The 72,089-nt window shown below is 38.7% G+C and overlaps 2 protein-coding genes across 2 annotated transcripts; one reads left to right on the top strand and one right to left on the bottom strand.

The window, feature by feature from the left end:
- Positions 1-9,818: 9,818 nt before the first annotated feature.
- On the top strand, positions 9,819-45,162 carry cttnbp2nlb (CTTNBP2 N-terminal like b). Its single transcript, XM_026922828.3, has 5 exons — positions 9,819-9,963; positions 17,610-17,717; positions 34,248-34,502; positions 36,783-36,890; positions 38,746-45,162. Exons 1-5 carry the CDS (start codon positions 9,958-9,960, stop codon positions 40,036-40,038), a joined length of 1,770 nt encoding a protein of 589 aa, XP_026778629.1. The 5' UTR covers positions 9,819-9,957; the 3' UTR covers positions 40,039-45,162.
- A 396-nt stretch (positions 45,163-45,558) lies between these two features.
- Positions 45,559-52,711, bottom strand: capza1b (capping actin protein of muscle Z-line subunit alpha 1b). The gene is made up of 10 exons (XM_026921719.3): positions 52,569-52,711; positions 49,283-49,346; positions 48,947-48,998; positions 48,796-48,859; positions 47,162-47,368; positions 46,805-46,884; positions 46,511-46,589; positions 46,161-46,232; positions 45,972-46,034; positions 45,559-45,843 (listed from the first exon to the last, which is right to left on the bottom strand). Exons 1-10 carry the CDS (start codon positions 52,605-52,607, stop codon positions 45,703-45,705), a joined length of 861 nt encoding a protein of 286 aa, XP_026777520.1. The 5' UTR covers positions 52,608-52,711; the 3' UTR covers positions 45,559-45,702.
- Positions 52,712-72,089: the final 19,378 nt, after the last annotated feature.

Raw genomic sequence — 72,089 nt, forward strand, 5'->3', positions numbered from 1 at the left:
AAGTAAATAATACTTACTACCTAATTTTTTAATTCAAAAATAAATTTATACATGGGAATTGACTTCACTACTTAGATTTATTTGCAATTGAAAAAAAATTGTAAACCTTTATCAAAATGCCTTTAAGCTAATGAAAAATCTATATTCTATCTCTTGTGTTCAAACTCTGGATTATTATTTTATTAGTTTATTGTGAGATGGCTAGATATTTAGTTACAGCGAAACTGAAAAATCTATTAATATATCTCTACTGCAAATATTGGGACCGTGTTATAAATTTCACTTTAAGAACGACAAAATGACCCCTGTTAATGTGAGTGTTTGTGAAGGATAATGAAGGAGCATTTTGGAGGATTAAGCTTGTTTTATAATAAAATTTTGCCAATGCTTGTCATCTTAATGGACCTTGCCAGGACATTACACATTACATACTCTAAATTGTTTAACTTCCATCATATCATAGACAGTTTGGAGAAAGCAGCATATTATGCATACCATAGGATGCAATTGATCTATAATTGGAGTATAAGTTAGAGTATAAAGATCCCTCATCTTTTTCTTGTCACAGGACACAGATACAATCACAAGTTTTAACATGTTTTGCTTGGCTGCTATACCCTTGATTTGATAAAAAGAAAATGTTGTATGCTGATATCAATTGGCATTTATCATACTGAATGGCCTAACTAAAACAAGAAGATCTAAAGCTCTAAGGCTTTTAAATGAAATTGTTGCAGAGGTTAGATCATGATTTACAAAGTTCAGAGCCATAAAGAGTAAAAGCTTAAATTAAATTAAACTTAAATTCTGAGAATAACTACAGCATGGGATAACTAAATTATTCTCATGACCTGAGAGTTCTGGGTCAAGTTTTAGAAAAGAATCAGAGCACAAAGATCATTGTTCAGTGGTAGTGCGAGCATGACACTGAACACAATCTCTCCTAGTTAAGATCATCTTTACTTAATGATGCTTGGGAAACTTTGGGAAACTCAGCCTTGCTTAGTTTATTCACAGTCAGCAAGACAACGCTCTCTCTCCCAGTTAAGATCATCTTAACTTCGTGATGCTTGGCAAACTTTGGGAAACTCAGCCCTGCTTCGTTTATTCACAGTCAGCAGGATTGAAATGTATTTGGGTGCAATGCCATTAAAACGTTAGTAAACAAATAAAAGTACTTTTATACTAATTGGGAGCCAATAGTGTGACTACGGCTAGCTATAATATAGTCATTTTCTTCTTGTAAATGTGTATTGGATAAGCTGAAGATTTTAAATGGATTTTTTAAGGGACTGCAGCGAAGAGAATGTTGCAATCTAATATCCTGGTGTTGAAACAACAGATGAGTTTTCATTATAAGCCTGGGATAAGTAATTGTAATAGTCCACTAATTTTATCTTAATTTATTTGAGACCAATGTACATATTGAGGGTGTATTTATATCCTTTTAAAGTAACATTTTGCTTAGATCCAGTTCATTCTGCTCAGTGGAGTAAACAGAATGGTGAGAATGAATATCAGGAAGGCTGCTGGACCAAACTATGAAGGAGAACAGGAAAACTTGTTTGTTTGGCCTTTCAGATCATGGCAACACCCAAGCATTCACTGTTTAATACCAAAACTCCACTTAAGCAGGAACAATGCAGATCATCGTAACATTATGATGCTTCGGAAACTGTGGGAAACTCGGCCCTAATTAGTTTATTCATAGTCAGCAGGACTGAAATGTAATACCAAAAGCAGACACAATGCAATACCTTTTACGTCTGAACTATGGAGGCTTTCATTAAACTGGCGTGCTGCCTGCGGTTCTAACCACTGAACTTCTGTCTTTTCAGATACAGGTATATTTACAAAACTGTTATAAATATAAAACCAAAATAAAAAAAAAGTCAAAACTGTATTATAGTGACACCAGTGTTCAATCTATTGTGCACATTATCTACTGTGTCTTATCTGTTTTGTCTGATAGATTTGCTTTCGCAAGTAGTTACATTTGAACTTTCTGCACTGAAATAAACCTAAAATGTTTATTACCAGCAAACTGTGATAAACACCAGCAAATTGGTGCAGAGGTCAGCCCTGGACTACGATCTGTACGTATTCTTAGTAGATGCACATGCTGCATTCTGTCTCGCTTTCCTTCTGCTGTCCTCTTCTGGTCACTACCTTGTATTGCAGCTTGACAAGAACACTTGATTTTTTTTTCTACCAAACATTTATCTACAGCATCTGTAGTGTATATGCATTTATGACAAATCCATTTTGGAAACCAAAATCCATTTTGTCTACATCCCATGTGCTGAGAAAAACTTACTATTAATCATTAAATCTAAGGGTATTGGTTCAGTCAATAAACATTTATGATATATAACTATATAACACATATCTAGTTCAACTGTCACCGTCTAACAATAATGGTCTTAGCATGAGGCAGACATGAGAGAAAATCTTACCAAGGCTTTTGTTATGTAGCTTTTATCCAACTGTCCAACATTAGAGAACTACATTCATTAATTCATCTGAAGTAACTGCTTCATCCTGGACAGGGATCAGGTGGATCATGAGCCTAACTCTGGGAACATTTTGGACCATGGAAGGAAACCAAAGAACCTGGAGGAAACCCGTGCTTACACTGGGAGCACATGAAACACTACACAGACAGTATCCCAAGCTCGGGATCGAACCTGGGACCCTGGAGCTGTGATGTGGCAACACTACCCACTGTGCCTGGAGCAATAGATTAACAAGTAATTCTGAGTTTATGCTTTTTACACAATTTTCTGAAATCTGTCTGTTTACATGTATATACAGATCTGAAATAAATAACCAGAAATTCTCCCCAAACTAGTCCCATCTCTACCATGATAAATTGTACAGATTCAGAGCTTAAATTTATAAATGCATTTGACGATGCTTTCATGAATAGTACATACAGTAAATAAATTACATTGAATTCCCAACCACAGTGAGAAAAAAAAGTTTTCTCGGTAGTGGTGCTGGAATTCTTGTCAGGTAATTGCACATAAACAGCAGATGCAATAGACTGGGTGAAAAACACATACATATGACCAGGTCATATTCTGTAGAGTATACATTGAAAAAGAACATTTATAAACTAGTCTTTGTTTCTTATTACTTTTCTCTGGTTGTATTTCCAACAGTAAAAAAGTTTATTCTTTCAAACTGAACTACATCTGCTAAATGGACAATGAATACAGACAATGATGTCACATAGAAACACACACAAAAAGTGACTTCACACTACCTTTGCAAAAAAATATGCCACAAATATTGGGCCTTTTCTAAGACTCTATAGCTGACTTGCCACCTCTCTCTCTCCCCCGAACACATATACACAGACAGATTATCACTCACCACCACTGAGATGAACAAAGAGGACACTACAGAAAGGTGACATTCATCAGCTGTTCATTTGGCACTGCGCTCAGGAGATGTAGTCCCACATAGGTACGCACACACATACAGTTAGCTGGACAAGGGCACAATTAATTTCAGGGGAGATTTTTTTTTCAAGGTAGAGCTACTACACTGCAATCGGTCATTCACATCTCCAGGAGTTTCTTTCTCACTTACTTACACACTCACTTATACATGCAGTCTGCATCACTGTCTGGGTCATTACACTAGTCATCCTGTGTGTGTGTGTGTTCATGCGTGCGCATGTCCACATTCTGTTTTTAGTAATCAACCCTCAGAAGGTCATTTTCTATAATGGCTCTCTGAGCGAGCAGGGAGGTTGGTGTAATCATCTGTAAACAAATCATTTGCAGGCTTGATGAGCTGAGCAGGTGGTTATATCCTGATGCTGGACACACAACAATACATGGGCAATATTTTTCGAAAATGATTTTGAGTACTTATCTCAAAACAAACCTGAATTATTGGACCATATGTTCATTTTGCTAGCTGAACCCTCAAACCAAAATGAGGCAGCCACTATCATTATCATGATTATTAGGCTAGGTGAATACTAGCTGGTTAGCATACTTATCATTATTATAATCACAGGTATGTAAATACACAGCGACACTTTGTCATGCAGTAGGTTTACATTACAGTCAACTAGTCTGGAAGGTCTTTCTCAGCTTTTTCAAACTGTTTTAAGACCAATGTTTTGATCTTGAAATAAGTTTTGTGATATAGTGAGAGACTACTAAATAATTTTCCCTAAATAAATACATTTCCATACTCCATGCACCACCGTGCCAAATACTAAAATGTATAGGGTATAGGGCAGTGTGTGCAGTTTTGACAGGAGATCTCCAGAGCAGTGGCATCAATTCACATAAAAAAAAAAAAACAACATGTGGCATGAACTCTGACATCATGTGACAGTATAATCTCTGTTATTCTTATCATCCAGCAGCATTGGTAGTTTCATCATGTAGTCCAAAATCAGAGCAGGCTAAGCTGTTCAAGTAATCTGCCAGCACAAATCTTCAAAAAACAGCATCATTACTAATCAAATACCGTGACAACAACGCCACAGTCAACATCAGCCTTGGTACAGTAGCTAAAATGGTTAAGAAACACTTGCAGTAATAAAATCATAATGATATTATGCATTGACAACATTTAGCTAAAACACTGAAAAGTGTGTAGACTTATAATGTATTATTTCACCTTCATTCAGCAAGCAGCTACTCCAGGGACTCAGGACATCATAAACCACAAGGTAAGAGACACGAGAAAGATATGGTGACATTCAGTTCATCCTTCAGATTATTAATTAAGGTCATAGGGCACAAATCAGTTGGGTTCATGATTTAAAATAAATGAACTACCACACTGACTGTTCTGAACTCTCTCTCTCTCTCTCTCTCTCTCTCTCTGTCCCCTTCAGGCTGCCTCTAGCTGTTTGACCCTGTAGGCTATCTTTGTTCTTTCTATACTCCTGTCCTCTCCATCTCTGGCAAAGATGGCTAGATTTTATTCATGAAGCCCAGGGGCAGCAAGTTTCTCTTTGAAGATCTTTGCTTTGAGGCAGGAATACTTTGTCCTTCTGTGCAAAACAATGATGGCACAGACTAAAGTTTTGAGTATTTCTTACTCTGCAAAAATAAAGCAGTTCCGGTGATCGTGTAGTGAAGTAGTTGCGTGTTTCTGTTAAATAGGTGCTGGCAATACAGAGCACTGCAAAAAAATTTACAGTAAATTACCAGTAAAGTACTTTGATATATTTACAGGTAATTAGTGTACTTTTTATAATATATCACTGTAGGTTTCCATTAATATACTATAACCTGTTAGAATTGCTCATTTGGCTGAAGCTTTTATTCAATGCTTACAGCTGGGAAAGGATAAAGCTAAGTAGATGAAGGCCACTTGGTGGTGCTAGTGTTTGAACTCAAAAACTTCTGAACTGAAGCTCAAAGCCTTAACCACTGAGCTTAATCACTTCCCTCAGCTAGCTCACAATGATTGAATGAACTCACAATTAAATGTCAGTGCTTTACTAAACCGAAATTATAACTAGCATATCAATTTAAATGCAAAGAGGGTTTGAGTTGGCCTAAAATAGTCATTAAACAATTTTTTTTTACATGTTTCATATACATAGCAATTTATCTGCACTATGGATGTGTGAGAGACTACATGCTCTGTGAATTTTAAAGACCAACCCTGAAAGCATCATATGTATAGCATGAATGACTTGAATAAACACAAAGAGTATAGATTTGAAAAGTTTTGGGAATACATCATTAAGAAAAAACTGGGGATGTGACATGACTGAGCTAGAACTCCATATATTTTATAAACAATGTAATTTTCTCTAAAATTTGACCAGAAAAGTGGAAGACAGTGAAGTAGGAATGAAAGACATGAGTGAACATTTTAAAAGTAGTTTTGTTCCTGTGCTCACAACCAGAATTTTCCATGGTAAGGTTGACATTTACGTGGAATTGCCCATGCATTGGTCAGTTGGATTAGATGTGTTTCCACCATTTAAAGCAAATTAAAATAGTTATTTTAATAAAGTTCTCAAAATTATGTCTCAGTACATCAGTGAAGCAGCACTGAAGCATTAACATCCACAGCCAGTGGAGATCATGAGTTATAATTCACCAGCTATTAGCAAATAGACAATAAAATGTGTGATCTTCACACTTTTTTTTTTTCATGTGATGCTTTTTGTGATCAGCAGAAACCACTGAAAATGAGACCAGCATTCACCCAGACTCTGCAGTACAGACAGGCTGTACTGGTAGGGTTATACTTTATTAAAAGCTTTATTAAAACCTTTTTAAACCTATATTATCCCATGAAATGCACCTGCTTGCAGAACCAGCATGTACCAACATGTAACATCTGTGCTATAATATAACTAACAATGGTATACATTATTTTAAATTTCCATATTTTAAAAGATAATTGTTCTTATCCAGATTTTTTGCATGCTTTTTAAAATTATGTAGCATCATAATTTACTCCTATTCCACTGATTTAACCCAATTTGCTCCACTGATCTCAAATCTGCCCCAGTTGGAGTTAAATCTGCAAAAATCTGTGTATACATTTCACCTTTAACGCACTAAGCAAAACTAAAAAAAGCCTTCCTGTTGCTGTACTATAATAAAACTATGTGGTATAACTGGTGTGTGAAACCAGCATGAACTCTGCACTGACCTTACAGTACAGCAGAATCTTTAGAAACAGCCCAGGCAAGGCGAGACAAGAAGCATAAAATGCTGCTAAAGGTGAGAAACCTACATGCTGCTAGATAGCTAGCAGTGCAAAATTCACGCCTTGCAGCCAACCAGTAAGTACACTTAACAGGCTTGTTGAGCTTGTCTTGGTAAACAACATACACTATATGGCCTAAAGTTTGTGGACACCTGATCATCTCACCCATATGTGAGGATAAGAACTGTTGCCATGAACTTGAAAGCACACAATTGTATAGGATGTCTTTGTATGCTGTAGCTTTACAATTTCCCTTCCCTGGAACAAAGGAGCCCAAACCTGTTCCAGTATGACAATGCCCCTGTGTGCACAAAGCACGCACCATGGTTGTAGCGAAAGAACTTGTGTGACCTGCACAGAACCCTGACCTCAACTCCACTGAACACCTTTGAGATGAACTAGAAGGCCGACTACACTCCAGGGCTTCTCTCCCTACATCAGTGCCTGACCTCACCAATGATCTTGTGGCTGAATGGACAAAAATCCCCACAGCTATGCTCCAAAATCTAGCGCAAAGCCTTCCCAGAAGAGTGGAGGATATTATAACACTAAAGGGGGACTAAATCTGGAATGGGATGTTCAAAAAGCACATACAGGTGTGATGGACAGATGTCAATAAATCTTTGGTCATATAGTATAAACAGGATGCATTAAAGGTGGGAGCAGAGCCTTATCTGAAATCGTGGCTGGGGGGCAGCATCTGAGGAATGGGTTACCTGGAGAAGTAGCAGCATGGGGTGACAGTTCATTGAGAAATGAAAAGAGCTATTTAAAGGTTATAAAAAAGGGGGGGAAATCATTTTTCCTCCTTCTTATCCTCTCACATCTGGTCTGCACCACGTAGTGATAAACTACTGGACTTCTGGACCTCTACTACTGTACAAGCTCAGCTGGACCATCATAAAGCAGAAATGAGATGCATCCAGTAGAACATTTGAAGCTGTTTCAGTGATAGTAGTTGTATTTATCATATTAGTGACTACTATCTTTATCTAAATAGTCACTGACCTCCTACAGCTCCAAATATTCCTGTAAACAGGTGCTGGCTGAGAGGCCAGTCCACTAGCATCGATATTTATCATCCAGGTCTTATTGTATTTTCCCCTTTCTCATCTGGCACACACCACAGAAGTGTCATGGCATAGCACCAGCCACCTAACATTAGCATCCCACAGGTTGTTATGATTCTACACTGCAGAAACTAAGGCAGAGGTGTCAAACTCATTTTGGTTAATGGGTCACTTAGCCAAATACAAATACATTATTAGGACTGAACAGATAATGTGTTCTAAACAAATACAGACACAGATATGAATAGAAAGTGCACTTTTTTTTTTTAGAAAGCTTGCCAGAATTCTCCTGGGATCCCGCAGAATGAAACAAAAAAGGTTTGTAGTTTCATGTGGTGTTGAAAGGTGCTGAGTATTTATTTACCCCAGATCCTCCACAGAAAACCAAATGTCAAGCTCTCCCCAGCTGAAAAATCCAGCGTACTTAATAAGTGTGTATATTTAGCCATTTTAGTAAATGCTAACTTTATTTAAAGGAGCAATTAATGTTAATGTAAAGTGATATAACAAAAGAAAGCTGTAATGAGTTAGTAATTGGTAGTGTGAGTAATATACTGCCCATATAAGTGTGTATGTGCTGTTATAAGAGTTAATGACAACTAATCAACAATCACACAGCAAGCATGTCAAGTTTCATCAGGGGGCTTTATTTATACAGTTTTAACTCTTAGAGGAATTTTACTCATCACTACATTAGGGTCAGGGGGCAGGGTGGCTTAGCACATTTGCCCCTCCGCGGTTGGGCGTTCGATTCCTGTCTCTTCCCTGTGTGCGTGGAGTTTGCATGTTCTCCCCATGCTTCAGGGGTTTCCTCCAGGTACGCCAGTTTTCTCCCCCAGTCCAAAGACATATGTTGTAAGCTGATTGGCATCTCTAAATTGTCTGGAATGTGTGTGTTATTGTGCCCTGCAATGAGTTGGCACCGTGTCCAAGGTGTCCCCTGCCTTGTGCCCAAGTGCCCTGGGAGATGCTCCAGGCTCCCTGCGACCCTGTGTAGGATACACAGTACAGAGAATGGATAGATGGACGGACTTCAGTATGGTCATTATGCTTTAAACTATCATGATATCATAACTTCCTATACTTCCTATATTTTTCTCAATGTTTTTGTCTATTAAATTGGTCAATCATCAAGTGGATTGTTCAGTATATTCACTGAAAATACTTTATGGAATTAATTGACAGTGGAATGTCTCAGATATTAGAGACCTGGATAGTAAAGATGAGTAGGTAGAGCCGTTAGCTTCAGAAAAACAGATAAATGTAATATGTAATATAAATATATAATATATAAATATGAAATATGTTATGTCACATTCATGTATATAATATTGAATATTACTGTATAACAAAATCTGTTATATATCTATAGAGAAGAAATGACTGGTGTGGGATATTTTTTTTAAACTACACTTCTGTAGTCATACTGTATACAGTATTTTTCCATCACTGGAACATGTTGTTTGAAGGTTAGTGCTACTTAATGTTCAATTCCGCTTTCTTTCACAAGGGGGCGCAAGAATACCAGTTAAACAAAGCAGCTTCCCTGTAATCAGGTAGTAATGTTCTCTACTGTCTGCTTCTCTTATAGATCCATCAACTACATTAAATTAAATTCACTCAGGAAGTCATGAATGTACTTGTATTTCCATTTGTAATATATAATTCAGTTTATTCACTAAAAAAACCCATATTATGTAAGTTATATCCATTTTCTATGAAACTGAAGTGTTGTCAAGTGTTATAGGCTACCTGTGAAGAAGCGTTGTTTATAATAACGTCTGATAGCATTTCTATTAGGCTATATACAATTAAAAAAAAGAAGAATACTGATTTAAATACGTGGCCCATGTGCAGTTACGTTAAATATTTACAGTCAAATACTTTTTAAAAATGTGAAATTCTCGTGTATATAAACTAAATCACGTTTTCCGTCAAGACACTGCAGACAAAGAGGCGGCTACCCCAGTCGCATCTTTGGCTCCGCCCTCTACAGCTCTAAGTCCTCTGCTATTGGCTGAAGCCTGCTCTCCTCCCGCTCTCTATTGGTTTGCTACTTTGTCACCCAGTGTAGGTCCATTTTTCCGCAGGGAATGCTGTAGCGTACAGCTCATAACAGGACAGTTGATGCATTAATAGCGGGAATATTTTGGGAATTGATGAACCACGATTGGAGCGTATGAAGGTGAGTAGAATGAGCTGCCTCACATTGTTAAAAGTGTGTGAGTTGTGATGTGCGGACACAATGAGGATAAAGACAGGCAGAACCGATAAGGCATGTGCCATTCCTGAGAATAGTAAATAATAATGATGTTACCTACAGCTTGCAGTTTAAAGCACAGTCAGTCTATAAGGTTTATCTCGGTTTACATGCATGCTGAAGTAGCACTGTGTTTGTATGATAACCCGGGAAAGTTACTATTTAACGTAGATTCATACTACCGTACTGAATAGTATAGTATTTGTTATTTCTGACATACTGTTTAACATGGTGGTATGCGCTCTTGAACGCACCCTTGATGTCTTGTATTCACTACTGTCTATGCAGACCTGCTGCCAGGAAGCCCTGTGTGATGTGATATTTTTAGGCTGATAAATGTGAAATGCTTAAGGTGCTTAATAGGATTTTGGATCTTGAGTATGGGATCTTGAGTATAAGTTTATAGTTTATTGTAAATAGGTGTGTACAGTAGCTATGTATTGACTCTATTAAAGGCATACAATTTAAAAGGACACATTGCAAATGATAGTTACTTTTAATTAGAAGTAATTAACATCTTCAAAACATTGACAGCTTCTGCCATGCACGCCAAGCTGTAGGTAAACCTTTGCTTCCTGCTTTTCATTAGTCTTTGAAGAAACGTGACTTTAGTCTGGTCTGATTAGGTGTGCTGATGGCCCACTGTCATGTTCTCTCAAGTGCAAAAATGTAGTCAGTCCCGTTAGAGCACTTTCAGTCTCGCTGTGTTATGACATCCGTGTCATACACAGTCATCGTCAACGTTACATCTTTTATTTTAACAGTTTTTCATACCGAGAGCTCTGTGATTGAGGGGGTGAGGCCATCCTTACACCCATTAAGACCATTACCCTTGATTTTATGTGCCATGATAGGATGTGGAAAGGCTACTATCGAACCATTAGAGGTCAGATTGTTACAATATGGTGTTTTGTGCATTGCAGTTGTAGAGAATAAAACATGTATTGGAGGTGTCATCTATTATTCACTCATCATTCATCTTCAGTGACCGCTTTATCCTGGTCATGGTTGTAGTGGATCCTGAGTCTATCCTAGGAACACTGGTTGCGAGCCAGGAATACACCTTGGATGGGACGCCAGTCCATCACATGACACCAAAGCACCCACGCGTTCACACACTCATTTATACCTGGGGCAGTTTAGCGTAGAGAATCCACCTATCGGCATGTTTCTAGGAGATGGGAGGAAACCGGAGCATCCAGAGGAAACCCAAGTAGATACAGGAAGAACATGCGAAACTCTACACAGACATTAACCCAAGCATAGAAAAAAGTCAAGTCAAAAGTCAAATCAGGTTAATAAGCAGGTGCTTCATGGCTGTTTGTTATACTCTAGAATCAAGTTTTGTTAATATTTGATGCGTCTATGAGGAGGTAAATTCCTAAGATTCCTGTAACCCATATACTGTTTTACACAAACACACCCATGCACACACCCTGTGTGTTGGATCTCACTGACCCCATTTCATGTCTTTGTATGGATTATGTTCTAATAAGATTTTAACCACATGTATTTATACAGATTCAGACAGAAAAGACAGAGTCAGACACATTCAAATCTGATCATTTTGTTTATTTATAATTAATAATAATAATAATAATAATAATAATAATAAATTCTAATTTATTATATATATTTATAAATAAGACGGTTGCTGGAACAAAACGTGCCATTTTTTACATTTTGCTAACATTTTTAAATGTTCTAGCTTCGGGATTCATGGAGCATGTGCGTCACCTATTAGGAGGGATGTTGGTTGTGAACTGTGTTGTGTAGAGGCAGATGTATTCACACCTGTGTACCGTGGCTAAAAAGCATCTCAGCCCTCCGGAAGTAGGTTAAGCTATTAGATTTAAATGTGTGACAATGTGCATTTTCACTTTTATTTTTATGTGCATAATCTCCATCTGAATAGAATCCTGATGCTTAGTCAACATCCTGTTGGTGAATATGAAGCATTTTCAATCTCTAATCAGGAAAATGATTCATGTTCTCACTGCCTGGCTTTACAGGAATATCTCAGTAGATAGAGTAGAAGTAGAGAAAATTAGCTTGTGGTTTGTGGTTTGATGTAACATCCTTTGGCTTGTGCATACCTCCTCACAGAGGTCATTAATAGCACTTTTATTTTAGTTTATCATTTCCAGGGTAGACAGGGGATTAACAGAGAATTTAGATTTAGAGGACAAGGCTGATGTGGTAGACTAGTAGACAAATTCAGCCGGTTTCTTTGAGTTTTATAGCGTCTCTGAATAGCTCTCACATGGCTAAGCATCGGCAGGAAAAGCGGAACCCTTCCGTGCTGATGGCACGATGTTGAGGGACGTGGTTCATTCAATAATAATTATTCTGTGCAGCAGGCGGGTGACACTACTGGTGTACACAGAGTATGGCGGTAATTAGCTTCATATGCCCTGCGATTGTATCACCTCGACTCACAGCATCACCAAACAAGCAATTAAACCCTGTTGGGTGATGAAATAATTTCAAAAATCTTTCTACAAATATGACCCCAAACATCCAGCTGGATATTTGAATCATGACTAATGCCTGGTCGAATGAGTGGTTTGAATAGGTCATTGTGAAGATAAGGCCTGTATTATTACATAAACGTAACACATTAAAATGTAGCCTACAATTAGGGGTAGGAAATATGTAAGGAATAAAACATGATGTGGTGACTGACTAGTTATCCAATAGCAGCACATCCCAAACTGTTTTATACTTTTTATTCCTTTCATAGTTACTTTTAATATTGTGGAACGTCCACAGTTCCTGTTATCACTTCTGTTATAGCAGCTATAAACAGTTGTTCCCTCGCCAGCCTCTCTTTTTTTCTCTCACTTGACATTGATAAGAGTAAAAATGCCACTTGTCTTGTCTAAAGTTATGGCTTTACTTCTGACCGTTACAAAGCGCTGACACCGGAGACTCTTTTCAAAAATGAGTATCATAAATAAATCAAAAATGCTTTTTCAAAAATTCTCCTCACAGAAAGCTCCATCTTATCAGCAATAATACACTTTTTAATCTGTTTATATGGAGCACATTAATATATACTCATTGAGCACTTTATTAGGAACTCTATACTAATACTGGGTAGAGCCTCTCTTTGCTCTCAGAACAGCCTCAGATCTTTGTGGCATGCATTCCACAAGATGTTGGAACATTCCTATGAGGTTCAGGTCCATGTTGACATGATTGCATCTTGCAATCCCTGCAGATTTCTCAGGTGCACTTTCATGCTGTTCTACCACATCACTAGGTTGTTTTATTGGATTCAGATCCAGTGACTGGGAAGGCACTGCACTCATTGTCATGTTCAAGAAACCAATTTGAGACGTTTGCTTTGTGACATGGTGCATTATCATACTGGAAGTAGCCATTAGAAGATGGGTAAACTGTGGCCATGAAGGGAAGCACATGGTCAGCAACAATATTCAAATAGACTGTGGCATTCAGTGATGATTTATTGGTATTAACGTGCACAAAGTGTGCCAAGAAAACATTCCCCACACCATTACACCACCTCCACCAGCCTGGATTGTTGACACAAGGCAGGTTGGGTCCATGGATTCATGCTGTTTGCTCCAGATTCTGACCCTACCATCTGTGTGCCTCAGCAGAAATCAAGATTCATCAGACCAGGCTACGTTTTTCCTGTCTTCAGCTGTCTAGTTTTGGTGAGCCTGTGCCCACTGCAGCCTCAGCTTTCTGTTCTTGGCTGACAAAGTGAAAGTGGAACCTGACATGGTCTTCTGCTATTGTAGCCTATCCACCTCAAGGTTTGACATGTTCATCACTGAGATCACATTTTTCCCCATTCTGATGATTGATGAGAACATTACCCGAAGCTGCTGGCCTGTATCTGCATGATTTTATGCATTGCACTGCTGCCACATGATTGGCTGATTAGATAATTGCCAGGGACCTTGGAACTGTGATGTAACTGTGATGCTACCCACTGCACAATGTGCCACCATCATGAAATTATATTTTTGCCAGATTGTCTATCTGTAATTGCAGTACGGAGCAAGAGGAGCATTTTTATTCCTCTGTTGTAACATGGTACAGCAGAGCAGCTTGGTTTTGACTGATCGCCTGGCTTTGTGGCATTTTTTCAGCACCTCAACGGTTTTGCCCTCAGGGAGGAACTGCTTTTTTTTTAGCACGTACAGTGAAGTTTTTAGGAATGCCATCACTTCTTTCTCAGGCTTTTTCTAGCTTATTTACAGCATCTAAAAATGCTTCATATGCATCATAGGATTTTTTTTGGCGTAGACACCCCAGTCTTTAAATAGTCATTGAATAAGATGTTTGAAAAGGAGTGGGAAGGTTCTGAATTTTGTGTGTGTGTGTGTGTGTGTGTGTGCGAGAGAGAGAGACTGTAGTGGTAATGTGGAAGTAATGATCTGTTGTGGTCAGTGGTTTGATCAGGAAATGGAAAGCAGTTCTCAGTCTGAGTGTTGCAGTTAAATTCTTTGGCGTCTTTTTATTCATATACACGTCCGCCTGGAAAGCACTGAGATTTTCTCTGTGTGCATTTCTCGAATAATTTTGTACCAGTGGTTATACCACAAATCGCCGCTATGGCTATCAGAGTTGTTGGGCAATGATGTCATTTTAGTAAACATAATATTCAAAAGCAAACAAAAATGCAATAAAAGAAAGAAAGAGCTGTGATTTTCATTACTACTTTCGGTAACTATGGTTTTATTGTAAATAGTTTGTCATGTCAGAGTGACTAATCCTTTGAGCTGGCTTTGTTTGCTTATAGATATGATCAGGGCTGCCTCACACACACTCACGCCCCTGACTGTTTTCACACACAGGCTTATTCTAAGGGTACTTTCACATCTATTTGCTGAGGCTGAATCAGAGCGGAATGGATATTTTTGGTTCGTTTGGTATTTGAATATGTACTCGTAAAACTCTTCCATTCATTGGTCAGAAAAACACTGGCTCCTTTGCCAGGTGCATGTAGAAATCACAAAAATCACCTGAGCACCAAGAATATGGAGATGGCACTAAATATGTATTTACATAATTATATAAATAACTAGTTTAAAATGTTCTGTGTATCATATCCAGTGTTTATTTTCTGTTTTTGAAATATCCAGAGCACACAGCATTGCTACAGCTCTGTCCTGGGAAGTTTGTGCCACACAGGTCAGTTTAGCAACTCACAACGACAAAAAAATGAAAGATAGTTCTCTCTGCAGAACCAAGTTTAGGGGGTGGAGCTGGACCTGATCCAACTCCTCCTATAAACCTAACCCTAACCCCTAACCTTACCACAAGACGTACTGTACAACACTGAACAAAACACACTGAGTTGTCTCCACCACATGGACATTTGATTCAATTCCACCTAGGTGGGAGGACCTGGATCGAGTCCGACTCCGCCCCCTAGATTTGTGGTTCTTCAGTGAGGGGTAATTGAAAGAAAATAAATGTTTGGTTCACTTCCATCAGTCGAGCAGTTGAACCATGTTAGACCAAGACCACCTCACAGTCAGACCAGTTCCAAGTGACCTCTAACGTGGGTTGATTGTTTGGTTAAACAAGTGAACCAAATGTTTATTTTTGATTGCGGTCTGCACCCACATGTGATTGCTGTTGTCATGTCTCCAAACGAGCCATATTGTGCAGGAAATCACATCAGCATTCAATTCAAAGGGACTAAACACTGCACTTGTGAAAGCACCCTAAGAACGAAACTTGTGGATTCACAGAACCGGATTCCAGCATAAGTATATTTACGAGTGCTGTGAACTCAGACTATGCAACATGAACAACTTTTAAATTATGTCTTTTAAGCGACCAGTCTGGCAGGGTAATTGAACAGAACATGAAAAATATTTCGGAACCTTTCTGTCTTGTTAACTTGTCTAGAGAGTTATGTCTTTTTGTCTATGGAATTCACCAGAATACCAAAAAAGCCTTGGAAAAATGGTCTGTTTGAAAATAAAATAAACTCACACACATGGTGAGCGTGTGTGTGTGTGTGTTAATAGAATCTGGAGATGATATCATCATACAGTGGAAACTCTGGAGAGTTTTGTACTGTCCCTGTATATCTGAGTCAACATGACTCATTATTAGTGAGGAAAACTGCGAGGCGTACTGGAAAGAATCCAGATGTTATCATTACATCGAGTGTTTGTTTAGGCTGACCGGTGTAGCAGCGATGATGCAAGGCAGAGTCAGGAGTCGAGACTCATAAAGGCTGTGGATTCAGTTTTAAGGGCGTGAGTAAGTGCTATGTACAAGGCAAAAAGTTTACCTGACATTCAGAGCCAGACGAGTTTAAAATATTTTGATTTCTCATGTAGTTCTGTAGAGGTTTTGTGGCTCTGATGCTTGTCTTGGTCGTGATGTCACGCAAAGGCCATGTGTGAGATTGGTGTGTGTGTGAGCATAGGGATTTGTTCCGACAGGCTGAGGCCATCACCGCTTATTCCACTCCTCTGTGTTTTTCTAAGCCGCAGTAAGGTCACATGGTCATTTGGAGCCATTATAAATGCACAGCTGTAGAACTGTAAAAAGCCAAGAGAAGTACCATTTGGAGCATGAACTCTCTGTGTCTCATAATAAGCATTTCGAGCTGGTAAATGAGCAGCTTTCGAGTCAGGGAAGTCTTATGGGCAGATCTGTCCTCTGTGATTGTCTGCTCCACTAGGTTTAAAAAAAAAGAACAAAACAAAAACAAAAATGAGCTCAGCATTAATCTGACCAGTGCAGGGTCAACACTGTGGTTACAGGATACACACTTTCCATCAACAACCGAGAAGCTTTTAATGTTGGTGTCCATACACATCACATGCAAAGCAAAGTCAGCTTGTGTGTGTGTGTGTGTGTCTGTGTTGTGTGTGTGTGTGTGTTTGTGTGTGTAGTTGGGCTGTAGCAGATACCCATGCTTGACATAATATTAATGGTTTCCCATAGCCAAGCCACAAAACCAGCTTGTGTGTGTGTGTGTGTCTGGGCATGTTTTTATATTTTTATGAGGATAGGAACATCTGACGGTTTTGACCTTGTAAGGACATTTGACTGGTCCCCATAAGGAAAACTACTATTTACCAAAACTGCAGCTTTTATTAAAAAAAATACCTTTTTCCAAATGGTATGTGTATGTGATTGTTTTTTTTTTTTTTTTTTGTTATATATATTTTTTTTAGTCCAAATTTTGACCAATCCCGCCCGTTCACACAGTTTGTGTTTAGTATCATGGTACGTACGATCTCTCTGTAAAGACAGATCATGGAGACATTTTAAACATTCGTGATCTAATTTAAAATGTCTCCATGACCTGTCTTTACAGAGCGATCGTGCGTACCATGATACTAAACACAAACTGTGTGAACGGGTGGGATTGGTCAAAATGTTTCCATTTTAGGTGTTTTCATTTAACTCACAGTTTTTTGTGTTGTTTTTGTTTGAAATAACATATCGCCCACCACTAATTTGAATATTGCTTACATTAGCGCTACATGAAGTATAGTATGTGTGCATAGCAGGCAGAAATAACATGGAGATTCAGTGAGGCATTTATTTTGTGTGTGTTGCAGCCCAGCAGAATGGATGTTGAGACTCTGAGTAAAGCAGAGCTGCTAATGCTGCTGAGCATATTGGAGGGAGAGCTGGAGGCTCAGGACCTTGTCATCCACACTCTCAGGGTAAGGACTGCAAACACACACATGCACACACCCAAGAGATAAACAAATGCATTGAAACCTCACCTGCGACAAACATGCAGGCATCCAGATGCTGACAGCAGTTGTAAGTCTGCTAGTGATTACTAGAGTTTTTGAGTTTGATGAATTTTCTATAATAGCAGCTCGATCACACAATCACGGCTGCATGGTTTATATTAATGCACTCATTCTAATACGTTATTGTTTCTGTAGAAAGAACTCATACAGGCACACACTCGTATGGTGGACTCTCCAAATAAAATAAATCTGTAATATTTGATATGCTGAATTGCTGATTTGTAATATTTGATTTTAAAAAATACATCTGTAAATGTTGTTATGTAATTGCTTTTTGTAAGAAAATGTTTATATAGCATTTTTAGAAGGAGTCTCCAGTGTCAGTGCTTTGTAACTCAGAGGTTTTCTGTCATGGGAAAGTCTTCAGGATGAAGGGCTTTGCAGTTTCCTGAAAAACATGATAAGCTGCATGAGAAAAAAGAGAGGCTGGTGAGAGAAGAAATGTTTATAGCTGCTATAGAATAAGGTATAACAGGAACCTGGATGTTGCTCATGGATGGTCCACAACATTAAACATAAGTAGAAATGGATTAAAAAGTATAATGTGTCATTTTTTTAATAAATAAAAATGGTTAGCTTTGACTTTTTTTGTGGTATAAGAGGAATACAACATATTATTAGAAAATAATCAGCTTTGGGGTCATGCCGCATCACACCACCCCATGGATGGTTATTTTCCTTACTTATTGCATTCTCCTAGTGTGGCAGCTCTGTGCTGGTTCAGTAGTAAAACTTGAGAACTATTTATGCAACTTAACCATCTGCGAGAACATTAAATAGTTATATAGTGTAGTACAGATCACTATGATCACCGAACTACGTCTGGAAATAGAAGGAAACATGCTTTGTGAGTGTGTCACTCAGGAAATAAGCAGAGCGGAGAACAATAGCAAGCAGTGCTATTCCTGTAAATGACACACTCACTCAGTGTAGGAAATCAGCTTCAGCATTGCTCAGAATGTGTTGAGAGCACTGTAGCAGGCGGCCAGCACCTTTACAGCCATGTGTGTTAGCTCATAGCTCTTATACACACACTCAGTGACACATTGTGTCAAAACAAAGCTTGATTTCTGAAAGCTGGAGCTGCTGATCTGTATTTTGCACCAAACAATTTTTCACACAAAGCAGTGACTGGTTAACACTTCTTTTTTTGTTCTCATATGCATAATGCATATGCCTTTTGTCATTTTCAGAATTTTTTTTTTCTTTTGTCTCAATTTGTCTATGAGCAATTGAGCCTGGAGGTTTTTGCATTACATTAATTCTCCACATTTCCATTTCATTTGATGTTTCATCATGCACAGAATTTAAATCACAGCTGCTTAATAGACCAGACAAACCAGGCAGATTTGGGAACTCTGTGCTGTAATGCACACGAAGGACTTGTGTGCATGTAAGTGTGTGTGTTTAAGACCGTTTGTACATGGTACAGTGGGAGGGTGAAGGCAGCAATAATGACAGAGCAGGATACATGGAGATCAGAGCGGGCCTCATTAGGGTTTTAACCCTGAACCCCCCCCCCCCCCCCCCCCCCCCTCTTCCCAACCTGTTTTACGGCTGCCTGCTTATCAAAGCAGAGGGCATGCTGGGATTCCGGCAACCCCCATGAGCATGCTCAGGAAAGAAGACCCCAGTATTGCAGTTCTAAACAATGCAGGTCTATTACATATCAGTCAAAGGTTGGACTGTACTGATATTGATGTGCCTGTATGAGTGTGTAGTGAAGAAAGGCATACAAATTATAAGCTCTTTCTGTGATGCAAAAGTGTATTAACAAGTATGTCTTTACAGAATAGTCTTTACAGAATGACACCAGTAATGGCTTCCAGACAAACAACAGAAAGACAAAACATGTTCAAAACAAAACAAAAGTATAGACAAAAAATACCATAACAGAACATGCAAGTACTTCCTCTTTCCAGGGTGTTTTTACAAGCCCATTGTATTGCTTGCAAGATATTTACTATTAAACAGTATTAAATAAGTGAAAACAAATCTCAAGGTCTAGAAAAGCTACTGTCCTCGCCTTGGCGTTCTCATTTTGAGGTCTTTACTCACGTAACATAGAAGATTAGCAGGACAATATGACAGGAGCTGCATGGTGGACTGGATCAGGTACAAGTATAAAAGGAGGAGAACTGGAAGGTGGAGCAGAGTGTTTTAGAGGATGAATTACCTAAATAGAAACAAAACAGCACAATAGACATGCAGATGCACAACCAAGTGAAACAGGTCCTACACACAATCAAGGGTGATCTAATGCAGAAGCTCTAGATTTTTTTGTTTAAGGCCCCCTTTGTGGATAGTATGTGTCAAAATATCTGTTACGGTACAGTGGGAATCAGTATGGCCCCAAAACACCTTTAGCTTTGAGCAGTTGGAGGACATACCTTCTGCATTAGAACTAACAGGCAAAGAGGCCACACCTCTGTCACTGTGACTAACAAGCATAGAGACCACACCTTCTTCACCGGGATCAGACGAAGATGCCAAGCCCTCTTTCACTTGCATTAACAGACATGACGGACACACCTTTTTCCACTGGGACTAACAGACTTGAAGGCCACAACATCTTCACTAGAACTAACAGGCATGAAAGCCACACCAAACTCACAAGGACTCACAGTCATAGAGGCCACACCTAGGACTAACAGGAACAATGATCAGACCTTCTGCACTAGGACTAACAGGCACAGTGACCATATCTTTGTCACTGGGACTGACAGGCATAAAGGCCGCACCTCTGTCACTGGGACTAACAGGGACAGAGGCCAAGCCTGGGACTAACAGAGATAAAGGCCACAACTTCTTAACTACAACTAATAGGTGTGAAAGCCACACCAAAGTAACAAGGACTCACAGGCATAGAGGCCACACGTCTGTCACTAGGACTAACAAGAACAGAGGTCAGACCTTCTTCACTAGGACTAACAAGCACAGAGGCCATATCTCTGTCACTGGGACTGACAGGCAAAAGGCCACGCCTCCAACATTGGAAATAACAGGCATAGAGGCCATATCTCTTTGACACTGAGACTGAGAGGCATAAAGGCCTTTCCTGTGTCACTGGGACTAACAGGTTTACCATCCGTACCTCTGTCACTAGAACTAACAGGCATACAGGCCACACCTCGATCACTAGGACTCACAGGCATAGAGGCCATACCACTGTCACTGGGATGAACAGGCATAGAGACCATTCATCCGTCAGTAGGACTGACAGGCATAGAGGCCATTCCTCTGTCAGTGGGACTGACAGGCATAGAGGCCATTCCTCTGTCAGTGGGACTGACAGGCATAGAGGCCATGCACCTGTCACTGGGACGGATAGGCACAGAGGCCATATCTCTGTCACTGGGACTAAAAGGTATCTCTGTCACTAGGATGAACAGTCATAGACGCCATACCTGCGTCACACCACCTGAAGACACTAGAAGTGTCTTATATTGCATACATAGTTTCAGTTTCCATTTTATTAGGTACATTTACCTTGTAACCACACTCATTGGCCACTTTATGAGGTAAAGATAACATTTAATTTATGTGCACAGTTAGTGACTAGCACATCTGTTGCATTGTGGGACGGCATAGTAACAAATTGTGCATTGTAACAAACTGGCTATAGCCTCTAGTTGTATTCGTGGTTGTGTGGTGGTTTAGGAAAACCCATAGGAGGTCACTGTGGCTGAATTCTGGCAAACAGACAAAAAAGGTGAAATTGGGTTTTCCTGCCTATAACATACTTTGGCACTTCTGCTTTAAGACACCAGAGACATATTTCCTCAAATGAAGTGGAAATATTTTTTGTTCAGTGTTTAGCTTTCTGGAAAGGTCATGCTTAAGAAGCTAGTTTAACAAAAACATCCATAAAAACCTTAAGATATCTAAAACTTTTCTAGCTAAGTATGATTTCCTTGCACAGAGAATGTCATGTTTTGATCAAGATGTTGTATAGTTAGAAATGGATATATGGCCTAATTAGTTCCCTTTTCACATTTGGGGTAACCAGACTTTACCTGTGGTTGAGATACATTCAAAATAGAAACATATTTCAAAATGTTAAAGTTTCACCATGTGAAAGGTTTTCACAATCTGCCACACTTACAGTAGATGTACCTGATAAAATAATCAATGTGTGTATTTACAAGGTAGATGGCAACTGAAGAATGTATACTATGCAGTGACAAATTCATATAGAAGTGATAAGGCTGAAATCATACATGATACAAAAATTATTAAAATTATTAAAAATCATTGTTATTGTTCATCTCCTTTTTTGTGTTACAGTGTACTGTCACAGTGAAAAGCTACTTGCTTATTTTAAGGCCCATTTAGAGAGGAAATACTATCCCAGGAAGAGTTCACATTTCGTTCTAGAAAGCCTCACAGCATGCAGGCAGGTCCACCATTGAAGACATGTTTCTGCCCAGAAATATGAGTTGAGAGAGATGTGTGACTGATGTGTGAAAACGAGCATGCAGGAAAGGACGCTCACATGCATCTCTTCTGTAATCTGAGTATGTGACATGGCTAGTAATGACAAAATGATTAACTACACTTGTTCCAACACTTGAATGTTCACACACACACACTCACAGGTTGTGATTATTGCTACGGTGACAGTGGTTATTAGTTTTTTTTTGTTTTTTTCATCAGGCAGCTAAGTAAGTGCTTGGCAGTGGCACTACTGAAACACTGGGCCTGTGTGTTGAGTTTATTATCAATGAGAGTGGAGGGAGTTGCCTTTAGGCCCCCAGTCACAATGCACTACTGCTGTTTCCCTGACACACACACACACATGCTCACACACATGCACACAATCCTTTATTAGTGCAGGCTGTGTTATTCACTGGGGTTTTCTCTCTGCCTGGAGGCTGTACTTTTCTTTTAAGCCCTGCTTTTACCACCCTGCTGGAGGAAGCAGTGCATTTGTGTGTATGTGAGAGTTAGATTACTGTGTTTTATTGTCTGACTAAGGTCTAAAAGGCCACTTCTCACAGTAGAGACATTCAGAAACTCTGAAAGCTCTGGAGACTTCCAGCCCCTGATGGAGCTCTGGATGTGTGTGTGTATGTGTATGTGTGCGAGCATGTAATAGTGTCTGTGTCCACTGGTCTCACACTGGATCTGTCCTCTCCTCTGTTTCCTGTTAGGCACAGTTTCCTGCCCTCCCAGTGTGCCATTCTGGGAAATCTTTTGCTTGTTTTTAGCAAGAGGATGCAGATAGTGTGTATGACATGACCTTAGTGCCACAGATTCCTTAACTAATCTCATCTCTCCAAATTAGAGAATCAGTCATATAGAATTTATAAATCCACAGAGGTTGAGGTTCATATAGACTGGCCAATGAAGAAATGGAATAAAATAGGAAAATAATCACATGGGGTGGTGTGATATGGCCTTTTCCAATAACAGCACATCCCAAAGTGTTTTAATCCTTTGTTTACCATAGCAATTTGCCAATTATTATTTATAAACATCTAATAATTATTATTATTTTTTTAATTAAAGAGTGACACATCATACCTCTTACTCATATATAATTATATTTACTGTTGTGCAGTCTTTTGTTTGAAGTTCCTGTTATCACTTACGATATAGTGATATGCCAGGTTTGACTGTTGACTGTTACAAATAACTGACACTGGAATCTCCTTCCAAAAATGCTAAATAAATCCCTCCTTACAGAAAACTTCACCGTATCAATGATTACTCACATTTTAAAATCTGTTTTTTTGACGCATACGTACAAGTCCTTGTCCCTGAATGAGCACATGAATATAAACCTTGCAGCCGGAACTACTGTTATCTGCTATTACAGTAATTGAATAAACACCTTATGACCAATCAGAATCAAGCATTCAAAGGCGCTGTGGTATAATTTAGAAAACATAACGAAAATCTAGGGCTTATGGATGTCTGAAACCAAAACTCTTCTATTATCCTGTTATTATGTTTCCATGGTGTTGCCCTAAAAGGTCTGGAATCCTGGGAGTCAAGTAGATTGAGCCAACAGCTTTTGTTCCTGCTGCGGTTAGAAACCTGAAATGGTACAAACCATGTCCAAACAAATAGATTGTTTACACCAGTATGACTCATTCGTTGTTTCTTTATTCTGGAAGTAGATCTCAGACCTGTCCTTTGAGATATTGCATTTAAAGATATCCTTAAAAGGAAAGCTAAGAGTCTAGTTGGGTGAAAGTACTGGTTCGTGCTTTGATTGGCGTAGAAGTATTGTAGTTCTTCGGTACACAATTTGTGACAGGAGACAGAGAGAGAGAATGTGTGAGAGAGAGCGATCAAAAGGAGATAAATACAGGAAGAGGGAAACGTTTACTTAGCTCCATGTTTGGTCATGGTTATATTGTATCCTTCTCTGTGGCTTTTGGCATGGCACACCCTGAGGGCAAAATGGGGCATTTCTCAGCACTGAAAGACCTGGAATGCAAGTGTGTGTCTCTGGATGTGTGTATTGAGTGTTGATTTCTTTCCAGCCAGTTGTTCTACTACATCAACAACATGCCCAGCTCTCCCAATAACCACACCATCACCAGAAACCATGCACTGGCATAAGTGTGTCTGGCAGAGTAACTCACGCAAGAACAGCTACACATACTGAAGCTACAACTCCAAATTAGCTTAAAATTTAGTTGTGCTAAACAACATTTTTTTAGTGTTAATTGATGGGAATGTAGACAGTATTGTGTGTGTGCAGTTCAGATATGCTCTTAAAAGTCAAATCCAGAATTATTGGAACCCTTCATAAAAACATGATTTGATGAATGGTGGTTTTGCATCCTCTTCCATGAATGTGTCCTCTGCAGACCTCTTCCATACAAATTCACAAATTAAAAAAAAAAATTGATTGTTGTGATGGCACCGATCTGATACCCGGTATAATTACTGGGCCAATCCCAGCAAAAAAATTATTATATTTATGAGGTATTGTAAGATTTTTATATGTTCGAGTTTAATTGTGAAGTCCGGTTCGAGTATCAGGGTCGGTTCGAGTTTAATTGTGAAGTCCGGTTCGAGTCTCAGGGCTGGTTCGAGTTTAATTGTGAAGTCCGGTTCGACTCTCAGGGTCGGTTCGAGTTTAATTGTGAAGTCCGTTTCGAGTCTCGGGTCCGGCAGGGATTGTAGGTGGGGGGAGTGAATGACCAGCGCTCTCTTTCACCCTCAATACCACGACTGAGATGAGACCCTTGAGCAAGGCACCGAACCCCCAACTGCTCCCCGGGCGCCACAGCAAAAAAAAGGCTGCCCACTGCTCCGGTTGTGTTCACGGTGTGTGTGTTCACTACTGTGTGTGTGCACTTGGATGGGTTAAATGCAGAGCACAAATTCCTAGTATGGGTTACCATACTTGGCCACAAGTCACTTCACTTCAGTTAAAAAAAAAACAATATCGGGTGGGTATTGGTATCAGCTGAGACTCAAGGTTTCAGTATTTGTACTGGTATTGAAAAGGTGGTATCTCTAGTATCTTTAATTTCTTATGTATGTATATATACACTATGTGGCACTATAAGGTTTGTGTACACCTGATCATCACACCCATACAAAGACATCTTATACAAGTATGTGTTTCCAAGTATGTGGCAACCAACAAAGAACTTTATATGTATGCACCCTCATATTTATACCCCAAAAAAAAACAGGAAATAGAAAAAGATCAAATTTTGAGTTATAAAAATAGTAGAGTTAATAATAGAGTTCCTTTAGACTGATAGACTGAGAGCAGCTTTTATTTTATTTATTTTTTTAAGAGATATATTTGTTTGCAATAATTTAATGCGATAGTGTGCCAGATTATTATTTAGTGCTTCATTTTAAAACATATTATTCAGTAAATATTGGAAAAAATAGGAAAAATATATGTAGTTATAAGAGTAGAATATTAGTCAGTATCCCGCTGATGGATTTTTTTGAGTGGTTAAAGATTCTTTAGGGTGTCAGTAATGTTATATTAGATATATTGCATTGCATAATACAAAAATGGATACAACTTTCTCTAATGATCAGTGCATATAATGTTTAGACAATTATTTTGCCCATTCACTTACATGGTGCCAATACTAAATGCTTTATAAATTCTTCATGCCAAGGCTTTATAAACCCTGATAAATATTTCATATCATTTTTTGTCATTAAACTTATGGCAAAAAGATTAGCTCACTTAATGAGAGTCCACTTATCTTGCTGAAGATGGTCTCAGTCTGGACTCATGCTTGACTATTTATAAAAGCAGTGTGTAGGTGAGAGCGTGGTCTGTAGTGTTGAAATCTGAACATCAACAGCATAACGTCGTACACATTTATATGCCCACTGAGATCTGAGGGAGCTTTATTTCCAGTGTGGTAATCCTAATAGTATGCGGTATGTTAAGGCTATGAGGTGTGTATTGCTGGATGAGATCATGTTGGAACTGCTGAAGACTATATTAAGCAGCGTTATGAGGTCTCCGGACCTCATTTCCCGCACACACAGACAGGCCAAGAGTTTATTTGAGTAATTCGCTCAGGAAATTGTAGGTCTGTGTTAAGCTGCTGTATATTTATTCACATAAAATTACTGTTCATTGACATAAAACTGGAGATTTCATGTGCTGCTGTATTTGCATTATTAATAGCCATGTTGAGAAACCCACACCTTAAATTCCTTCCTTGGTCTGAAAACATGATAGGTTTTATGAGTTCACTTGAGAATTAGACACACGCCGGCTGAACAGCTACCCGTTTCAGACAGTGTGTAATGGACTTTGTGTGTGTTTTTAAATCTGTGGGACTGTGAAAGCCACTACTCTCCCATGGCTCAGTTAGTGCACATGTCTGTACTCGCCTCCTCGCTTTCTAATTCACTCATTAGGGCCCTCCTCCACCTCTGTCATTTCCACCTCTGTTATTTTCTCATTCTTTTTCTCCCACATTCACGCACACTCATATATAGAGGGAGTGCAAATGCAGAGAAGGGGTTACACTAGATCTCCAAATCTTCCTGCTCTGAGTCAAAAGGAAATGTAGCCTCCTAATGGAGCTCTATACATTCTCTATCTTTCTCTCTCTGCCCTCTATTTTCCTTCCATTCTTCATTTTCCTCCCTCTTTATCTTCTCTTTTCTGACTCTTTGACCTCATAATCAGGACCTATAAAAGCACCAGAAGCGGTCAGACAGAGGAAAAAGAGAATAGCTCTATCCCCTGGAGTAATGGTTCAGCAGTAATTTGCTGCAGTCATGTGGATTAATGCTTTACATTCAGCATAAGAAAAATAAACAGTGATCTCCTGGTGGTCTGAGACTATAAATTACCATCGTCCAGACAGCGGCACGCCCAGTTCATTCACACAGTGTTTGCAACCAAAACTAACACAAGTGTACTTTATATGCTAATCTTTATCACTAAATTAAATGTAGGCATTAAAGGGAAAATCCACCCTGAAACTTTAACATATTAAATATGTTTACATTGAAATATGTGAAATTTGTTTAGTGATTCTGGTGCTAATTTGTTGGTTGATGCTGTATTTTTGCTGTATCATTCCTTTGAGGAGTTGTGTGTCGTGCTGACACCACAGGAGGACATTGTTATTGGTAGCTTAGTTACAATAGAGATTAATAGGGAAAAAAAATGATTGCAAGTACTGTATGAGTGATAATAGCCAGATTTTGCTATTAGCTCTTAAAAGAAAAGAGAAAGAGCTTCTTTTCTCACTCACCATTTTCCAGTGATGTTTAATGTCATACTAATGAGAAAGCCAGTGTAAATACAACAAACGTTAGACAACAAGCGTTTGAGAGAACAAACGTTAGACTACAGGTTTCATAATCTAATGCTGTGATTATGTTAGTTAAGTTATAGCAGTGACTCGGCTCAGCTAGTTAGCGATCTACGAGATGACAAGCATGACGGCGTTAATGGCAGTATTTGCATGAAAATTTGAAGCTTTACTGGAAATTGGAATCTTATCTGTTTGAGATGAGGAGGTGCGAGACCTGGACAGACTAAAGCGCCGCTGCATCACTCTCATTAGGCAGAGATTAAGCAAGCTCTATTTCCCACTGGCTCCACTTGTGAGGTTGTGTGTAATATGCCATCGCCCTCTCATGCCCCCTAACTATTACTGATAGTACTGATGATAGTACATACTGATGATAGTATCACCTGTGGCTTTGACGGGAAAAAGATGGCGGCCTGGCCAGACATACAGATACAGATACAATCACTAGCTTTAGCATTTCTTCCATAAATATATAATATATATATATATATATATATATATATATATATATATATATATATATATATATATATATATATATATGTGTGGTGTGTGTGTGTGTGTATATTTTTGTAATTACCCACTAACAAGTCAGGAACTTTTGCTCAGTGTTCAGTGTGGAGGTTTCCTTTAAATTCTACAAACTCACTGTAAAAATCTGAAATCCTTATATTTCTGAGGACTGTGGTGTATCTTCCCACAAATTGTGTGTCTTCTTCTGGAATTAGTATTACACTGAAAAGCAGAATTAGAAAGCGAATGAGGAACTGACTCAATTTGTATCAAAGTCACATGCAGAGATGCGACTGTTCAGTTCTGAGCTCGTTAAAAAGTGCTGTAGAATAGAGTTTCAACATATAGCCTGTAAAGACAAGCTTTGATTGCTTATCTGGCCTGGTCAATGTGTCACTGATAGTTCTGTGTGTGTGTGTGTGTGTGTGTATGTGTACATGTGTGTGTTAGTGTGAAGGGTGTGTAGAACAGGAGTATAGTTCATCAGAGAAGAAAAAATATTAGTTTTTCTCTGGAAATCTTAGAAGAATCCAGGAATTAACTTCTGTGTACTTCAGTAATAATAGTGGATGTCGTGAAAATGAAGTGTAGTAGCGGAAAACTTGTGCAACTGTAACATTTTTGATTTTGGTTTGAGCTCACTGTTATTTAAATTACATACATGCTTCCTAACTAGCATAATCCTTTTGTTTCTTTTATCAACTCCAAGTATACTGATACCGTCAGTGAGTACTGTATACAGTATTTTCATTGAAACCAAAAACACTGTAAACTTACATGTGTATCAGGAAACCTCAGTACTAAACCATTACACATGTGATGTAGCTTTGAAAGTGGCTTGGAAAATATTAAATATATAGAATACAGTAGATCATTGAATGTCCATTACACACATGTGGAGAAGAACAATAACCCATTTAAGCAAGTATTGTAATTGATTAATGATAAAGACATTATCTTTTATTGTTGTTGTTATGTTTGCTTTTTTTTTTTAAGTGTACACAGCTGTACAGATTTACGTGTTTGAAAACTCTCTCCAAAATAATATTAGAAAAATAGTTTTTCAGAAATATCACCAGCAAGAATGGAGAAGTGATGTACTTGTAAACAGGTATATGAATATATGTATATGTATATGAACATAAATAGGTCACAGTTATATGCATTCATTTAGAGAAAACAGGTGCAATACAATTTGGACAGCTCTTCCTAAAGGAACCGAATGTTTTTTGGACAAAAGTCCTTCATGATCTGTGTAAGCAAAGTGGTTCTGTGTCTGTAGGAGGTGATCCCTTCAAATCCTCCACTTTCTCTTTCTCTCTCAATTCAGCCTATACTCTGCATCTTTTCTCCCTCTATTTCAGATTCAGTCCCCCATTTATCTCCCTTTCTCTCCCTCCAATGCACCTCACTCATCCTCTTTGCCAAACCCCCCCAACCCTAAACCGACCCCACCCCCCCCACCCCAGTTGGGGATTCGGCCTCCATTAATCTCACTTTATAAGCCTCCATTTGGCCCCTGCTCATTCTTTTCCTCTGCTTCCCGTTCAGGCTCAAGTTGTACCGTCTTATCTGCTTCCTCTCTGTCCATTCGGTTCCCATTTAACCTTTTCCTCTCACTCTTTTCATCCTCCCTCCATTCAGTGCCTACTCATCCGCTTCCTCAATTCAAACACTACTCATTTGCTTTCTCTCTCGTTTTGGGGCCCAGCTGCTCTCGCTTTTCATGCGTCCACACTCCCCTGGGTGTCTCACGCTACAGACGTTTTTTTGCAGGTTCATCACTGCACCCACAGAGTCCACAGATTCTAGAGGGAGAGAGAGAGAGAGAGAGAGAGAGAGAGATTGTACTCTGCTGTACTTTTTTCATTATGCCGATCCTAGATGAAGTCATGGCACAGTGGCAAGCACCTTGTCTTGTCCTTTACACAAATATATGGAAGTGCATGTGACAGGCAAGATCAGCTATCAAGAATACAAGATATGTATGTGTTTCCGTGTTGGGTTTTGTCAAATATTTCTCATCATTGGAATGCCTCATCCTCATACTCACTTAGCACTGTTTATAAGTCTAACATACTTAGGATACACCAGCAGAAGCTAAGCCCTCCTCTGTGTGTGTTCGTGACTATGCTTGGCTGTGGGTGTCTTGGACACATGCTGAAATAAGACACATTGAACTTGCAAATCATAATAACACACACACAGTCCATAACGATTCTTAAAAAAAACTCCACTGCCCACAGGGTTGTATATTTTTGTATGGGTTATTTGTTCCCATGGACTTTGTTACTAAGACTGGCGTGATTAGTCAAATGAGAACAGGAACACAGGGCTCGTAAAGCTAGTTTAAATATTACACATACACACCCTTTGTTATTTCAGTCTGTCCTGTAATCTCGTAACTACGAAAAGGTTGACGTTCTTAGTTCGTGTAGACAGAGAGTGAGAAAATGTGAAGCGGGAGAGGAGAATGAAGGGAAGCAGATAAAAAGAGAGAGACAGGTGCAGTCTGCTTACTTGCGTGATGTAAACAAGCATAGCAAACTGAGAGAAAGAATCTCATTAGGAGGAATCGTGTAGGGGAAAAGAAGATTTTACATGTCTCTAAGGTCTGCTGTAGTCTTGAACATGACAACACACACACAGTATGTACAGCATTAGACTTTATAGTGCACCAGTATGGCTGTTGTGTAATATGACCATTTGTAGTCATGTACTCAATACATTCCATGTATTGAAATGCAGAATGTGGAGCAGCTTCTGTCCCAGAGCCTGTTCCAGACTTCCAGGAATCCTGCATTCATACAGTTCTCAGGCTGATTCCACCATTGGGGTGCTATTTAGCCCTTGCAGCTCAAAAAAAAAGAGACTTTGTTCAACTTTATTTTAAATCATTTTTCAACATTGACACTAAGACCTCATGCATTTATCCATTCAAATTTCAAAACCGTGTTAACCCATCATAGGACACAATGTCTTCTTTGTTGACAATGGGTGCATTTTGCTGTTAAATAAATAACAGTTGACAGTAACGGGTAAATTCTTAAATACACAGCTAGCATACACGATAATGACATGAAGAAATTTTAATGATTTAATTAAAATTAGGCATGCATCAGTATCATTTTCTAGACTGAGTACAAGTACGTTTTTTTTGTACTCACTGATACGATACTGATATCGATATCTAATCTACTTAGTTCTAATCAATCAGAGAAATCATCACAGAACATTTTATTTAGCTCTGCTTATGTTCCCCCAGTTTAAATAGTGGGCATGAAAAGTGTACATGTGCATGTTCATGTGCGTAGGCTGCTAGGCTTTTTCTTTATAACGTTAGCTAGTTTACGTTTTAAGTGCATTAGCTAGGTACGTTAGTTATCCTGGATCGAGTAGGGTTGCAGTGGTGGAGGCTTAGTTTCACTTCAGAAATGTGCTTCTGTTCAGCTGTAAATAAAGTGCGTTGTTATTTTCATTGCATCAGAACCATCCCATAGTGTCCCATAGTGGCTGATCATCAAGAACACAATACTGGGTAGCGTAAGAGCTGTTATTTCCACTCACCTAGTGAGTCTGTTGACATTTGTTCTCACCTAGCAAGCATTTTGCTGCAGTGTTGATTGCTGCTGTATACCGCAGTGAGCTCGTTGTGCCGAGTTTTATGTTTAAGATGTTTTATCAGATTACTTGTGCTGTAGGAAGATGTTGTAGTAGATGTTGTAGTAGAAGAATATCCTCTGCTTTGCTTTGATCACCATTATTAATCATAAAATATGTCCAGATCGCTGTCATTTTGTGTCGTCCAGGCATTAGCATGACTCTAGCTTTACATCACATAGTATCATGTGGTATCAGATGTTGGTATACTTTTTACAAATATAAGTAAATGAGCACGGTATCAGACCGATACCCAGTATCTGTATCCATGTATGCTTACTTAACGTAATGTGTTGTATTTACCTTATGTTTGGAAATTTTTGTTTTGTTTTGTTGTTGTTGGCAAGATGCACCAAGGTGGCTAGCTGGTTTTGTCCTGAAAGTGATGCATTTTGTTACTCTGTGCACAAAAATAGCCACGTTGCACCAGACCAGAAGTCTTCGGATGAATAATAAATTGTTATTTGGGCAATTCTTTAATGCAAGGTTTTATATTGGACTGAATATATCACTCTGTTGGATCATAAAGACTGTGTGTGTGTAATTCATCTCATCTGTGTGTTTCCATCTGGCAATTCATTCAATAATGATGGCCCATGTTGCCATGCCAAATTGGTCCCCATTTGCAACACACACACACACACACACACACACACGTTCCAACCTCACCAGCTGCTCCTTTTGTACTCCATTCTGTGGTGGTGACCCTCTCTCCCCAAGGGAAGGTTTAACACCTGCCTATGGAGGCCTGGTGGGAGAGTGTGTGCGTTTGGGGATTTGGGGGCAGGGTGGCATTGTGTATATGTGTGTGTGTGTGTGTGTGTGTAAAATGTTGGGGGGGGGGGGGGGGGGGGGGGGGGGGGGGGGGGGGGGGTGTATTATTTGTGAAACAAGACCTGATGAAGCCCAGGCTGCATCTGTTTATCCCTCTATGGGTCCATTTGGATGTACAGTGTGTGCCTCAGCACCTGGTTTATGTTAAATGACAGCAGAGATCCCTGCTGATGTTGGCATGGACATCGTGAGGAAGGCCATCCTGCTGCCCCGTCTCACTGGGTCTCATAGCCCACGGCTCTTTCCCTCTCTCCCTGTTCCAGCTTTTCATCTTTTCTTTAATGTCTTTCACCCCCTCATCCTCATTACCTGCTGTGATGCTGTGTGAGGAGGTAGAGCAGGTCCACATCAGAGTCTGACCCCGGTTGCACTCACTGCATGAAAACGTTTAAAAGCACACTCGATGAGGAGTTGGTAGGGAGTGAAGCTTTGAATGTGGTCCAAGGTCCAACTAAAGCAGCTCTCAGTTGCTCACACATTCCACACATTCTCCCAAGTGTGAAAAAAATGCCACATTCTCTCACTACATTCATCTTCTGCAACTGCAAAAACCATTTGAGGAAAGAGCTGTAATTGGATAAATGCCTGCGTGGCAGGTTGATTTATTTTCATGAGCTGTATGCCTTCACAGACAGAGACCTTTCCACAAGAGCAGAGTCTTGAGAACAGATTAAAAGTTTAAATGCCTGTATACATTATATAATCATTCTGGAAGAGCAGAAGCTGATTGAAAAACTGTACTTTTACTTTAATGCATTGGGTCGGATATACAGAAGTCTCCTGAGAACAAGGCATTTATGAAGCGATGCTTCACCTTAGAATTGTTTCAGGGTAGAATGAAATCGATCAACATTCAAATGTTCAGCAAGATAGAGATGCTAGAAAAACCACTGCAGAAAATCAGAAAATCCGTGCTACAGATGATGTTCATGTTTGAATTTCTAGAAAAAAAAGTGTAATTATCAGCGCCGATTTGTTTAACAATAGTTCTGAGGTATCGTTAGTAATTTTACGACACAAGTAACAAATAGCTGATTGGACCTTTTTTTATTGTTCTATCTTAAATAATTTATTTTTAAAGTTCATAAAAAATATATTGTTGAAATTCTTGTGTCACTATTGGCTTGGACAGCACTTTGTTAGCAAAGCAAAATATCGTGTTACATATTGTGAAAAAAATATGGTAATATGATCCTTTTGTCATTTTGTCAATTACAAGGGTTATCACAATCACATAGACAAATAACAAGCAATATGCATTTATTTTCTCCATACCATACAACTTTATTATCCATGTACAGTCAACTCCAAAATTATTAACACCATTCATGAAAAATATGAAATTCTAAAATATGTTACACATAAATGAGCTCACACATAAGGGCACACTTGTTTACTATTATTTTAATGTTTTTTTTTTTACAGATGTCTTTCCTAAGTAGTGCATTTTTTTTGTTTTTAACATTACACCACCCCATAATTAATATTTAATGAGACCCCCTCTGGAGAATCTAGGGCCAGCCAGCTTTTAACCAAATCCATTCCATTATAAATGCATTAAAAACATCTTACCATATATCACAAGACAGCATGCCAATAAAACACCTTACCTGTGCTCTGACCTTTGACCTTCTGATATCCACCCCAGGCACAGCAGCGAGACGCGTTTGTGCAGGAGCGGTACGGGCGATATGATCTCAGTGACCCCTTCATGGCTCTTCAGAGAGACAACGAGGCAATGCAGGGTCACGAGCCGGGTCAAACTCAGGCTCGGGCTCATGGTGGGAGAGGCCAGGTCAACCCAAGCCCACTGGCTGTCCTTAAGCTGGTGATGAGCCACTGCAAGCGCATGCAGGAGAAGATGATGGCACAGCTAGCGGCGGCTGAGAGCAGACACAGACGGGTGAGAGACTGTGTGTGTGTGTGTGTTGCTCTCCCATTTACACTATCTGTGAAAACGCATCAGATGTGTCAGTTGTAGCTGAATTCTGACAAATTATAACAACTCTGATGTTGACCAAAATTGGGATTTTTGTCTATAACATATTTTGATATCCCCACTTTAACAAAACAAATATATTTCACCAAATAATGTAGTAATGATTTTAGTTTTATTTTGCTAGATAAGTGTGCTTTTCTTATGCAGTGAACATTATACGTTGATCAAGTTGTTAGTTACGTGCCATAGCGAAAGGGATATAAGCCGATTTAAACACTGTCAGGTCATACTCAATGCACATACAACATTGACACTGTAGAGATAGCTGCAATGTCGTAATGTCTGAATTCCAAATTTTAAATAAAAAAAAAAAATTTAATATAGCCAGCAGAAATTCTGATTGAGATATGTGCAAAAGAGAAATATATAGCAGTTCAGGAAAGCCTGTAGTTTTCAGAAGTGTATATAGTAGAAAATGTCAAAATTAAATCCTTTAAAAACATCTCATGCTAAAATGTTTACCCTATGAGTATCTATTTAGCGTCAAAGAAAATAAATCTGCACATTTTCAAGTATTTTACTGAACATGTCCACCATTACTAGTCACCAGAAACTCTTCCTGCTTTCACAGCTCACATTACTGTATGTAATGGGAAAGAGATACACATATCTATCCGGGATACAGGCAGTCCTGGGTATGGACTTGTAACCAAACCATGATGTGTCATGTTTTATTATCTGATTTAGACAGGAACCATTAGTACGAAAGAGGACTGAGTACATGGTGTCTATATTTGTTTATGGGGACTGTACAAAGCATTAATTTGTGTTTACTTGCGTACACCCATGCAGTTTTATCCATGATCGGCTCCTGTCTGCTTTAGTCCTAGAGACGAGTAACACCAAAAACAAACAGCATTCTAAATCCCAGTCATGAAGCTATGAGAAAAGCTCAGAGAAAAGGGAAAATATGTTAAATATGCATTCAGAACAGAAGCGCGAGACAAAGCGATGTCTGAAGCTGCGGTCCATTTAGTATTACACAAGAGCAATTCCAGTCATTTCATTTGAGGAGAGTGTGTGTGCATATGTGATTAAGCCTTAACCCTCCCGTCTCAGATGAGTCTTGTGACCTCAAAAGGAACAATAGATCTCCTGGGGTGAGGAGAATGAGTGCGAGTCAGAGACATGGCATATGTGTGTGTGTGCATGGGTGTGTGTATGTGTGTCATGTGACAGAGCAAGAGAGGAGAGAGGAAATCCATGTGTGTTGTTCCTGTCTGTTTTAAATTTCAGTTCCACACAATGAAGCCGCAGGTTCCATGTTGGTGTGTGGGTGTGTGGGTGTGTGGGTATGCATGTGAGGGAGAGAGAGAATCTATGTATATTGTCTCACACAGAGCTTCTTGTAATGTCCAATGCACACAAAGAAGCAGGTTCATTGGGCTACAGACGTTGCCTCCTTGTTAATTTATTCTGTCCATCAGTTTATTGTCCTTGTTTTGTCATCTTTTCTTGTCTAGTCATTCTCTCTCTCTCTCTCTCAGATGAAAAGGTTCTTTTTTTTTTTAAACTGGCTTTGATTTAGAAACTTTAGTTTGAAACCTGATCAGCCTGAATGGATCATCAAAGAGCACAGCAGGACTTCCGTATGATCTCAGTCTAGCAGGAACAGGAATGTGTGTGTGTGTATGTGTGAGGAAGAGAGAGAGAGAGAGAGAAGAGGACAGAAGAGTGAAGGCAGTGGTGATGAACAAGTTATGATCAGTATAAACATGCACACACATGCATCTGTACGTACACACACTTCTCCACTGCACATACACACATGCTTGGGTGGGACTTATTTGCTTTAAGATACACTGCAATTAAGACTGAGATCAATAATGAGAGAGAAGCACTTAGCCTTTATTATACCACTGTATTTCTAACTGGTGCCACTCTATCTACAGTCTATCTGTCTATCATCTGTGTATAAACCTTTTTTTACCCCTAGTAGGCCAAAGATGAAAGGGTTTTCAAAACTTTTTTTTTTCCCATGGCCACAAAGTGCGTAACATTTTGTAATGCATATTACTCTTAGCAACACCTTTGCACTCCAGAATTAACTAACCATTGTAAAAAATGCTCTGGATCCACCTCTCCTTCAGTCCGTACCTGGAAAAAGCATATTTTATTTTGGTCAGAGCTCAAACCTACATACATCTACATATGCTTATAAAGTGTGTGCATGTGTGCGTGTAGGTTATTGCTGACCTGGAGGAAGAGAAACGGCGCCATGCCCAAGACACGGCTGAGGGTGATGATGTCACATACATGCTGGAAAAGGAAAGAGAGCGACTACTGCAGCAGGTAACCTAGCAGCGCCACCAAAACACAAACAAACACACACACACACCTGTACACAGCCATATACTCATAGCGCCGTGAGCCATTGTTAGCAGTACGCTGCATATTCAGAACATCCCTGCTGCCTATCTTGTGACTAGCACGCTAGGTTATAGCCTGGGTCAGGAGGACAGCAGTAGGTGTATCAGCTGTGGTGCTGATCTGCGCTTTGTACATGGGTGAAATACAGACAGGCTTCTGAAAAAAGCTATAACACAATGACCCTTCTTGACTGTGTGTGTGCGTGTGTGTGTGACCAGTAGGGGCTCTGAGTTCAGAATTGCTGTATAGGAAACCCACAGAGGAAAAGAATCCATTGTTCTGTGTGCTGCTGCTGCTGCAGTGAGTGTAGTATGGGTAGAGGAAAGGGTGATAAGGTCAGAGGACAGACTATACCATATTACGTAAGAGCTCTTTCCTGCCTTCCGGACCTGCCCAGAGAGAAGCCATTACACACACACACACACACACACACACAGCAAATAAGTCCATCACAAGACACACAAATCATGCTATATATTATATATATATATATATATATATATATATATATATATATATATATATATATATATATATATATAAAAGTAGCTTATATTCATCAGTAGCCAGATCTTTTTTCCTAGCACCCTTATAACACTGTCTCGTATTTCCAAAATCAGCATCAGAGACATTCAAGAGAGATCAAGATTTTATCTGAGCGCATACTATTAAAAAGAAAAGGACTCCCAGAGTAATACACATGGTAATAAAAACATGTAGGTAGATATTAATGTGCATCAGAGCAAGCACAGGTGTTAGTATTCAGAATGTCCAGAAACAATCAGCACTCTGTGTCCACCTTGTGGTTGCAAGAAGATATTACAGGCATGTTTCCATAGAGAGCACTGTTCAGTGCTCAGAACAAATGCCCTAAACATGCCCATACTGTATAAGGGCATTTGTAATTTATTATTAGTAGTAGTAGTATTTAATGATATACGTATTATACAGGGTGTCCCAAAGTCTCCATACATAGGGGAAATTAACACTTTTTAGCAAAATGTAACTTTATTTAAAACATCCTCTATATGATTGCCATTTCTTTGTAAACACACACAGACTCATCTCTCCCAACTTTGGCTCCCAATTTGGCAACAGTGTCGTGTGTGATGTGCTTGCCATGTTTCCTGTTAAAGTCTATCGCAATTTTGCAACAGCTTGTTGATCCAGCCAAGAGAATGATTTCAATACATTCTTCTTTTGTCGAAGGCATTCGTAAAGGCTATCTGGAAAAAATATATAAACAATTTGCTAAAAACTGTGAATTACGTCTATGTATGGGGACTTTTGGGACACCCTTTAGTATAATTATGATTATATAGTTACTTTAATAAAGTCTAATTGGTTTGCTTCACAGGGTTTTTTTTTTATTTATACTTAACAACAATCATTTTTCAGTGGCAAGTTAAATTTCTGTGAAAGTTAGGATTAAACATTATTATGTGGCTCAAACTGTTTTTTTTTAAGTTTTCCTCAATACAAAATGCATTAAGTGCATTATGTTTCTCACTCAAGCTCTACCTCCAGCAAAACTCATGGTTTTCTTATAGAAACAGACTTTTTAAAGGTTGTCAAAAACAGGGAAAATTACCCACACTTCAGCAAGTTGATGTCACATGACCCAGGTGTTCTAGATTATATCACTCAGGTAGACAGGGGCAAGAGCATTTGAAAAAGGGGCAAGAAAATGGGAGAGAAGAGGCAGGAAAATGCCCTTTGGTCAGGCGACTCATTCATTCCTTCCTGCTGATCACTGTTGTTTCTTGTCTCTGTGCAGTTGGAGCTGGAGAGGGCGAGGGCCGAGCGTCTTGAGCGCGAATGTCACTCGCTTTCCACCCAGGTGGAGGAGAACCAGGCACAGCAGCAGCAGCTCTCTTCTAACCTGGCCAAGGAGTGCCAGCGTGCCAGTGCCCAAGCTCAGGAAGAGAGTGAGCGTGTTGCCCAGCTGTGCAGGCAGCTGGAGCAGGAACGCAGTGCCACGCAGAGTCTGCAAGCAGAGCTGAAGCAGGAGAAGACACATGCCCTGCAGACGGAGGCCAGAGTCGAGCACCAGCTGGCCGAGTTCGACACGGAGCGTGAGCAGATGAGAGCGAAGCTGCGCAAGGAGGAAAGCCACAGCAGAGAGCTGCAGGAGCTGATCGAGCACCTCAGGAAAGAGCTGGAGGATATGAAGGAGAAGGAGGAAAGATGGAGGGAAAAAGTGGAGGAGGAAAAGAAAGCCGCAGAAAAGCAGCCTAACGCAGCATCAGCTTCTGCAGCCTGCCAGACTGAGCCAGATGGGAAAGTGGTCAGCACTGAAAAATCTCAACGGCTCAGACTCAACGGGCATCAACTGCGTAAAGAGAGCGAGTCTTCAGAAGAGAAAAGCACTGAAAACGGAGGGGTAGAGAATGGAGGAGCTCTGAGCTCACCTGTGCATGCGCTTCAGTCTCTTTCTCCCAGCAGCACGGCCTGCTCATCACTGTCCTCCTCGCCGTGCTCCTCGCCCGTACTGGCCAAGCGCTTGGCGTCATTGGGCACCTGCAGCCCCACATACCCATCATCTTACCAGGCGAGCGTGAACCAGCGCTTCCAAGCCGCCAGACACAAGTTCCAACAGCAGGCTGAGCAAGGTGGAGCGATGCCCCTGTCGCCTCGCGAGCTTTCTCCCACCTCTACACCAGTGCCTCCTCTGTCCGAGAACTCCACTGCCAAGCAGATGGCTCGCAACACTGTCACACAGGTGCTGTCGCGCTTCACCAGCCAACAGGCAGCAGGCAAATCACCCGCTCCTAACAGTTCACCGTTTGGCACTGATTACCGTACACTTGCAACAGCTTCCTCACCCACTAGCAAAGGGCCGTGCACTCTGTCACCTGGCATCCGCTCACCCATAACCCCCCGGGGGGAGAGAAGCTTTGCAGCCCCGGTAGCCCAAAAGAAGCCTGGCACAAACCAGAATCCAGGGTCACCCGTATCTGCATCCTCGCCTCGCTCTTCTCACTTCCCCGAGCTCTCGAATAGCTGTGGCATCAGCAGCACACAGGAGGGCGCTAAAGAGCTCGACCTGCTCATGTCCAAATCCAGCTAACCACTAACAAAAGCCAAGGCTTCACCACTTAATGTCCTTTTAAATTTAGCACTAGGCTTAATAGAAAACTAGGGTTCTGGAAACTGTGTGCTTCAGTGAAGTCTGAAAAGGCTTGAAGCACTAAGCAGAACAAAAAGAATATAACAGAAAACAACTCGCACATACCAAACCTGCAGATTAACTAATGAGTCAAATCAAACACTGATTTTTTTTTTGAGTGTTGGAACAGTGGAGCTCACCAAACTATCCAAATCCAGCTAACCACAGGCCAAATCCACAAATAGCTCAAATTAAAGGGCCTAATCCATACGCAGCCTCTCTTGGCTCCACTATTATCCCTTCTCTAACAGATTACAGAGCACTCTAAACACTCAAAGCACTCACACTTGCACTCCTGTATTCCTTTACTCTCCAAATCCACACATAAAAAAAGATCTTTGCAACTGAGAAGCAGAGCAGTGGACATGGGCTCTTCATTCTACTGTGGACACTACACAAGGAAGACAACATTTATTTAAATTTCCTTTTTTTTAATTAATACATTATTATATTAACATCTTGTATATTGAGATATTTTATTTATCCCTATCATGTTCCTCTCATACCACGCATATTCTAAGTGGAAAAAGGAAGAAGTGTTATAAATGTTAAAAAAAAAACTGACTTTAAATTAAACAGCAATAATTAATGATGCATTCTCAGGTGACCAACCAATAGTTAGAATAAACATGAAAAGATCACATTAGTTTTATGTATCAAAATAAATGATATATACTATGAAAACTATTTCCAAGTAGTAGAACAAATTGCACTTTGGCTATATTAAACCCTCCTGCTTTCACTGTTTTTGGGAAGAAAAATGATTTTGCAAGCTACATGTGGACGAATATTTCATAACATTAAAACACATTCAGAGAATTCAAGATAGTAAAGGACTCGAATGGTGTGTTTGACATACCATTTACTACAGTAGTACACGGTTTGAGACTTGGCCCAAGTGTTCATGGCTGTGAGGATGTAGTTATCTGCTGCTGTTAAGGTATTAGAAAAATAAGAATAAAAACTTTAATATGCGCAGGAACATTACGATCACAGTTCTGGTCTAGGAGCAGTCTGCACGTCAATTTGTTGCCGCGTAATTGTCTTCTGCAAGTTCGTAAACAGCAAATAAGCTACAGCTGAACGAACTAATAACTTAATGTTAGTCAGCTAGATAAAATAAGTTTTACTTGAAGAGAAAAGAGTCGCACCGCTGTAACGTCAGAGCTATGACAGGAGCTTTCCACAAGGCTGTGTGAATCTCTGGGGCTAAGGGTAGTAAGCTAGCTAGCTAGCTAGAATAAAGTATAAAGAGCAAAACTTTAAAACTTAAAAATGTTGTCTGGTTGCTAAAATACATGCATTGATATATATTTAACAGCTTAAAGTATCAAAATACACAAATACACCAAACACAAGTAGTTACATATCTATCCACTTGATGGCTATCTTTATCTCATCAGCTAAAATAACTTCACTGTAATACTGATTCCACAAATCCAGATAGGATCAATCAAGTGAACATTATAACACTAGCTTCCCACTAAATTAACAAATAAATGCCTTACCTGTTCAGCAAGAGAAAAAAGCTACAGTTCCTGAATCAGTCTGAGTCTCTTGTCCCTATTGACTATATTGACTCTCTCCCCTGATTGGCTGCCTGTCACTGTGTATTTGGACTTCTTTAGTGCCTAAAGTTGGGCCGTGATGATGTTTAGCAACAACATTACTCTTAAGATAAGTTATTGTGAATTTTTTCTTCTATTTTGATGGAAAATTGGCATAAAAGCTGTTAACCTTTTATTTTATGATTCATCTTACAAATGCTGCTGTTTTGGGAATTTAAAGCACGTCAGATGCAAGATTGAAATTAACTGATTTTTTAATGAGTTTCAGGTAATAGAGTAACAGGATAAAAGTTAAACTTACTTACTGAAAAACTAGAGCCAGTTTATTGGATGGGTTAAGGTGAGTAGGTGATTTAATTCAGATGAAAGCTTAATCTTTGCTAGACTAAATTTAATCTGTGTAATGGAAACTATCCTAATGAAAAAGCTTAAAGAGCATGTTCTTGTAAGCAGTAAGCAGAGAACAGTCTGCAGAGACAGGAGCACATCTGTTTCTGTTCTAAGCACAGAAGGGAGACAACATAAATACTAAAACTGATTAGTTAACTAATGAGTTGACTGGCATGTTGGAAAGGAGAAATGAGCAAACATCACCCTCTAGTGTCAGTGATGAGAAAAGCTCTCACTCCATTTAACATTAGACTTTTTTCCATTAGTGTGGAACATCATGTGAAGTAACACTGCATTTTTCCACTTCAATCTGTAAGGAGTGGTCAAGAGCAGACTTCTAGAAAAATATTCCCTCCAAATATGTAGCTTGAAATAGTCAGCCAGGTGGGTAGTAAATGCTCAGTGTAGGTAAATCTAGCATGTGATTTGAAACATTATATAATCATCTGAAAAATCATTAAGAAATAAATGACACCAGACTTTCCTGCATGCTTTCTTTTTCTATGTGCTCATGTAAAAATGCAACAGGAATTTTGCCTCATGTGTACACAATTTGATTCACATTATATGGCAACTTCATAAAGAATTGTACGTAACTGTAGTAGTTTGTCCAAGATGCTAGAAATAGCATACTAGGAATGAAAGTTGCTCATTAGATAAATAAAAGCACAAATGGGTTAGAGAGGAAGGGGTCTGATGATTTTAATCTCTAGGGCTGTCTAATAGATATGAAGAGGCTTTAAAAAAATAAACTGTCACTCAGTGGATTGTTGTTGTATATGGATATTTCATATGTTTCTAGTTTTACCATCCTTGCAAATAGTCAGCCTACTTAATCCTTTCACTTTTCTTGTCAAACGACACTTAAATTGCACACAAATTGAAGTGTGAAACACCAACTCCTCAGTCTGAAGTCTAACCTGTGGGCAGTACTCACACGGTTTTCGTTATCTTCTTATAAGGATTTATGTTTAACTCCAACTTTCCTTCTGGTCTGATACCTCACAAAGCCTTTACTGTATTTTTTTTGTCCAGCACAAACCTGGGCTTGTACTACTGTAATTTTTTGTGACTTTTTTTTAAATGAAACTGTTCGTCTTGAAGATAATGAATATGCATTTTACCTGGTGTTCTTAACAAGAATTGCTCCACACTGCAAAAACTTTTTTTTTTTTTTTTTTAAATGAATGGGAAAATAAAATCTTTTGGAGCTCAACTTACATAATATTGTTTGTAAACGTGTCATGGTTTTTCCATTTAATCTTCATTCATCTTTAGGCACCACTTTATCCTGGTAAGGGCTGCTGTGGATCCTGAGCCTATCCCAAGAACACTGTGTGCAAGACAAGATTCTACTCCATGATAATATGCCAAACACACACACACACACACACACACACATTCCCTAGATTTGAAAGTAAGGAGTAATCAATCCACATACTGGCATTTTTTGGGGAGCTGGGAGGAAACAGGAGGACCCTGAGGAAGCCCATGTGGACACAGGGACAATGTGAAGGTTCACACAGACAGTATACCAGAGTCAGGAACACAACACTGAGTTTTATCAAAATTACAAAATATTAGCTGTAGCTTGAAACTGTCAAAGATATCTGAAAATGCATTGGGATGCGTTAATGCTTTATTGTCTAGATTAAACTAAATTAAAGTTTAGAGCTTTTAAGTTTTTATTTTGTAATGCATCACCTGATCATCCACTTTGATGGATTGGTCAGTGAAGGAAAAATAGCAATAGCGTTACTCTCAAGATAAATTATCAGTATTTTTTTTTCTTTTGTGATTGAAAATTGGCATAAAAACTTTCAAGGAATCTTTTATTTTCTGATCCATCTTATATATGCTGCTATTTTGAGAATTTAAGCCACCTCAGATGCAAGATTGAGATTAACTACGTTTTAAACAAGTTTCAGGTAACAGAGTAACAGGTTTAAGACTTGTTACTTGTTAAGACAAGTTAAGTTAAACTTACTGAAAAACTAGAACCAGTTTATTGGATGATTTAAGGCAACTGGGTGATTTAATTAAGACCAAAGCTTAATCTTTGCTGGCAGAACCCACTGTTGCACTACACATCTACAATCCCAACTCCAGTCTCAGGATAGAACCAATGCTACCCTCTGCAATGTTGTGCTGCCCTGCATTTACTCTTTAAAATGAACTTTTTTAATCTGCCCTTGCCTAAATTTACTAGAGTTTTAGTTCTAGTCTTAATTCACATCAAGGGAAAGGCACAACATTGTTACCTTGTTGTTGGGTCCTGGAAATCCTTATGTACCTTTGGAGACTTACCTTTAGAGGACTATCAGGGTTTACTACAGTATGAAGTCACTTCAGCATGTTAAAGCGGTCCAATCAAGTCTAGGTTATTACACTGAATAAGTGCACTAAAGCCAGTCTCCGCTGAGTCAAAGAGCTATAAACAGACCCCTGAAAGAGGAAAAACATTCCAGACAGTTTCAGTCATCAGCTTGGTGCCAATTCTTTATTACCTGTGAGTAGCATAGACTTTGCTAAAATCAGCATAAGAGCTTTGTTACAGGACAGAGAGAGACAGAGGTGATGTGAAAGTGATATTATACAGTGTGACAATGCTTCCGTGTTCAGGGTGAATTTTACAGTGATGAAGCACCGAACAGTACCATGACATGAACATGCGACAGCAACACTGATGACGCCCCCGTACGCTTCAGGACAGCAGAGTGCATAGAACAACTCCGATTTGCTGTTTGCATTGTAAGACTCGTTCAATTCTGGACACCCCAAAGCGCGCAGGATGCCTACAACAAAAGAGTGCTAGCGTGGGTTTTAAGGACTGCTTAGTAAAATATAACATCTGTATGTATAAATATGAAACTCAGAATTAACAGGGATTTCTCTGCCATGGGAAAGAGGACTACTGGCTTCTTTTCTTTTATTGATTTTGGAATTCATATTTTGAATGTTGTCTTTTTTTTTTTTTTGGGGAGGGTTTAAGTTACAGGTGGAAGGAGGTACTAAGAGTAGGCATTAAGACAAAGACCAATTCCAACACTCAGACACAAGCCTTCCCTTCTTATACACTCTGACAATGATAGAAGAGGAGGTTTGTTCTGAGTATTGTACTGCAGTCAGTAGTTACTGAGCGAGACAGACAGCAGATCTCTGCTTCTCTTAAGGACAATTAAACCATACTTACAAACATTCCAAACCATCGCAGCTCACGACACCAAAAAAAAAAAAAAAAAACTACACTGTACACCCTTTCAAAAGAATTTTGGATAGACGGGTCAGATGAATTCACATAAATGCAATAATGGCATCGGATGTGCCAGTAATTTAGATCCAGACTCCCTCTAAGCTCATGTCCGACCCTCCTCCAATAGCTGAGTCCTTTTACAAACCCGAAATTGAATGGAATCACATCCTCTTAGTAACATTGATAGAGCAAGTTCCTTGACTTATTTGGTTTTGTTTTTTTTTTTTGTTGTTTTAAATGTTTTCATTTTTTTCAGGGGTGGGGGGGGTCTCCCTCTGGTTAGCAAACAGCATGTGGTTTTCTTTTTGACCGGTTCTGCATTGAGAGAGGAAGAGAGCTGGAACCAGGCACGTTCTAGGCATTCTGCATCTCCTTGCCGATCTTGTAGCTGAGAATCTTGTTCCAGTCGATCTTGGTGCGGGTGACGGGGAGCTGCCTGCGCAGAGCTTTGAAGGTCGTGTCCGACATTGTCTGGTAGTTCTCACTGATGGCCGTCTATGGTGAAAAGGTCAAGTGTCACTTATCTGATGTATATGTTGAAGTTACTACCTACTAAATGCCATCACTGGCAAATCTGATGGTTCTATTTGCCAAAAAAAAAAAAAGTCAGCAAAAGCCTTTACCTGGTAATCATTCTCTGCATTTTCAATGATTTTTACAAATTCCTTGGCGGTTGACTCTTCATCCTGGAGGTAAGAAAAGAAACAAAACAATGCCTCATACCATACATACCACACATGTCTATGGATCTGACAGCAGAAATACTGGTGAAACCCAGACCAGAAGTGTACGGGGTATGTGTGTTTACTCACAGTAACTCTGATGGACTCCTCCACCTCTTTATGACTGACCAGTTGCACATTGCCATCCTCATAATAATGCACCTGTCACAGCACAGACAGCAATGAAGAAATGCACACACCATCAAGTGCAATCAAAATCCAAGAGTTCATTTCAGGAAAGTTGACAATACACAGATTAATTAAAATATCAGATGATAAACATCACGCCAACTAAAGAGTAAAGACAACTGATTTAAGATTAAGTCATGCTCTGAAACAAGTAAATTCACATCATTCTCTTATCTGGGCTGGGGGAAAAAAATTAAAAAGTGCTCCTCATTTCACAGAACAGTGACCTGTATATGACCTGTAATTCTCACCTGGATTTTCAGCACCCCCACCACCTGAGAGGAAGGCTGGTTGATGGTGAACTTCCATTCTGACCTGCAGCGCCCATTCCTACGCGCACGTTCGTGCACGCGCACGCAAACAGACAAACACACACAGAGGCCATGGAAATCAAAATAAAGATGTCGGCAATGGGATATTTGTTCTGACCAAATTAGAAGCACAACACAATACAATTCCTGCAGTAAACTGAATCCAGGCTTGTAAACAATGGCAAACAGCCAATTTGATATATACAAGCATAGAACTTTGGCTACATTCCTCACCAGAAGTTTTTAGGCTGAAACTGATGTCCCTCGATGCAGGCAATAATGGTTTTCTGACCGTCCACTGTTTTTCCATATACCTGTTCAAAACCAGTAGATTAAAAACATAATGACCAGTAAATAAGGATACTGAAGTTCTCATTTCTGCAACCAAAATAATTTTTCAGGATCCAAAAATATAAATAAATAAATGATCATATGATGTTTAATACAAATATAAAGCATGCCTAAAAGACCAAAAAAAAAAAAAAAAAAAAAAAAAAAAAAAAAAAAAAAAAAAACATGCTCAGTATATTGGCAAGATATACACATTAAATTCTTTACACTGATGGTACACATGTATTTGTGCACACATACCGTGCACACTCCAGTAGGGTAATGCTCCTTGACGTAGGCACTAAGTGCAGTGTCGCAGGCGTCTCTCCAGGAGTGCAGCGCGGTCTCACCCTGGTAGGGCTGCGGATCACTAGCCTCCTTACGCAGGTGATCAAAACGGAACGACCTGCGGCTTCGCGGGTCAAAGAAGCGTCCCTGACCCAAATCCCCATGCTCTGTAATCAGAACCTATGCACAGTGGGAGAGGAGGAAATGAGAAATGACCCACCTACAAATACAATTTTTTTTAGGACTCCAGCATATAGCGAAAGAGGAAGTCAGTCTATAAATGATTGAGCTTGACCATTACTACAAAACCTGCAGTACAGGTTTTAATACCACATAATAGCACAAGACAATTTCCCACATAATAGACTGACTGATTAAAGTTTCATGGAAAATAACAATCTTGAGAGCAGGCTACCAATGAGATGGTGATGGATGCATAATGAGCTTCAACTGGACTAGTGAAACAGGCAAACAAGGATTTCTCTAAACATACAAGGGTAATTAAAATACCTTCTTAAAGAAACATTAAAGTAACTTCTCACGAACAAAATAAAAATAAATTTGTAATAGCTAGATGAAGAAATACAAAATTACCCCCACAGGCAGACTAAAGGCTATAGTAAATAATGAATGAAACGAAGTTTAAAGAAGGAAATCCCTGTGCAAATGAATACATTCACAGCGCTCCATCTCGCGGTGTCATATGACCTGCTTCTGAGCTGAGTGAAGATGGAATACTCCTAAATGAAGGGACTATGTCCTGAGGCATACATCCTAGGTGAAGTTGTGAAATAAATACATATCTATTTTAATCATTACTGAAACCGTTCTACACAGACATTAGTATGCGACATTGAGCCAAGCAGATTATATATAATCATGTTTGTCATTTCATCCAGTATACACATTTTATCAGGTATATCTACCATATAGGAGTAAACAATTTCTGACTGTAGCTCAAACTGTGAATAGCAGTAGATGTCACCCCATAAATCAATGGAAAGCGACCATCACATGATCACCACTGGCCAAATATTATTTGGGTAGATGACTATTTTCAGCACAGCAGGTTTCAGGAACAGCACTATTGTGATGTACAATCACCTAGCTTGTTAGTCTACCTTGTAGGTGTACAGTTAAGAGACTATATCTAGTCTTAGTTATTTCTAAACCTTCGTTGTGGTCCATTTCTGACCAAGGGACTGCTGTTGGCCAGATATTTTGGTTGGTAGACTATCCTCAACCCAGCACATTAAGGTGTTCCCAATTTTGCTGTGGTGATGGGCTGGTTATAGGAGGATGAAAAACTGTGTAAAGTAACAGATGAGCTACAGTCAGTAAATGTGAACTCTGCAGTGCTGTTATTGTTATTTAGTGTCATGCCAGTAAAGCTGAGATGTATATCTGAGCTATGATGTGTCATAATGAGCTTTCCAGTAATTTGGAGAAATTATACACATATCCAAATCAGCCCATTAAATCCTATAAGACTTTTCTTTACCAAACATCATGTGGTAAAACTAATCTAGCATGGTGCACTTATATGAAATTTGTGCATTGCCATTGTAGGTACACTGGTAGTGTAATGCATAATGAACAACTCTTACCGACTCCTCCGAATTTTCCAGTTTTACAGGGGTAAATTGATCCATGTTATACTGGGCAAAAGCACTGTGAGAGAAGCAGAGAAAGGAAAATGAGACGATGCAATATTCCTGGGCTCAAAGAGTAATATTAGGCGTGAACCGAGACACTTACTGTGCTGCCCCCTCCCTGAGGAGGTTGTCATTGTTGAGGAGAAGCCGCACATCTATAAAGAAAAAATACAATATTTTCTTAACAAAAGCCAATTACAGCCTGTTACAGTCAAACAGGCACACCCATGCAAATATCTCAAAGTAAGATTAAACCTAGGCAAAAAAGTAAGCTGATGTTCCACTAATGTCAAAGATGTGTGTCAGGACACCTTCAGGGTGTACAGATCTTTCTATAGGATACTCATGACAAGTGGATCCTAAGGTTATTTGTAACAACTGCATTGTCCATTATCCCATTGAATAACACCCTCTGGCACTACATCAGTGGGAGACTTACCATTGAAGACTTCATTGAACTCGCCAGGTGGAGCATGGGTAACAAAGTTAGCTGCTATGCGGACCTGAAAGCAGAAATAATACAAAAAGCAGAGATAATATGTGAAATATTGCATAAAACTTTCTTATAGCAATGACTCCCCAAGAACAGTTACTCTACAGTCACACTGTTCATGTCCCATGGGTGTGTATAGTTAAACAGAATTTGCTGGAATCTCATGGAGAAACAAAGGCATTATGCTCTTCCTGAAACGTAGCAGATGCCACTGAGGTCTAGTCCACATAAACACTGTCGATTTTGTTGTTCCATCCACAGTAAACAGTGTTTTAGATCACCAAATATGCATCACCAACGTGGATAAATCTGAAAATGCCATTGCATTGTAGTATCAATTAGGGTAAAGACTTTTGAAAATGCTGCCACATGCTTGTCATGACCAGAATTCCTAAATGGTGGAATCCACAGCAGCACTGTTTTCTATGTTAGATATTTTAATTTCCTGCCTGACTGCTCTGTGCATTACACTAGCGATGCTTGGGCATGCAAGAAAGTGTTTTATGTTCATGCTGTCGAAACAGAATGACAAAAATGACAGAAAAGGTCATGGGTCAGACACCCCGCATGCATGTCCAGGATGTAGCTTTCGATCATTTCTTGTTTCATCGAGAAATGGACTGAAAACACTACTGTGGCTAAAGCACAAAACCAGCATTTTCACAATTACCCATGTTAGTGTGGACAAAACCTTAGTCTTTAATTTTTTTTTTAGGTGTCTAGATGCTGTCTGTCGGACGATTCATAAAAAATATGTCATTTTCATACATGTGAGGAAGTGAGTGCAACAGTGCGCTGTGTCCCAAACCAGTGAGACGAACAAAGAGGAAATGGCAGAACACTGAGAAATTAGGAGAATACTGGACTCAAAATAATCAAAAGGGGAAAAAAAGAGGACTGGGCTTCTCTAGCATTCTATTTGAAATTCTAATCTCCTGGAAAACCATAACTTATTTACTTATAAAGTAAAGTAATAATCTTTAGAAATTAAACAAGGTGGGGCCCTTTATTTCTATGTATGTACATGAACATGACTTGCTTGACATTATAAGGGTCTTTGTCTTCTGTCTGACATAATTTCATAAAACACGTCTGTAAAATTACCCACTTCATGCACATATTACGAGTATTTCAAAGAGCACGCATGCATACTGAGGACGAGGGAGATGTATATTTGGGATTAGTAAAACAGACACCCACGTCCAAAATCAGTGATATGTCCACACAGAGTAACAGCCCAAAGGCATTTAACTTTCAAGACTCATATTACCGCTCGTTCTCAGGCTTCTCTGCACTCAGTACTAACCAAGGAGCTGAACAGATTTCTATTCAACTATGAAGTGAGAACTATAAAAGGTACAGTAGCACTTCCTCTCTCCAATCTACAGATGAACAAAGAAGGACTGAGACTATAGCCTAACTGAAACACACAACAGACCACAGTCAAGCTGCTGATTAACCCCATATTGATCATATGTAAACAGGAAGGAACAAAAGGTGAACTGGTGTAAAAACAGGTTTCTCTGTGTAACATATTGAAATCTGTGAAATCTGGTGGCTCAAGATGTAAGCTTGTGTTTCATGCCTCTGTGGAGATAAAGACGGACTGCACCAGACATCCCGGCAACTACGAGGTCTTAATGCATATATTCAGCAATTCAAGCCCATTAATCCATACATTAGTTTGGCACCAGGCAAATATTAAACAACAAATATTTCCAACATATACATGTTTTGATATCACTACCTGAAACTTTCATATTTAACATGAACAAATATCCACTCATTTATAAACAAGACAAGTATACAGCTTAGCAGCTTTTCTCTGCCAAGTCTGGGTTTTGAATTCACAATATTATGATCACCTTGATACATAAGATAACACTGCCTCTTAATAATAATAATAATAATAATAATAATAATAATCACAGTGATAATGGCACATTTCATTATTATTACATTTGTGTTCCCTGTATTCATCTGACAGACACTTTTATCTAAAGTGACTTACAACTGAGAAAGAATAAATCCAAGCAGTAACATGTTTCGATTAATCTGAAGAGTTAGAGCTCAATAAATGCATTCATAATAAAAACTATTAAACAAAATATTTCATCAACATATATTTACACATTTATACACAAAGCCAGGTGTTTGTGGTTTTCTGGCTTCATACACCCGGAAACTCGACCTGTAAGCTAATACTGCCTCTCAATAAAAAATAAATAAATTAATATATACATTAATTAATCAATTTAAAAAATAACAACAACATTAATTACATATAAGAAAAGATAGAATTCAAATATTTGAAAGTTAAGGGTTTTGGTATACAGTGGCAGGGACTTTTGACAAAAGTGTGATGATATCTGAGCACTAATCCAGAAGCTTTTTTTTTTTAAAGGAAATCTATGATCAGGAAACTTATAACACAGACTATGCGTTTAAGCCTTGTGTTACTTCCTAGAAACATCCTGCTAATGACTGAATGCAAGTCTTCAGACGCCATGACAAACCAAACAACACTATACTATTATTTGTCTAAGCTGGCGAAGTAACTCACAAGTTGGCGAAGTCAAAGTAAACTTATTCACAATGTAAAAGTAATGTAGTTTTTTTAAGGTAAAACATGAATAATTCTCCGTCACTGGGTGGGCTGTATATTAAAGTTACACGCACTCCATGTTTGTAACTAGTTTCTCAGCGAAATCAAACCCTACAGTAGAGTGAGAATAGAGAGGGCTATTTATGGCAGCTAGCTAGCTAGCGACTCGACGCTACTTCCTGTACAGTTAGTCATTTTGACAAGTTAAGCGAGCTAACGCCCGGCTAACAACTTCAGCTCAGACGCGTTCAATCAAAGCAGCCATTCCGGAACACTCGGTGCATAAACAAAAAGATATGCAGCCACATCCACTGGCGCATATATCAGCTCAAACAACTGCCATATAAAATCAGTTTCTAAATAAAGATGAATAACTGCTTCGTTAGCAAAACACGGACTGTTTACTGCTAGGCTGGGCATTCCCTAAACGGGCAGCTACTGTGCAGCTTCCTGTGTAAGCTAAGCAAGCTAACTAAAGCGCTAGCCGGCTAAACACGGCCAGAATTCTGTCAAAACATCACCATAATCAACACGAGTTGTTAGATATCGCTTTAGTAGCTGCAGAATATGTCGTATACTACTTTCTATTCCTTTAGAAATACGTTAAATTAAAGAAAAAGCGTTTACCTTCTCCTCGTCGGAGAGCGGTTCCTCAAAGTCGGTCATCTTAGCTCTAGCAGACCAGCCTCAAAACGCAATGCATCCTGGGTAGCAGCCTGTCACGGCCATTACCATAATAGGTCAGGAGAATCTGATTGGTCCAGAGCGGCTAGCGAGGCAGTGGAGCTCATTACTGTCAGAGTCGTCGGTTAAAATGAAACTAAAATGATGGAGTGATTATATACAATATAATTATTCGGTGCTCTTCGGTGTAACGTTCCCTACTCTAAAGTTATTTCATGTGAGTGAAAGATCCTGTCAAGAAGGTCCAGGTTTATAAATAAAATACATCTTTCCCAACGCTTAAAAAACTCAAAACAACATTGAGCTAAAATTGAGCTAATCACATCCTTAACAGCACGCAGCGCGGTGAAATTCTCCAATCTGATTGGTCAAAAGATGATGATTGATGTCTTAGATGGGCCGCTCTGCCAATAGTTCCGGCTGTAATTCACAGCACAGGTGTATGTTAATATGGTTATCATTTCTAGAGTAACAACTCGTTCACAGGGACTTGTATGACAGACGTGCCACAAGCAATCTAAGCCTAATAATAAAGAGAAGAAAGAAAAGAGAAGCTGTTGAAGGAAGAATGCTTATATCTGCTACAGCATAAGTGATAACAGATACTTGTCTTGTGGACATTCCACAACATTAAATGTAACTATAAATGGATAAAAAGTAAATATCTTTCAGTAATAAAAGAAAAAGTGAATAAATCGGCAAATAGCTGTGGTATAAAAGGAATAAATCACCTCAGGTTATGCTGTTATTGGAAAATAATCAATAGTAACTCCACTTCATGTCAGGCCACATCAGACCACCCTTGTCACTGATTGTTTTCCTACAATAGCACGCCCCATCGTTTTTTATACATTATTTATTAACCATTCCAGTTGATATTCTCTACCTACCCCCTGAAAACAGCTATACTCTGTTACATGTATTTATTTACGTTCTTATTTATTTACGTTCTTGTTTATTTGAAATTCTAGTTAACAGTAGTATAAAAAAGAACCTCTGCCTTTATTATACACACCTCAGTTTTATGCCTCTCTTTTTTTGGACAAATTATTATTATTTCTGACTTAAGTCAGATGTTGTAGCGCTTTAAACTCGACAAATTTATTGTTATGAGACAAGCTACTGTCATAATTTACAGTTGAGTGCAAAAGTTTTTTTTTTTTGTTTCAGTGGGAAAGAAAAATGCACCACTATAATACAGAATAATAGTGTAATATATCTACAAAACACAATTCCATGTTCATTTCATTGCATTTTTTATACTGAAAACCTGTTACAACATGACCTATATATTATAGCAGTTGAGTCTCAATCAGCAGTTATCAATATTATCAAACTCATGCTCTGGTTAATTTATTAGAATGATCTTCATTCTTGGATTAAAACAGTCAAAAAGTATATTCTTTATTAAATCTAATTTAAGGCAAGAACTGCTGTGAGCGGTCAAAATTCAATAGGAAATTCAATGCTTGTATGCATTCCTTTGAATTCTATTTTGTGGGGCTCATTATTATTATTCAAGTCAAGTCAAGTCTCAAGTCTACTTTATTTATAGAGCCCTTTCCACTACAAAGTAGACCAAAGGACTGTGCAGCAACACTATAATACAAGGATACTAAAACAAAAATCAACAATAACAGAAAAATAAAAATAACCTTGAAGAAAAAATGAAAACAATTAAACAGTTAAAACAAACATTATTATTATTATTATTATTATTATTATTATTATTATTAGGGGGCCAAGCACCGAAGGTGCGTAGGCATCCTATTGTTATTCTACCTTTTCTTCTTCTTCTTCTTCTTCTTCTTCTTCTGGTTAGGGTGTCTATAGCAGCCCATAGAACTGTCTGGCAAAAAGTTGTGAAATTTGGCACACTGATTGGAGAGGGTCTAAGGAACATTCTGACCAAATTTGGGCCAAGTGCTGCCAACACTCTAGGCCACCATCGGGCCAAATTTTGCCCTAATTTGGAAGTACGTTTATGGTCGTAACTTTTGAACTATGTGTCCAAAATTTATACGCCCAACATCCCTGGATTTCCTGGGTTGAGATGATTTCAACACTTCCTGCCAAACAGGATGTGAGGCTTTATCTCAGCAATGACTTTGCACTCTGACACAAAACGTGGTAGGCATCTTCAGGACCATGATCTGAGGCTATGCAACTAATTTCGTGACAACATGTTAAAACCGCCATTTCTGCTACTCCTACTCCAAATTTTGTCCAATCTTCACCAAATTTGGCTCACATCATCTTGAGACCTGTCTGAACAAAAGTTATCAAAGGAATTTTGGTATTCAAAACCATTCTTCTGTAACATGCTGGCAAATGCAAAAAATCGGATGTGAGGGTGTATCTCAGCAATGCATCTATGTATCATCATGAAACTTGATCAGTATTTTCAGGACCATGCCCTGAATGTACCCAAGAAGGTTCATGACTGTGCCACCTTATTGTCAAGAACTGCAACAACTTTCATTTCTTTCCTTATATCATTTGAAGAAATTCACAGTTCATTTTTCTTATAATTCCCTGGAGTATGCTGAAGTGAATGCACATCAACATCTGAAATTCAAGTATACTGTTGAATCTTGGATTTTGTCAAAAACTGTTTCTTCGCTACTCCTCCTACAAATTTTGTTCAATCGTCACCAAATTTGGCAAACGTCATCTTCAGAGTAAGCCTCACAAAAATTATCAAAAGAATTTTGAATATTCCAAACTGTGAAATATTCCAAACTGAGTGAAACTACAAATCCCTCTTGAATCCCTTTGCCTAAAGTTATGGCTCTGCTTTCCTGTGATTGATTAGGTAACAACTGTAGCGCATCTGTGAATGTGCGGCTCACCAAGTCAGGGTGGTTGGGCCCGAAAAAATGCTGCTTGCAGATTTTAACAATAATAACAACAACAATAATAATAATAATAATAATAATAATAATAATAATAATAATAATTATTATTATTATTATTATTATTATTATTATTATTATTATTATTATTATTATTATTATTATTAATAACCCATTTAAGCCAACCGTAGTTGCCACAGACTATATATTAGAATTTACAACTTTATTAAATAAATGTATTAAATTCTGTCAATATTTTTCTTTCATATTAATTAGTACATTGTTAATTCACATATGTTTAATGTGAATGATATGCCACTTAAAAGGACATGAATGATATTCATAGGAAAAGATGATAATGGCACATGATTTCTGGTTACATGGTTTCTACTGACCGGATAATTCAAAATATACCTAAATTTCGGTTCAACCTGCTAATTAATTTTCATAATTTATATAGAAGTTATGTATTTTAATATGAGGCAGAATTTTAGGTACAGTATGTGATCTGATTTCCTACAGGCATAGCCTTTATACAATTTAATTTGAAGAAAGACCAACCAGGAGGGGTCGCTCTAGATCTGTTTAAAGATATGTAAGGCCATGTGAAATTTGAAATGTAATGTCCTTTAAAGCAAGGCTCCTCTTTTCACTGAGGATCCTCTTACAATGGAAAAATAATTAAATAATTGACCACTGCAAAACACTAATATAATTAAAACATAATTTATTTATATGCTTTTGAGTACAATCCAAAAGCACAATAGGCAAATAGGTGAAATCATATTTATTTATTCAGCATCAGATAAACAGTACAGTTTATAGTAATTAATAATAGTTGGAAGTAGTTGTAGAAAATTGCTCCACCAATAAATAAATAAATAAATAGCTGCCCATATACGTTATGAAACAGTATATGCGTAAGCTACTAATTCATATGCTGTATTTGGAGAACGAGAGAGTTATGTTTTGACAAATGGACTTTGTTTTGTTTTGAATATTTGGAGAGGAATGTGTTTCAAATAGATGGAGAGAAGAGAAGCTGGATATCTTGATATTAAGAGAGGTGGTAAGGGATTAGTCCTCAACTTTAAGGCCCTGGATCTAATCTTCCTGGTGAAAAGAGAGACAGTGAAAGACATGCACTGGGAGAAGAGAGAACACCTCTCCCTGTTGTTCACTATTGTGTAATACGCTGTGAAAACTCATCTGTGTCCATTCGTTCTCCACTGACTGCCAGCAGCAACTCAAAAAGCCTATGCATTCCTCTAAAACTGACCTGGTGAAGACTGTTTCACTGTGTTTTGTGTGTGTGTATTGGAACATAAAAGAATTTTCACATATTTCTTAACCCAACATGCTGTGATTTGGAGGCCCAGTGGACGTCAAAACGTGACATCAGAGGGAGAGGGTGATATCTCTTGGGATTGGTGTGAGATGAAGAAAGAGGGGTGATTTCTGAGTAAAGAGCATCAGAAGGAGACTGAGCTGAGTCAGTGTGATGGTTCTATCAAGTAACACCATCAATCAAGAGCGAATGGACAGAATCCAGACTGAAATGAGACTCCGAAGTGACATCAGCCTGGCTCCAGATTGGACACACCATATATTGAAATCAGACAGAATCCATACTGAAAGGAACCTCTGTCTTCGCTGAAATAATATTGGTTCCAGATTGTTCGTAGTCATACGCCGTACCACACATCACTAAAAATGGCATTGTACAATAATAATGGACTCACTATTCAGGGCTGTCTTTCCAGACGTCATGCGTAATCTATGTACTCTATATGTAGATAACACATGACATCTGGAAAGACAGTCTGGACTGGTGAGTCCATTTTATATTCTATATCCTGTTACACTGTTACATGTTGCTACTTATGATCATTTAAAATAGCATTCAATTCAGCTTTTCCGTTTAGTTAATCCAGATGCTGTGGCTCTTGTGCTGTGTGGTTAGTGTTTATTGTGTTTTCTATTGTACATATTGTACTGTTTTGCACTACTGGAACTACTGCCAATCTTCATGCGTTTTGCACTGGAGATCCGTATTTTAATATCACAGTACACCAGTATTTATTTATTTATTTATTTGGAATGCCCCAGAAAAAAAAATAGAAAAGGAAAAAAAAGAAATTGACCAAAAATGATCAAAAACCTTTCGTTTTCATCTGAAAGAGAAATACAGACATGATGTGTCAGCATGTCACATCTAACATTCTAAGAAAGTGGCTAAAAATGTTGTGTGTTTCCAGTTTGAGTAGCTGATTAACAGTGAAAAATGTCAGCCATTTGGAAACGCTTCACAGTTTCTACAAGAGACGTTAGACAAGCAATTTGTAAAATTGCTACACCAAAATGTACTGTTTTATTTATTTACTTATTTGACTGTGTTCTTCTCAGTTTTTTTCAGATCTAGATTCTAGATTTCAGATCTAGAACTGTAGCTGGAACAAGATTGTGTCTTACACTTGTCACAAAATTTGCATGTTATGTAGTATTGTCTTGTACTTTACAAAATTTTCCTTGAAGCACAATAATGAGGTGACTATAAAAATATGCTTGACATGTTTTGCCGCTCTCTCACTGGCAGTCCAGAGGTGAGCGTGCACAACTGTGACTCAACCTGGCTAACGATCACTAACAATCACTTAGTGAGAACCATTTCTGGTTCTGTGAATGCTTTAGTCATGGTCTTTGCCTGATAGAGAGAGAGAAACGGAGAACAAAAGAGACAGAGATTCTGGATGATGTGCAGCCTTTTGTCGCCTCTCAAGCTGTTGGTATCTGAAGCTGCAGCTGCTCCCACGGAGATTACCTCTGGACACACAGAGCCACGGGACAGAAAAAAACTGGAACAAATGTGTGTGTGAACCACTGCATCATCCCATCATCCCACTACTTCACTTCACACTGCAACAGAGGGAGAACAGGGCCTCTTATATCAATATGTTCATGCTTTCCTTGAGTCTGTCTCTCTCTCTTTTATGGCACAATAGTAAGTAAACCAAGTGAACATGGTAGTAAAATAAGCTAAACCTCATACAGGCACAATAAAATGTGAGTATATGCAGAGGAGACACTCATGGCAGTCATTTGGCTGTAGATGCTTGTCTGTCCACTGTTAATCTCATTGTCAGTAGCACAAGTCCATGTCTAAAGGCTTTTTTATTGAGTCTAAGAGAGTGTCGGATGTTTTTTTTATTGCATTTGCATTAGTAAAAAGCAAAGAATGAGGAGGAGGTCAGGGGAAAAATTCTCAGTTTAATGCCCCACTAAAAGCTGGGCTTTTAACTGAGTTTAAGTTTTATAAGGTCATGAATGATGTTAAGAGCTTCAGGCAGCATTGGGAATGTCAGATTGAAGCAGAGTTAAGTGATTTTGCCTTCTTCTGCATGCTTCATTCTGCCCGAGCCTGAATTATGCTTAGAAAAGATGTCATTAAAATAGCCCTATAAAGTCCATATACACTTCTGAAAGTATGGTTGACTTGTATGGACTATAAAGGTGGGTGAGTAAGTGAGGTATGTTTGAGCATGAAGATGGCATGCGGCGCGTATGTGTGCGTGTAAAGGTACGGTCTATTCCCACGACCTGAGCACTGGTAACATTAGCCGTCTTTGATCTGCAGCAGGATGGCAAGCCTGTCTCCCCCTCTCACGTGGACGAGGCTGCTGATGGGATGTGACAATTGTGAGGCCTCTCTCTTTGATGTGGTCTAAAATATAAGGGTATTATCCTCTCCAAAGGCCTACCACATACACAAACACACCCACACACACAGATGTACACCCATATAGATGCGATGTTTATCTGTCTTGCTGAGAATCTACAAGAGTTTCTCTGTTGTAATAGCAACCACATGAAATGAGAATACGTAAAAATAATTATAAGATACATATGCTTTTATATACTGTATATTTTCATTTTCATTTATATCTGCAATGGTGAGCAAAAACCACACAGAATGGGTCTATGATTAGTTTTCTGTTAGTTCTAAATTATTTTGGACGCTATTTAATGATGCACAATTAGTTCATCTTGTCAAAATCTACAGTTTAAATCTATATATATTTAAATCTATAATGTAATGTAACTGAAACAACAAAACTGATCTTATGTCATTAGTTCGAGCCACAATGTCATAGTTCTTCTTCTCACTTGCACCATTCACTTTATAACACATGACCCTTTATTGTATTGTCCCATTTCTTATTGTCCTTAGTTATATTGTTATTGCCATTAAATGTTTATTGTCATTCAGTCACGAATAGTGTTATATTACCCAGCAATCCTAACTCTCAATATCATATACTGAAATAATAATACTTCTGCTTTTTTCAAGCCAATATCTGTGCTGTACGAGCTATGTATTATCACTAACAATAATTGTGACACATATAATCTACATACTCTTTCATAAAAAAAAAAAAAAAAAAAAAAAAAAAAAAAACACTTGTGGATCCAGAGGATAGACCCTGGATGGGACACCTATTGCAAGGCACCACACACACTTTTATTTACACCTAGGGGAAATTTAGAGTTGCAATTCCGGAGAACCGGAGAACCCAGAAAAAAAACCCACATGTACATGAGGAAAACATGCACAAAAAATGATTTGTAAATTAGTTTCATAATTTCTATAATTTGTCCCTTCAGTGATGGGACCACTTTAACAGAGGGAAGAATTTGTCATTATGACTTAATCAGTTTTGGATTGATGGCACATGGAAACCATAAAATCTCATTAAGTGACTGCAATAGCCTGGAATTTTTTTAATGTATTCCTCCAGTGCTGGAGAGGCTTTGGTAAGACTTTCTCTCATGTGTGCCTAAACCGCTCACTGTTAGTGTAACAGCTGTAGTTTTGAATCACATTCTATGTTCACATATATTAAACATTTATTGACTGTCCCCAACAACTGCCCTATAAGTGAGATTCAAGTAAGCAGGTTTTATTTCTTTTTTTTTTCTCAGTACAGAGAACTTACTGTGTTAAAACATAGTGGGGGTGATAGGCAGGGTTCCTCTTTAATAATGAGACCAGTTCAAGCTGCATCCGTAGACATTGTAGTAAAGTACCTGGCAAAGCCTCTAAAGACACACTATCTTCAGATCATTACATGCAGATGGGGAGGGATGAGCGGGGTCGGGGGGAGTGGAGATGAGGTGGTGGCATGAGGACAGAAGGTCAGCTTTGTTTGATGGTAAAAACATCACAACACCCTCTGGCGTTTGTTTTTGCTGGTGGTGTTTAGGGAAGCAGGACAGGGGAAGCAAGTGCTATCTGTCTTCTCACAAGCATGTGCATGTGTGCGTGTGTGCGCACTAAAGCCTGAAAGGGTTATTTTAAGTAGACTCCTGGGGGAAAAAATCTCTAGATGGTTTAAGGTGACATGTCAGTAACATCCACTCCACATGAAGGAAGTGCCAAGATAAAGTCAATCTCTCAACTCCCTCTCTCCCTCTCTCTCTCTCTCTCTCTCTCTCTCTCAAGGTTAGTGCCACTTGAATGGCCAAGACCCTTAATGGCAGGGTCAAGGTTAAATTCCAACTGAGACTCATAGTTACTGACTCTGAAGAGCTCTGATAGTCCAAGGTAATCATCTTATAATGCTTAATTGAAAAGAGAATGGTCAACATGGTCAACAACCAACTTAATAAACTCATCCAGAAGTGAAAAGGGAACTCATCAAGAATGCAAGTTCTGTCATTTGGTAAAATCTTGACTCCTGGACAGAAGAGACTAATGTCCAAACTGATGACCATCATAAACAATGCCTTGTATCCTCTTCCTGGTGTACCTGTCATGGTGTACATTTGCTAACAGGTTAATCCCATCATGATACAGGAAGTCACTCCTGACCATTATCAAACACTGTACAACTCGTCTGGACACTACACAATGTTCAAAATTTCAGAATTACTGTACTGCTCATACTACATGACTTTAATTACTTGCAATCTGGTGTTTTGTGAATGTAGTGGTGTGCATGCTACACAAGAAACTTTCACCTGGAGATATCCCTGTTGAAGCATGTGATATCTCCAAATCCTGCTTTCTGAATATAAATATGAGAGCTGTCTATCATGTACAGTATGTCTGCACTTTTTTGTATGGAAACAAGAAAAAAGAGAAATAAATTAATGTGGAGGAAGGATTGGTTGGGGAGATGCAGACAGCAAGGATTGTCTGTTCTGCAAAGAGAACTGGAGGTATAGTAATGTGTCATGTTTGTTTTTGTTTTTGCTGTTCCTAACAATCATTTGGGTATGATATGCCAAACAATTTCTTATAAAAGCATGATTATTATGCTTACATTTTACCCTCTCTCTCCCACACAAATAGATGGGTAATGGAACTGCACTGAGTTTTGTGTAGGTGCTATGTAAGAGAGCAACTGGCTTTATGAAATCAATGACTTTTTTTAATCTGAAGATATTTTCCTAATATATACAAATGAAAACTGAAGCTTTGCCTACCTGGGGCCAATGCTTTCAAAGTTAATCTTATCCAAGTTTGGCTTCTTCATTGTTTTTAGTGCCTGAAATGGCCAGTGATATTGTCAGCTTTCGGGATGGTGTCCAATGCAGAAACCAAAATTCAATATCGAGACTTTTGGGAAACTGGTCTGAGGCTTGCTTGTAGGGCCTTCTGTGGATACAAAGAGCCAGTTCTCCAACTACACTAAAGCTTTAAAAATGTCCACACTAGTGGTGTACAGGGAGAATGGAGGAGAAATGGTGTTTATAAAGCTATGATCCATTGGCCATTATCAGCCTTCCCAGAGCTACCTACTCACCATAATTCACCATAACTTTTCTCTTTGAGTTTAATAAGCATACAGTACGTTTCTGGGTGATGAATTCTAAAGTGAGAGGTTATGTGAGTAACACATTCTGCATGACATAATGAAGTGTGTGAAAAGTATTGCCGCTGTATAACACACTATAATCTGACTTATGGATATAAGTGAGTGAGTATGTATGTGTGTATGTGTGTGTGTGTGTGTGTGTGTGTGTCTGGGAAAGTGTGATTAAGAGGGGTCTATAGTGTGTTGTATCTCATGATCTCTGATATTATCCACACCACCAATATGACTCAACTTTCCTTAGGAGAAATCTTTCTTTGCATATACAGAGACAGTACAGCTGTGTTCTCTGGAATAACTAGAAAGATGGAAAGTACTCTCAAAATAGTTAGAGATCAAACTCAATCAACAGTTAACTGATGATAGACTTAAGAATTCATAACTTTCCGTATGCGTTTTCTTCTGACCTCAGCTTATTATTTGAGCTGATTTTGTTGTAGTAGAACATGTAGTCACCTGGAGTACTTATGTAATGATAGCTTGTCCAATATGATATAGTATACAGTAGTTGTTGATATACTGTGTGTTGCTGTAAATAACCCATTTGACTGGAAAATATTTCCAAATATTTGCAAATTAAACACATTTGCACCCTATGACCATGAAATATTAAATTAGAAATTTATTTGCATTGAGTATTTTATGATAATAGACATTGTCCAGAACAGTTTTATAGAAATCTGGCTGTAGATTTAGACCCCTAATGAACAATCCAGAGGCAACTATGGCAAGAAAAAACTCTATGAGATGACATGAGGAAGAAATCTTGAGAGGAACCACACTCCTCTTCTTGAAAAGATGTTCAGCATGAGTAAATTGTGAATAGGAACCCTGGGATGAGCACAGGACTGTCTTTATGATTACAGCAGCAGTTTTCGGAAGGTACAAGTTTACAGTATCCAGATATCCACTGAAGAGTGGGTCTTGTGCAAAAACTGTTTTTTGCAAAGTGCAATTCTTTAGGGTATCCATGTGGGACCATCCACAGCAGTGCAGAAGCTCAGCCAATAAGAGAAGAAGACGTTTTCCACTTGTTTCTATACATTTCCTCAGTTTTTTTACTTTTACATTTTACAGTCTGATACTGATATTAGAGCTAATGCTCTGACGACAGTTTGAATACCAGTCATGTTACATAAAGTAACAAACAGGTTAAAGGGAAAAACAGACAGATTAAAGGGAAAAAAACAACATGAAGTATCTTAAGCTTAGCACGTTGTGCCACCACATATATCTCCAGAACAGTTTCAGTACACCTTGGCATTAATTCTGCAAGTCTCTGGAACTGTACTGGAGGGATGAACATTATTCATCCAAAAGATAGTCCCTCAATGGTGTTGTGTTGATGATGGTGAAGAGTGTTGTCTATACATTGATCCAAAGGTGTTCAGTTGAGTTGAGATCTGGTGACTGTGAAAGTCATAGCATATGATTTTCATACAGTGAGCCCTCGTTCACTGTAGATCAGGGCAGGGTCATCCTGGAAGAGACCACTCCCATGAGGATAGAAATGGATAAAGGTGATCATTCATAAGAAGAACTTTGTATCACTTTGCAGTAACGCTTCTCTCTAATGGGACAAGTGAACCCAAACCACTTGAATATGAGAAGTAATAGTTGTTTTGTGATACAGGTTTTATCACTAGATTGTCTATCGGCTGCAGTTTGTTCTTTAAGGTGGGAATAAGGATGATAGTACACATCCTGAGTGCGCAGGTCTACAATGACAATGTTGTCTGTCAGTGGGACTCTGGCAGAGAATGTTCCAAGGAGGCATAAATATGGCAGCATGTGGATAGAGCATCTGCACCAGCACGAGCATCAGCTGCTTGGATTTCTGCTGTCAGATGATGCAACCCAGGTTCTGAGGGTGACTAATTCTGGCTTCTCCATCTCTTGGTCTCCCACTCTGAGTAGGAGAATGCATTTCATCTGCTGCTCATGGGTTTATAGAGTTCCTGAATTTTAGGCACCATCTTAAGATATTTACTTCATATATACATGCATATGTATGACTACATAATGCTATTCTTCTCAAATTTTAAGACAAGCTAAGAATGGCAATGAAGTGCTACTATGTTTTACATTGTAAACAATACACTATGGCACAATAATTTTATATAGATACAGCTGGAGAAGATCAGGAGGTGTAAATGTGGTGAAAAGCTGAACAGAGCTGTAATGACATTAATTCACTAAAATGGGATGAATGCCCCCAGGAGCACACAATCAGATCAGAGCCTGTACGAGATCCGTATCAAACGGAGGTTATGTACCAGTTCAGCAAATAAACCAGTGTTTGTGTGTGTCCTGATTGTGTCCCGGTCACTCTGGGGTTACAGAACTGTTGCACGCTAGCGTGGCCTACATCTGGATGCTCTTTTCCACCTGATCTTGGCCCTAAGTTTGTACATATTGTATCTGTTCTGAGCGCTGGGGGAAGGGAACTGGGGTGAGTGCTGTATTTAGTTGGGGGAGTGTATTTTGTAGACTGCATGTCAAGAGAAAAGAAAGCAGTTAACCATGTTCAGGCAAGAAGTTTTTTTTTTTTTTTTTCAAATTGATCCATTTACAGTAAACACAAGCAGTGCTCAGGTCTTTATACATGGGGTAGTTTCGCAAGCCAGATCTCTCGCTTTGCTAGAGAGTCTGGTATTTTTCATTAATAAACAATTAACAAACAAACTCTAATAAGGCAAGATTCCATGAACTACTGACTATATCAAGTTTGTTGCATCACAATGTTCAAAAGTTTGTTTTCCTGCCAGAATCCTGTGCACACAATTATGTATACAGAAGTGCAGAGATCAGACTGCAAACTCCAAGATCCTGAAGGTTGTAGCCAGAAAAGTGTACATACAGACAGGGAGCATCTGAGATTATATGAGACTATACATGGAGTGGCAGAGAACGGGGCACACTGAGGAACTATTGAATTATTGTATATATGGGTCAACATTTACATTTAGTTGCATTTACAAATTATCTTTTTATATATATATATATATATATATATATATATATAAATGATTGGCCACATAATGACATTTCTGTAGTGGCTTCATAGTTTCTTTGCTCTCAGTGATTTGGAGTTACAGTTTGGGTGGCAGTTGGGCCAATAACACCCCTGATCACAAGCACTGTGTCAAATGATTTTGCACAAATGCAACATATGCACACAATTAATCAGCAACTGACGTAAAGAGAGACTCTGGAGAAATCTGTAATCTCTAACTAGTGCTGAATTTTTCTCTGCTTCATTAGCAGCAGTTTAGCTCAGTTATCACAGATTAAATTGCCCTGCTGAAATCCTCTCTCTCTCTCTCACACACACACACACACACACACACACACACACACAAACACACAAACACCATGGCTAGCGTGAACCCACCCATTGAGAGGAGTAAGAGAGTTGGCAGGTGAAAAGAAACAAACGTCAAGATGCAGACCATGATTTATACAGGTTTGTGTGTGTGTATGAGAGAGGGAGAAGGAGAGAGGAGGGGGACTGAGGCATTGGACCACGGTAGGTTTCAGAGAGGTTATGGAAAGGATCTAAAGTGGAACTTGCCCTAACATGTACCCTAGTAGAGCCCCTCATCTCCTAAATAGTTGTTTAGCTAAAGTCATGTCATACTGTTAGTAGACACTGTGTTATATAGCTACTGTGCTTATGGTGTTACACTGGTAATATATTAGAGCTATTGAGATTCATTGGCTGAGGGACATTCTGTGCTCTGTCACTGGAGTTGGGGGTGACGAGGAGTGATGAAGAGAGAAGAGAGGGGAGTGAGAAGAGGAGAGAAGAAGGGAAGGAAAGGAAACGAGAGAGGAGATGAAAGAAGTGGGTGAATGATTGAGAGAGAAGAAAAGGAGAGAAAATGAGAGGAGAGAAGCGATCCAGCAATCAACTTAGGTTAGCAAAACGTACTCTGGATTATGCAGCGGATGGAACTTTTGGTTCTGTGAAATTTGAGAATCTGACAAGTTGTCTTGGTGTTCTAAGAAGGTTTTTATGGAATATTATAAAACATATAAAGGTTTCCACAACATTGCAGCAACACCTTTTCTTTAAGGCAAGACACTACAGGTGAATAGAGTGATTTTTTAAAACAACAGATATTACTATCAGTCTAGGCCAATTGATTGCTGTTACTCTTACAAATATTTTTATATTGGAATTTCTTCAAAAATGTATCCACTGTTTCATGCAAATGTGGCTTCATCTACTTAGATATTCATAAATATGCATATATACAATATCTGCATACATAATTAAATAAAAAAATTGTTCTTTGAATTTTTAAAATATTTATTTCACTATGAAGATCATCGTAAAGTAAGAAAACATTGCTGATGATCATTTCTTAATTGTTTAATTAAGAAAAATGCTTTGTACTCATATAAATGATGGGCTTTTTCAATATACTGTAGAATCTAACATAAATCCAATAATAATCAACATTTTGGGAAATTCATCTGCAATAACCATCTAAATAGGGGTAGGAATGAACACCTAAAATTTCTTGAATGCATGTCAGGACAGAGATTTTTGGTCTTGAATATAAATAAAATATATATATTTTGAGAAATACACTGATTTAATGTGTTTCTGCTCTATAGTAGTTGTGGTCTGACCATCATCCATATGTGTTTGTTGAGCAGCTCATTCCAGATTTAGTCCTCCTTTGCTGTTATAATAACCTCCACTCTTCTAGGAAGGCTTTCCACCAGATTTTGGAGCATGGCTGTGGGGATTAGCCACAAGAGCATTAATGAGGTCAGGCACTGATGTCGGGCAAGGAGGCCTGGGGTGCAGTCGACATTCCAATTCATCCCAAAGGTGTTCATTGGGGCTGAGGTCAGGGTTCTGTGCAGGCCACTCAAGTTCTTATACTCCAACCATGGTAAACCATCTTTATGGACTCAGCTAGGTGAACAGGGGTACATGCTGGAACAGGTCTGGGCCCCATTGAAAGGAAATCTAAATGTTACAGCATACAAAGACATCCTTTACAACTGAGTGTTTACAACCTGTGGCAACAGCTTAGAGAAGGCCCACATATGGGTGTTATGGTCAAGTGTCCACATACTTTTGGACATGAGGTGATTGTGCCAAGTGAGTAGAGCTTAAGCCTTTTGTTAATGTGGTGCTGTGGAGTGGACAAAACACTGGAAAATTTTAGGTCGTGTTTTGATATTTATAGTACTACTGTTTAAGAGAAGACATGTTATAACTGAAAAAAAAAGACTGACCAACCTGTAGTGTCTTGCCTTGTAGGAACATTCATTACAAATGTTTCCATAATGTTAGTTTTGGTCTAAAAAAAATTGTACTAGCACTGCTCTAAGAACCTTGTAAATCAAACCATTATAACATCAAATACAATCAACGCTGTTCATAAATGTTTTTCACAGGTGCCTTTTCAATTATTTCTGATGAGGTGTTATGGATGTATCAGCGAAGCAGTCTTAAATAAATTTGCCCTAAGCATACAAAACCTTGGGGGCATTTCACCAAATGTAATCATTTGACATGACTATCAACAATATAGATTGTGTGAATCTGCAGGCTGGGCTATAAAGAAATCAGGCCCACCTTCTCTCATTATGTGTGTTTTTACTTACAAGCCTCAAGAACACACTAAGCCATCTGTTCAAATTAAATAAAATGATGTGGATGCCAAAAATGGAGCCTTATTGTTATGTATTTTTTCCTTGAAAGAAAGGGGGGCTTAGCCCTGATAGCTCATTTATACCAGGCAGCCAATGATCAATAGTGTTCTCGTGACTTTAAACACTTGAAATTATTGTGTGTTTGTCTTCTTATGTCAAAAGCATAAATTTATAGGGTCCATTTGAACACATTACTTTTCATAATGTTACACTAACTTGTTCAGATAATGTTCTGTTAGCTGGGAGGAGAGAAGAAGGAACGGGTGAACAGAAGCGGTCAGGGAGAGAGGAGGTTGATTTTCTCCATATGTTTAATCAGACTATACACTAACCACATTCAAAACATGAAGGACTGAGAAGAAAGACAGAGCAAGGAGCAGAAAGAGGCATGAAAGGGGACAGAACAAGACCTTACTCCTCAAACCAACCACAGGAACCCTTTCTCTTTCTCTCCTCTTATTTTATATCCCTCTTTTTTATATAGGTTTGCTTCATATACAGTCAAGACCATGTGTGTGTGCGTGTGTGTGGCCTAATGACCTGCTTCTCTGTGTGCCAGCAGCTAAAACGCTAAATCTGTTTTCTGTTTAGGAGGGGAAACATGCATGGCTAAGCCTATACAGCTTGACAGCGAGAGCTACTGATATTCTGTGCCAGTTTGCTGTGATGAGGTGTGAACTAGCGCAAATGCTTGTTTACAAACAACCATGGGCCGCTGACAGGGTGACTTGAACGTTGTTTGGGTTTGGCGTTCCGATCACCCCTCGGACGCCGAGCTGGGTCAAGAGAGCGCGGCGCTGTTTGGAGTAGAGAGATAAGTGCAGAGAAACATTCTGTGGCGCGCGAGCTGAGGGAACTCGCACAAACACATAAACACAGCCATGAGAGGTCAACAAATGAGCATGTACAAAACAATGTCCTTTGATTTCAGTCGCATTTCATTTAAAAGAGAATGAAATCAAATATTTAAATATTTGTGTTGTGCTTAGCGAATCTGGTGGTGGCTTGTTGGTTAATGCTGTAACGCTGACGTTAAAGAAGCGATTCAACAATCTCAAACTAAAGGCATAAAGGAAATTTTGGAGTTAAAGTTCCAGAATGCAATGTAGCTATACGACACAGCTGCAGAAACTCGGCTCAGCTAGATAGTGATCTGTGAGATGTTGAGCACTATGCTGTAAATGAAAGTTGGAATATATATATATATATATATATATATATATATATATATATATATATATATTTACACACACAAATTAATTAAAACACAAATTAAATATGTGCTAATAAGTGTGAAAATTGGTTGTTTGATTTATGTTACATGCTAGGCTTAGTACTAGCTTCACTGACAGATTAGCAAAGCAAGCTGACAGTACTCACTCTGTACACTCACCGGAGCCACACACATTCTTCATTATGTCTCCAGCAATGGTCTAAACACCTTGTAAACACATTTAGAGAGGTTAATGAGAGGTTGTACTGTATATGACAACATAAGATGAAACCACAGTTATAAATATTTCTTTAATTTTTGTGCTTCAAACAGTAAATAGAAACTAATTGTAGTTAGGAACTAAAGTTGTCATGCAGTGATTTATTGGGCTAAAAAGCAAATCAGAGGAATCTCTGTCTTAAGATCAGCATCTGAGTCTGCTTCAGCATGCTCAGTTGTGGGACACTGGACCAGCAAAGGTACACCTGGTGTTTTAGGGACCTTACAGGATATAGGTGTGTTGGCTTGGGTATAATGCCCTGCTGTGTGTGTGTGTGTGTGTGTGCTATAAGACCTTATATGATGTTTCAGACACAGGAAGCTAAATATAAGAACAATCAAATACAGAGAGACAGTGAGAGAAAGAGAGAGCTCAGAGAAATATAGTAAACCCATCTCCACACGTAATCTGATGACACCATTTCTAACGTACTGCAGGTGTGTGTGTGTGTGTGTGTGTGAACAGGCAACAGGAGTGCTTTGAAGTCAAAGCCAACTTGGACTTGCACCGAACCCACACTAGCCAACACACTGTTTCGCTTCAAACACAAAACACACACACTGACACACTTACGCACACTCACCATCACAACCACACACACCTGTATCAATTCTTCTCTGTGCAGCAGCACATTTTCTACAGGTTGTATCCCCTATTATATAATATAATGACAATTCGCAACCTTTTTTTCTCTCAAATGACAGAACACAAACAGTAACACAGCTCCTGACTGTCTAAATCTCCTATAAAATGTTCTAAGTTAAAAAAAAAAAATACATGCATGTGAAGGAATTAAAGATTTGGTTTTATTTAACATTATTTAACACTAATTCTCTTTGGATTATTAATTAGCTAAATATTTTAATATTTTCTGTACCACATCCACTGCTTTTAGACTATAAGATAGTTTCTGAAGCAGCACTAAAACAGTCACAGTTAAGAGAGAATGTATTAACTGTACATGCTCAGTTAAAACTATCTTTGTGATTGATAGATAGATAGATAGTCTCCTTGAGTTTTGTGGGTTTGTGAAATATACATTTAAAATATATAACCATTTTGTTGCTGTTGTTGTTGTTTTCTAGAATAATCGAAACCACCTGTCACATTTTATTTGAAGAAGCTTTTCTTCTTAGATAAGAAGCTCAGGCAACCCTGGTTGAAATAGTATGATGTCACTACTTTTAATCCATTTTGGGCCATATGCTCTTATATAGTTGCTCTTGGACATGCTTTCTATGCAACAGCATTTTGAAAGTCTGGTGATTATTGACTGTAGATGAAATTCGTTTGTCCCACTAGTCTATGCTAACCTTTGTTAGCTAGATATGCAGATAACTTTAAACTAATGTTAGTAAACAGATGGCACGAAATCTTGTACCTAGGTAGCAACATCAAGTAAAAAGCCATATAGCTAGAACATAGTGTAGCTATGTACAAAAGTACACAATGATTTATTGTTGTAGCAAACAGGACAAAGACGTAATCCACAATCATAGTCAAAATACGGGCAAGGCGATGAGCAAACTAAAATCAGGTGATGAGCAAACAACATAGACAAGGGCAGGCAGAAACAAAACGTGAACAACAAAAGTAGGTCAAACCAGAAACACTATGACAATAACAAAAGGCTTGGTAACAACTAGCACAAAAAGACACGGCACAGATACTTCACAACGCATGTGTGTACTGAAAGTCCTTAAATACTGTGTGTGGCTGTGACTATGATTGAGTCCAGGTGTGTGTGATTAGTAATCAGGTGAGTGTGAACATGAGAATGTTCGGGTGTTGTAGTCCTCGGCGGCCGAATTTGTAGGCTGTGCTGAATTCTGGGATATGTAGTTAGACACCGATTCATGCACCGACATGACATGAAAATCGAAGCTAGTTTATAATAAACTCAAAAGTATATGCACATTATTTTTTTTTTGCTAGTTTTGCATTCTAGCCATTGTTTATGTAAAAATAATACACAATGATTTGTTCTTATTTGGACATACAGGAGAGACACCAATTTCAGAGACTGACATCTTGGTTAAAGTTTTAATATTATAAAAAAAGAAAACTAATAGATTTACATGACTGGTATCAGAATTATACATAATTATTTTTTCAATTATTTCAATTGTTATTACTATTCCTGAAAAAAGTACAACTGGACAGATTTAACTTTTACCTGAAAAGGATAGTTTTATACTAAATTTTCTCAACGTTCTTATTATTCAGCACAAATCTATGTGCTTGATCTGGTAGTGAAGATTGAAGATCATTGGCATTTGTGAATCCTTTTGACAGAGCAGTGGGTTCTGCGGTTTTCTGCCATTTGAAATATTATCGCATATGGTTGCAGTCATATTTCATTCACCAACGGTACCACATTATTCCCTCGTTTGAAAAAAAATTATATTTCCAGAAAATCAACTATTTCTTTATCTGAAAAGCCATGACAGGAGAATGATTTGTGCCTCTTTCATCATCCTCCAGAAAAAGAGAGAGATGTTCTTCTCAGGTTGGCATTCTTGAGTGTGTGTCAAAGGTGCTGCCAAGTGATGCTGGAGAACT

The sequence above is a fragment of the Pangasianodon hypophthalmus genome, chromosome 8, assembly GCF_027358585.1.
Source record: "Pangasianodon hypophthalmus isolate fPanHyp1 chromosome 8, fPanHyp1.pri, whole genome shotgun sequence".
Taxonomy (NCBI): Eukaryota; Metazoa; Chordata; class Actinopteri; order Siluriformes; family Pangasiidae; genus Pangasianodon; species Pangasianodon hypophthalmus.

Coding starts and splice junctions, on each gene's coding strand:
- cttnbp2nlb (XM_026922828.3), top strand. Junction 17,718..34,247: donor TTGTCATCCACACTCTCAGG/GTAAGGACTGCA, acceptor TATCCACCCCAG/GCACAGCAGCGAGACGCGTT. Junction 36,891..38,745: donor GAGAGCGACTACTGCAGCAG/GTAACCTAGCAG, acceptor GTCTCTGTGCAG/TTGGAGCTGGAGAGGGCGAG.
- capza1b (XM_026921719.3), bottom strand. CDS start 52,607: ATGACCGACTTTGAGGAACCGCTCTCCGACGAGGAGAAG. Junction 49,347..52,568: donor CGCTCTCCGACGAGGAGAAG/GTAAACGCTTTT, acceptor TTCTGCTTTCAG/GTCCGCATAGCAGCTAACTT. Junction 46,233..46,510: donor TGGGGGTGCTGAAAATCCAG/GTGAGAATTACA, acceptor GTGCTGTGACAG/GTGCATTATTATGAGGATGG.